At 49.9% G+C, this 70,811-nt stretch overlaps 2 protein-coding genes across 2 annotated transcripts; both read right to left on the reverse strand.

Annotated features, from left to right (window-relative positions):
• Nucleotides 1–17,976: 17,976 nt before the first annotated feature.
• Nucleotides 17,977–20,978, reverse strand: LOC308259898 (glutathione S-transferase Mu 5; the record flags this gene model as incomplete). The annotated part of the gene is made up of 8 exons (XM_080691223.1): nt 17,977–18,075; nt 18,359–18,469; nt 18,560–18,655; nt 18,999–19,099; nt 19,190–19,271; nt 20,128–20,192; nt 20,525–20,600; nt 20,931–20,978. 8 exons carry the CDS (start codon nt 20,976–20,978, stop codon nt 17,977–17,979), a joined length of 678 nt encoding a protein of 225 aa, XP_080547349.1.
• Nucleotides 20,979–26,663: 5,685 nt separating this feature from the next.
• Nucleotides 26,664–38,804, reverse strand: EPS8L3 (EPS8 signaling adaptor L3; the record flags this gene model as incomplete). Its single annotated transcript, XM_080691493.1, has 17 exons — nt 26,664–26,853; nt 27,331–27,404; nt 27,700–27,828; nt 28,027–28,219; nt 28,712–28,758; nt 28,967–29,048; nt 34,151–34,299; nt 34,587–34,661; nt 34,865–34,926; nt 35,012–35,135; nt 35,352–35,467; nt 35,555–35,694; nt 36,049–36,104; nt 36,268–36,417; nt 36,690–36,848; nt 38,544–38,608; nt 38,774–38,804. 17 exons carry the CDS (start codon nt 38,802–38,804, stop codon nt 26,664–26,666), a joined length of 1,842 nt encoding a protein of 613 aa, XP_080547619.1.
• Between the last annotated feature and the right edge of the window lie 32,007 nt (nt 38,805–70,811).

Here is a 70,811-nt window from a genome sequence, read left to right on the forward strand (position 1 = left end):
TCCCTCCCTGCTTCTTAGCTGGTTCTCATAGACTCTGGTTTTGGTCCAGGCTGCGTGGCCTTGGGGATTGTGCAGGAGCTGGCCTGACTGGCTGGTGGAGGAGGGAGGGCTGGAGGAGGGGCTGAGGGCCGCCGCCTGAGGCCTGCCTGGCTTAGACTGATGGGCACAGCGCTCCTGGAGCTCTGAATCCTTTAGAAACTCTGGGAACTCAGTCTTGCTAAGAAGGCACATAAAACATCTGACTGGCACTTGGCATGGACCCTGTGTCGGCACTGGAGTTGAGGAAGATTGGGAGGTAGCAAGACTGATCTTAGATACCAGGGGGAAGAATTTGGACTTACTGATTTCCACGACTAATGAGATCCCTTCCCAGCCTTTTCCTGCTCCTCCGTCTACATTTGCATCCAGAATCTGCTGAGTCACTGGGCGAGGTCTTTGCTCTCTGCCAAGCTGCCCCGGCCTCTTCTCTGTTCTGGCCCTGCCAGATCCTTCTGTGTGCAAACTCAGGCAAGAGGGAGCCAGCCTATGAAAACGAGAATGTGCATCGGGGGGCCTGCAGCCTTTAATCATTGCTGTCTGTGTGAGCATGAGGAAGTCGCTTAACCTCTCTGTACCTCAGGTTCTCTCCTGATAAATTGTGATGGTAGGACCAATTTGTTATTCTTATTGGCCAATTTTGGTACTGAGGATTGAACTCAAGGTTGCTCTATCTCTGAACAACACCCAGCCCCTTTTATTTTTTGATTTTGAAATAGGGTTTCACTAAGTTGCTAAGGCTGGCCTCAAGCCAGTAATCCTCCTCTCTCAGCATCCCATGTACTGGGATTATAGGTGTGTACCACCATGCCCAGCTATGTATGCCCAGCTATGGCTCTGTCTTGCAGGATTATTGAGTGATTTTCTAAACTTATATTGTAGTCTCTAGAGGAAGGAAAGCCCCCAGTACCACGTGCGGTCTCCCCAGCCATAGTCCTTTCCAAGGTAGGAGATGAGATTTAGGAATTAGAGGAGTTGCCTCTGCAGAGCTGGGCCTGACCGACTGTCCTGTGCTCAGCACCGGAGTCCATCTAAAGCTGCCCCTGGAGTGGGCCGCGCCAGCCCCGTGGGCAGTGGCCTGAGCTCCTGCCTCCTCTCTCCACTCACAGGGTCTGAAGATCTCAGCTTACATGAAGTCCAGCCTTTTCTTTCTAAGCCCTGTGTATTTAAAGATGGCCCAGTGGAGGGACAAGTAGGACCTGTGATCCCAGGACTGAGAGAGAGGATGTGTGAGGGCTCCTGCTGGTCCCAGCCTAGGGGCACAGCTAGCTCCCTGCACCCCAGTATCAGTCTTCCCATTGCTTCCCCCATCTTCCCATTCCCTTCCCCTCTGCAAGGCCTCACTGGCTCCCTTTCTGCTACTCCAGCCCTCCCCAGTCAAACCTCTGCAAGTCTCAGCTCCCACTTTTTCTGAGCAATGGCCCCTCCTCTCCATTTCATCCTTGCCCTGAATCCAACCAGACAGTCCTCACATCTGCTTTGAGGTCTTCTGTCCTCTCGCTCCCAGGACTGCCTGGAAGTCCAGTGTCGCCTGGTGTGTAGCCCTGGTCCCCAGTGTGACTGCTGCCCCAGCCCTCATGATCCCAATAAAGCCGTAACCCCCACCCTGCACCCTGTCTCACTGCCTGCGCTCTCTGGACTCGGGACTGACAGTGCTGACATGGTTGGTGTTCTTTCTTCTGGGTGGATGGAGTTGTGTGTAGGGCCTCTATGTGGTGAATCAGTGTATATGGTCATTTATGTCCCTTGATGTCTCCTATTCATACCCCATTTGCCCACCCTGGATTCTGCAGAAGCCAGCGTTCCTCATTCATTTAGCAGCATGCAATGTCTCCATAGCCCTGTGCAGCTGTGTGTTATGGTCCAGAGAAGTCCTGGGCAGAGGTGAGGGGCCCAGCAGTGCACAGGAGGTCACCTGTGTCCTCCTCTCCCAGAAGCTTCCCTGACCCTGACAGCCCTCCAGTAGCTCCATCAACACATCCCACTGCACTGCAGTTTGCACCGTCCCTGTTTTTACCCAACTCAACCACAAATTCATGGAGGAGACAATCCAGCGCTGCTGGGACATTTTATATCTGACGTATGGTCAATGTTCAGAAAATTTGGAAATTGGAAAGAAATATCTCCAGTAAAGCCTGGCCTGCCTATGCAGCTAGTGTTAGGATTTATAACTCTGGGAACTGGAAACTTAGTCCAAGAATAAGAGGGAGGAAAATTTACCCATGCAGGTGTTAGAGTCTGAGCTGGTAGCTCTCTCACCTAAGCAGTGACAAGGCTCCGGCTGCCCTTGCAGTGATGGGACTGAGATGATCAAGGCTGGCTTGCTGGGCCACAGCGAAGTGCAGTGCATGGTCAGAGGTGCTGTGGGCATTGCATATGAGGTCACCCACAAAAGAAAAGCTGTCATCAGAAGCACATGGGGGCAGTGCCTGAGATGGTGGCAGGGGGGTGGCCTGGGTAAGACAGAGCCTGAGACCCGCCTGGTTATATGGAGCAGCTGTGAAGCAAGAGTCCTGCTGGGCATCGGTCCAGATGGCCACTGCCTGCACCTGCCTCCTACAGCTAAGAAACAAGAAAACAGCGGGCAAAATGTCAGTGGACACTGAAATGAATGATTAATTGCTAAGATAAAATCCACGAGATGAAAGAGAAGCTAAAATTTGCGAAACTGGTAAGATAAATATTAGCTAAGCCCAAAGTTCATTAAAATTAAAGACAGATAGGATAGAAATTTTAAAAAGCCTAGGTGCTGTGGTGTACCCGTATAATTCCAGCTACCTGTGAGTCTGAGGCAGGAGGATTGCAAGTTCAAGACCAGCCTCAACAATTAGCAAGATTCTGTTCTCAAAAAGTCAAAAGGGCTAGGATGTAGCTCAGGGTAGCACACTCCTGGGTTCCATCTCCAGTTTCAACAACAATAAACAGTAATACTAGAAGTTAGAAGTGACATGATGAGCCGGGTGTGGTGGCGCACGCTTGTCATCCCAGCATTCGGGAGGCGGAGACAAGAGGATCGTGGTTGGTGGACAGCCTCAGCTACTTAGCGAGGCCCTCTGCAACTCAGTGAGACCCTGTTTCAAAATAAAGAATAAAAAATAGGGCTGGAGGTATAGCTTGGAGGTAGGATAACCCTGGGTTCCAACCTCAATACTACAGGAAAAAAAAGTGACATGATGATAAAAGAAGAGGGATTAAAAAATTAGAGAATAGATATGGATCTAGAAGAGAGGGTACAGACACTTTCAGAACAGGTCAATATTTAGGTTTAAATATGTACTGTCTTGTCAGGTTTCCTCAGCTCTATCATGGTCCTGTAGAAGCAGGCAGAGACCACACCTAAAGAATGGGTGGAGCTATATTTCAGCAGGACTTTATTTACAAACACAGGTGGCTGCAATCACCGGGAAAACTGAACAACCCCATTTGAAAATAGGCAGAGGATTCAAATAGACATTTTTCCAAAGAAGATATACAATCGTCAGCAAGCATTTAAGAAATTGTTCAACGTCCGTATAGTCCCTAGAGAAAGGTAAATCAAAACTACAATGAGGTTCTACTTCACAGCCATTAGGATGGTTGTTATGAAAAGGCAGGAAACAGTGATTTTGGTGAGTCTGTGGAAAAATTGGAGCTTTTGTCCTCCTTTGATGGGGATGTACCATAGTAGACCCACCATGGAAATCAGTATGGCAGCTGCCCCCCAAATTAAGAATAGATAAATGTGGGCAACTTGGTGGCTGAATGACTCTGGAGCAACTGTCTACTACAGATGCACCAATCTGAACAGCTCTTTACACTCCCCGCTGTTCACAATCACTGAGGAATCCAGGTAAAAGACCACAGTGGGTAGTCTTAGCATAATAGTAAGAAAAGGCGTGTTGAAGAAGGCGAGAATAAAAGGGTTGTCCATGTCACCTTCCTCCAATCCCAAGCAGAAGGAAATCTATACCACTTGTTTAGTGAAGAGAGAGGAAATTAAGCACAGGCCTCAAAGCAGAAAGCTAGTGCCTGGCCTCCGCCATGAACCTCAATGCCCCCAAGGCCAGTCCTTGCAGGCTGAGCTGTGGGCACTGCACTAGCCAGGTGCCCATGGACATCCCCAGAGCTCCTGCTCCCACCCAGGTGGCAGAAGGCCCGCAGGACTCTGCTCCCTGGGGCTTTGCCTTGAGCTCAGTGCCAGACCTGCCCGAGAAGACCTAGCAGGAGGCAAACCCCAAAGGCCCCAATCCTTGGGCCAGAGCTCACACGGCACCTCCAGACCTGCTCTGTCCAGGTGGAGATCTGCCTTGACGTTCATCACTGCCAGTGTTGGAGTGGGCCTGGGTGACAGCCCCTCCGGGAGGCTATAGGTCTCAGATGCTGTGAAACTTGGGTGCTACCCAGCTTCGTGTCAGCCTTGGAGGCCGAGGGGCTGCCTTCACTGACACTACTCTACCCCGGGCAGCATAGTATACAACAAGACTGTTTGCTGGGGTAGGATGGGGTAGTGATCATGGGGATTTGCTTTGGAAGGCAGTGCCGGGCTGGTGAGACCTAACGCCAAGCAGGTGCTGATGGTCTTGGCCCGGGCCAGTGCCCACGGTGCAGCTCTGGAAGAGCCTCAGTATCAGGCTGAGGTGCTTGGCTCCACCTACTGGACTTCCACTTTGGCCAGCATCACCTGCGGCTGGTTGTAGTGACCTTGAGCCATAGATCCCTCTTAGCAGGGTGCAGCCCACAGCACTGTGGGCCTTGGTCCTACCCCAGTGTCCTGCTGGTCTCAGCAGGCTGTGGTTCAGGATGTGACCCAGCATTCTATCTCTGGTGGCCATCGATGTTGCCCCATAGCCTAGGATGAGTCCCTCCATGGTGATTCTGCACATGCTGGGCCTAATTTTTCAGTGTCTGATCACTGGCTAGTGATTGTGAAGGGGCACCTGGGCCTGCCCTGGGGTCAGGAGAGGACTGTGGGATGGGGTAGCCCTGCTAGGTACTCCCCTGATTCTGACTGAACACACCAACTCTAGGCGTGGGGCAAGCCTGGTGTGTCATCGCCCTCTAGTGGCGAAACAGAACTGTATTCCAACAGTGAACCTGGGGCAGATTGGCCTCACATCCTCATCTAGTGCTGAAATAGTGGAAGTGATTTAGGGGCAGGGAAAATAAGCAGCTGCTTAGGACTTCTGGAAAGATGGGCACAAACACAACCAGACTGAAAGAGGACAGAATGAATATCCAGCTCCTTAGTGTCGAGCTATGCTACACACCGACAGGTATCAAACTCTCAGGAAAGCATGACCTCGCCTAACAGTAAAAATAAGGCACCAGCAACGGACCATGTGGCAACTAGTAGAGGAAAAATCTTGGGCGGAGAGTTTAAAACAGCTGTTTTAATGATCCACATAGAAAATTAAAAAATAAACGTGCTTGAACGAATAAAAACAAAACAGCTGTTTTAAGAAGACTACGTGAGCTTCAAGAGCATACAGAGGGGGAACATCATCACAGAGACACTTAACAGAGACGTGAACCCAGCACATTTTAGATGAAAACTACTCTAAACAAAATCTGAAAAAACAATCATCAATAGCAGAACAGGTCAAACAGAAGAATTTGTGAGTTTGAAAACAGGCTGTTTCACCATACGTAGCCAGAAGAGCATGAAGAGGAGTAGAGAGAGCTCGCGAGAGGTTTGGGGCAGCATCAAAAGAACACATACTGGGTTTTTAGAGTTCAGAAGGGCTTGACAAGGCCGGAGATGAAGAGTGCTTATTTGAAGATATATTCGCAGAAACTTTCCAAACTAGAGAAGGATGCAAATATCCAGGAGCATGAGGTTAGAAAGCACCAGATTTAGCATGATGAAGTCTACTCCAAGACATATTATAATCAAACTCTCACAGGTGAAGAGAAGATTCACAAGGCAGAGAAAAGAACACACAGGGTGTCTCAATTTGTCAGACAGACTTTTCAGCAGAAACCTTAAAGGACAGGAGACAACAGTTTCACAATACTCAAGGGGAAGAACACCTGCCAACCAAGAATACTGTACCTAGCAAAGCTGCTCTTTGGAAATGGAGGAGAGAGCTGGTGTGGTGTCACATGCCTGTAATCCCAGTACTAGGGAGGCTGAGAAAGGAGGATTGTAGGTTTGCAGCCAGCCTCAGCTACTTAGTAGAGGCCCTCTGCAACTTAGTGAGACCCTGTTTCAAATTAAGAATAAAGCCAGGTGTGGTGGTGCGCGCTTGTAATCCCAGCATTTGGGAAGCTGAGACTGGAGGATCACGGTTTGCGGACAGCCTCAGGTACTTAGTGAGGCACTCTGTAAATTAGTGAGACCCTGTTTCAAAATAAAGAATAAAAAACAGGGCAGGGGTGTAGCTCGGAGGTTGGATGCCTCTGAGTTTCATCCCCAGACCCGCAAAAATAAATAAATAAATAAATAAATAAATATAAAAATTAGGGCCAGGGGTATACCTTGGAGGAGAATGCCCTTGAGTTCCATCCCCGGTACAAAAAAAAAAGAATAAAAAAATAGGGCTAGGGGTATAGCTCGAAGGTAGAGTGCCCCTGGATTCAATCCCAATAACTACAAATATATATATATATATATATATATATATATATATATATATAGAGAGAGAGAGAGAGAGAGAGAGAGAGAGATGTTTTCAGACAAACAGAACCTGAAAGAATATATCTCCATTATACTTGCCCTACAAATAAATTCTAAAGGGAGCTCTTCAAGTTGAAAGGAGATGTTAGTAAGAAGAAAACACTGGGAGGTAAAAGTCTTGCTTGTAAGAATAACTATACAGATGAATTCAGAAGCTTTAATACTGCAGATATGGTATGTAAAACATTCACATTTTTAGTAAGAAAACTAAAAATAAAGCAATTAAAATAATAACTACATTAAATATGTTTAGAAATAGGCAATATCAAAAATTCTGAATGTGGAGAGGTGGAGTGAAAACATTTTAATGAGCATATTTTCTCTTTTTGTTTGCTTGTTTGTTTGTTTTGGTGGTACTGGGAGTGGAACCCAGGGGCTTTTCTATCTCCAGGCTATACTTCCAGACCTATTTTATACTTTATTTGGAAACAGGGTCTCACTAAGTTGCTGAGAGCCTCACTCAGTAGCTGAGGCTGGCTTTTAACCTGTGCGATCCTCCTGTCTCAGCCTCTGGAGCGCAGGGATTACAAGCGTGTGCCACCACACCCGGCTGTTTCTTTTATCTTTCTTTGTAAACATGTTATGTGACCATCATTTCAAAATAGCTTATTATAACAAAAATGTTTTGTAAGCCCCATAATTATCACAGGGTAATATCTATAATAGACAAACCCCAAATAATAGGCAAGGAATCAAAACACGCTACTAAAGTAAATCACTTAACCACAAAGAAGGACTGGGGGTAAGAGAAAGAATGACAATAAAACTAGAAAAAAGTTACCAGATGTGTATAGTAAGACATTACTCATTGATAATAACCGTAAATGTAAATGGATTAAATTCTGCCATTAAAAGACATGAAGTAACTGAATGGACATTAAAATAAGACACAACTATATTATATGGTGCTTACAAGAAACTCACTTCATCTCTAAGTACATTCATGGACTGAAATCGAAGGAATATAATAAGGTATTCCATGCCAATGGAACAAAAGAAAGAAGAAATTGCCATACTTATAGCAGAAACAATAAGCCTTATCATAAAAATAGTAACTAATAATATAGGGGTCAACTCAGCATGAGAAAATAAAATTCTAAATATATTTGTACCCAATATTGAAGCACTCAAATATATAAGGAAAATAGTAATAGACCTAAAAGGAGAGAGAGATTCAAATACAATAATAGTTGGGGACTTTAATACTTCACTTTCAACAACAGATAGATCACTGAGAGAGAAAATCAACAATGAAATGGGGGAGTTAAACAGCATCCTAGACCAAAGGGACCTAACAGAACTCTACAGAACATCCCAGCTAACAGCTGCAGAATACACATTCTTCTCACCAGCACATAGAACATTTACCAGGACAGAGCATATGATAGGTCACAAAACAGGACTCAACAAATTTTTTAAAATTTAAATTATATGGAGTATCTTTTCTGACCACAATGCAATAAAACTAGAAATCAATAATGAGAAAAACCTTGGAAACTGTACAAATATATGGAAATTAAACAACATATTCTTGAACAAACAATGGATCAAAAAGATTAAAATATTTCTTGAAACAAATTAAAATGGTGTTATGATATACAAAACCTATGGGATGTGGCAGAAGAAATACTAAAAGTGAGCTTTATTTCAAGGTCTACACCAGAAAAGTAGAGGCCGGCACTGCGGTACTCACCTGTTGTATTAGCAGCTCAAGAGACTGGGGCGGGAGGATCGAAAGTTTGAGGCAAGTCTGGGCAACTTAGGGATACCCTGTCTCAAAAAATTAAAAATAAAAGGGTTGGGCTGTATCTCAGTGGTAAAGCACTCCTGGGTTCAGTCCCCAGTAACACACACACACACACACACACACACACACACACACACACACACGCGCACACACACACACACACGCGCGCGCGCGCGCGCCAATCTCAAATAGATGACCTATCATGGCATCTTCAAGAAGTTATAAAAACAAGAAAAGAAAAAAGAAAAAAGAATAAAGATCAGAGCAGAAGATGGAGACTAAAAAAAAATACAAAAGATCAACAAAGTGAAAAGCTGGTTACTAAACTGATAGATAAACTGATAGACCTTTAACTACACTAAGAAAAAAAGAAAGAAAGAGAAACTCAAATACATAACATCAGAGATGAAAAAGGAGGCACTACACAACGGACACCACAGAAATACGAAGGATCATGTGAGATTATTATGAACAAATCTGTGCTGCCAAATTTGAGAACCTAGAAGAAATGGATAAATTCCTGGGCACATACACCTTACCAAGACTGAATTAGGAAGAAAGAAAACCTAAACAGCAATACTGAGCAACAATATTGATAATAAAAAGTCTCCCAGCATACAAAAGCCTAAGACCAGCTAAATTTTATCAAACTTTTAAATTGTTTGGGGGGGGCTACTGAGAATTGAACTCAGGGGCATTCTATCTCCAAGCTACACCCCTAGCCCTATTTTCTTGTTTAAATGTTATACAATGCATACATACATTGAAACATCACATGGTACCCCTTAATTATGTACATTTTTATATTTTATGAATCAGTTAAAAATTAATTTAAGGCCGGGCGTGGTGGCGCACGCTTGTAATCCCCGCACTCAGGAGGCGGAGACAGGAGGATCGCTCAGGTTCGAAGTCAGCCACGCTGGCTTAAGAGACCCTGTTTCCAAATAAAAATATAAAATAAGTCTGGGAGTTTAGCCTGGAGAAGGGTTTCCAGGAACCCCAGAACCACCAAAAAAAAAATTTAAATTTAAAATATTGGAAAAAACTAAAATAGAATACCGGATGAAGGAGTAGTTTCACTTCTGGATATGTAGCCAAAGGAATTGAAAGCAGAGTCGTGAAGAGCTTTTTGTATTTCTACATTCCTAGGAACAGTTTCCACAACAGGTAGAATGTGGAAGCAGCCCGAGAGTCCATGAACAAATGAATTAATTAACACAGTGTGATGTGTATGCATACAAAGGAATATTACTCAGCCTTTACAAATGGAGACGTTCTGACATATGTTCAAATGTTGGTAGAAGGCAGCATAGGTATCTCGTCCTGGACTTTTGTTTGATAAAAGACTTTATTACTGATTCAGTACTGCTGCTCATTACTGCTGTTTAAGTTTTTCAAAAAATCTCTTCATAATTTAGTATTGGTAAAAGGTGTATGTGCCCAGAAATTTATTCATTTTCTCTAGATTATCAAACATTTTGACATAGAGTTATTCATAATAATCTCAAAGTGTCCTTTGTATTCCCTCCCTTCCTCCCTCCCTCCCTCCCTTCCTTCCATCCTTCCTTCTTTCCTGTTTTCTCTGTTTTGTGGCACCGGTGATTGAACAGGCATGCGTCACCACATCTGGCTTCTATCAAACATTTTTAAAAAGAACTAATACCAGTTCTTTTTAAATTATTACAAAAATAATATGGTATACCCTACCTCTGAGCTATAGCTCTAGCCCCATTTAATTTTATTTTGAAATAGGATCTTGCTAAATTACCCTGCACTGGCCTTGAACCTGTGATCCTTCTATCCCAGCCTCCCAAGTACTGGGATTACAGGTGTGTGCCACCACACCCAGCAGATTCTTCATATTTTTGTTGCTATAATACCTACCTACTTCCTTCCTTCCTTCCTTCCTTTCTTTCTTTCTTTCTTTCTTTCTTTCTTTCTTTCTTTCTTTCTTTCTTTTTTGGTGGTACTGGGGGTGGAACCCAGAGGCTTTCTACCTCCGGGCTATACTCCCAGACCTTTTTTTTATATATATATTTTATTTGGAAACAGGGTCTCACTAAATTGCTGAGAGCCTCACTAAGCAGCTGAGGCTGGCTTCGAACCTGTGCGATCCTCCTGTCTCAGCCTCCCAAGCGCGGGGATTACAAGTGTGCGCCACCACGCCCGGCTAAATGCTATTTATTTATTTATTTATTTATTTATTTATTTATTTAGTGGTACTGGGGGTGGAACCCAGAGGCTTTCTATCTCCAGGCTATACTCCCAGACCTATTTTATACTTTATTTGGAAACAGGGTCTGACTGAGTTACCAAGAGCTTCACTAAGTAGCTGAGGCTGGCTTCGAACCCGTGTGATCCTCCAGTCTCAGCCTCCCAAGCGCGGGGATTACAAGCGTGCTCCACCATGCCCGGCTCCCTTCTCATTTCTGATGTTGAGTTTTCCCTCCATCTTTCTTAGTCTAGTTAGAGGAGTCTAGTTAAAGGTTTGTCATTTTTATTATCCTTTTGAACTTTGAATGCATTATGCTAAGTGAAGTAAATGAGTCAAAAAAGGAGGAAAACTTTTTGGTTCCACTTTTATGAGGTATTTAAAATCATAAAGGCAGAGAGTAGAATAGTGATTGCCAGGGCCAGGAGGAAAGTGTGTGTGGGGTGGGAATGTGTAGTTACTGTTTAATGAGTAAAACTTCCAGTTTTACAGGATGGAAAGAGTTCTGTAGATGGCTGGTGGCAACAGTTGCACAATAGAATGAATGTATTTAATACCACTAACCTTCAAAACAGTTAAGATAGAACATTTTGCTACATAAATTTTACTACAATAAAAATTAAAAGATTAAAAACAAAATGCAACTGGTGGCTATAAATTCTTGATCTTAGCCGGGGGTGTGGTGGCATATGCTTGTAATCCCAGTGCTTGGGAGGCTGAGACAGGAGGATTGCACAGGTTCGAAGCCAGCCTCAGCTACTTCGTGAGGCTCTCAGAAACTTAGTGAGACCCTGTTTCCAAGTAAAGTATAAAACAGGTCTGGGAATATAGCCCGGAGGTAGAAAGCCTCTGGGTTCCATCCCCAGTACCACCAAAAATAAGTAAATAAATAAATAAATAAATAAATAAATAAATACATAAATAAATAAATAAATTCCTGATCTTAAAGCTCATACTAAAAAGGCTTAGCCATAGTAAAGCTAAACTATTACATTTGAAACTTAAAATGGGATTAATTATGAAAGAGAAGATTCAAAATAATTAAACCCTTATAAAACTGGGGAGACATGAAGAAAGAACCTTGCCAATGAAAACCATTTTCAGAATACCGTAGTCAAAATCAGCAGGGATAAAAGCAGACACTGCAAAGTCTCCAGTGGAAGTGGTGGGAGGTAGGCACTTCCAACCTGGGAGACCAAATCAGAGGAGTTTGTGTGGCTGGACCCGGGACATCCAGAGCCTGGGATGGTCTGGCACCTCCTTACAGCCTTCCTTCTCCCTCCAGAGTCTCTTGCCTTCGAGAACGGGGTGTCTCATTGGCCCAGGATCACCTGGACTGAGACACTTCTGTGCCCCGGGTTCCCTCATTCCTGCTGTGTTAGTGAGAACAAGTGCTGGAGGCCCCAGGCAGCAGCCTCTGGAGACCAGCCCTGCCTTGGGCCATGCCCAGCTCCATGGGAAGAGTTGGGTGGTTGGACAGCCCTGCTCTGAGGGCTTCTTCAGGGACTCAGGCTCCTTCTGTCTGCACCTCTGCCATCCCTTGGCATCCACAGGGAGAGCTGATCTGGATCTTTTCTCACTGCAGTCCAATGTGGGGGTAGCCCCAAGAGCCCCCCACTGAACCTACATTTCCTACATTCCTATAGTTCTCTTCTCATTTGAAATAATAATTTGAAAGGATGCAGAAAGGGTTTCAATACTGTCCAAAAGTGGTATCTGTTGATATAATTAGAAATATTGCACCACAGAGGATAAAATACAAGCCTGTCTAGTAATTTTATTTTTCCTCAAACTTCTAACAACATGACATGAACACACTCCTGTTGGCTGTATTCTTATTCCATTGAAAACCATCGAGAATACACAGAGGCACCTATTTACTTAAAAATCAAATAGAAGCCGAGTGTTGAGGCACACACTTGTAATCCCAGTACTTGGGAGGCTGAGACAGGAGAATCACAGGTTCTCGGCCAGCCTTAGCTATTTAGGGAGGCTCTCCTTGACATAGGGAGACCCTGTTTCAAAATGAAGAATAAAAAATGGGGCTAAGGGTGTAGCTCGGAGGTAGAGTGCCCCTGGGTTCCATATGCAGTACTAAAAAAAAAAAAATCAAATAGACACATACCCATCTAATCTTTTCTCTCCAATTTAAGTCCTACATATGAGTCACCTGTAATTATTTCAACTGAAAACCCCATAAAAACATGAAGAAGCCATTTGTCTTAGTTTTAAAAAGTATTTCCGAGCTGCACGTGGTAGTGATGCATGCCTATGATCCCACCTACTTTGGGGGCTGAGGAGCAAAGATAGAGAGTTCAAGGCTAGCCTGGGCAACCTAGCAAGACCCAACTCAAAAACAAAAACCAGAAAGTATTTCTTCTTTTTTTTCCCTTTTGTAGTGGGTTAAACCCTGAGGCATTCTCCCCTGTAATTATACCACCAGACCTTTTTATTTTTTATTTTGAGACAAAGCCTTGCCAAGTTGCTGAGGCTGGCCTCAAACCTGCAATCTTCCTGTCTCAGCCTCCCAAGTACTGGGCCCAGCCAAACAGTATTCATTCCAGTTTGGCTTACGGAATGAGTGAACCAGACAATGAATTCAAACAGCCCACTTTCTGGCCTCAGAAACCTTCTCTGGTCCTGGGCAACTTCCCTGAACTAAACCTTGATCCAAACATTTCTACCTGAACTAGTTCCATCAGTTTTAAGAACAAGAGCATTCCACATTCCTGTGCTCTGTCTCCCAATCAGAATGGAGAGAAATTTTAAGCAGTTCCTTGAGGGCCTTATGTACTTACAAGAAGCAAACTCATCTCTTTCCAGTTCTCAGGGAATCAACCCATAGTTATGAGTGCTTACTTTGTCAGGCACTGTGCAAGTTTATGTATAAAAATGTGAAAATTTGCATAAGATAGTCACTTTTGTCCTTGGGCAACTTAGAGGTTCGTGGCAGAAAGCTATCTCAACAATCAAGAGTTCAGCGTCTTAAGTGCTAATGCAGGATAACACTGAATCCTCTGGAAGAAGAGATTTAAACCATGTACATTTAAATGAGTTTGGGAGAGGTGGAGAAATGTTGGTCAGGACAAGCCAGATCTCAGTGGCTTAATATGAATGTATTTCTTAACTTTCACGTCCCGGTGTGGTCACAGGGAGCCCTGCTGCTCACGGTGTATCAGACACCTATGCTGATGGGAGCTTCATCGTGGCATGTGGTCCTAGGGTCATGACCACACGAAGTAGGGGGCGGATATGTCAGTGATCACACTGGTTCTTCAAGCTTCTGCTTAGAAAACGTGTGTTGCTACAGCATCTCATGCAGATCTCGAGAAAGCTCGATCAGGGGATCTGCAACAGCGTAGATCCCCCATGAAGTATGTCTAGCATTCCTTTCTTCAAAAAATTATTTTAGGCCGGGCGTGGTGGCGCACGCTTGTAATCCCCGTGCTTGGGAGGCAGAGACAGGAGGATCGTGCAGGTTTGAAGCCAGCCGCGCGCGCTGGCTTAGGAGACCCTGTTTCCAAATTTTTAAAAAATGTAAAAATAGGTCTGGGAGTATAGCCCAGAGGTAGAAGGGCTTCCAGGAACCCCAGTACCACACACACACACACAAATATTTTAGGATTATTTGGATCAAAATGTATAATTGGAATTTTATGTATAAGCATTATAACTAAAACTGATGGGCAGCGGCTTGTGAGAGACTCAGGCAGCAAAGATTTTTTCCCAAGGATAAAGTTTGGGCCAAACATTAAGTTCAAACTGACCTTAGTTTGGGCCAATGTAGAAGATTAAGTTTGAGTCAGCTTTGTGAAGTGAGACAAAGCACACTGTGATTATTTAAATGTCTGACACCCTGCCCTGAAGTCTGTAAACCATAACTTTTCCTGTTCTTGGAGATCCTGCTTGCATGACTATGCCCTTGCTTTTCTGCCAAAAAAGAAAATGTAAAAATTGTAACAAATCCTGAATAAAATGGAGAAGCTTGAATCTGATCTCGTGTGACAGTTCTTCTCTCATCGACCTCGGCTTTCTCTCACCAACACACGAACCTTGACTCTTGCTAGGGCTGGACCCCGGCAGTGTGTGATTTCCATCCATGTTTCATTGACCAAAGTGGGTCACAAGGCTATGCTTAAGCCAGAGAAGGCCATGAAGCTTTCTCACAGAGAAAACAATCAGGTGTCTGTGGCAGCCATCACCAACATCTTCCACAGGGGCTAAGAGATGTGACTTCTGGGCTTGGATTAGAAAATGAATGGTGGCGCATGCTTGTAATCCCCGCACTTTGGAGGCTGAGACAGGAGGATAGCAGAGGCTTGAAGCCGGCCTCAGTTTCTGAGTGAGGCTCTCAGCAACTTAGACCCTGTTTCCAAATAAAAAATACAAAATAGGTCTGGGAGTGTAGCCCGGAGGTAGACCTAGTTGGGCACCGTGGTGCATACTTATAATCCCAGTACTTGGGAGGCTGAGACAAGAGGGTAATGAGGCCAGCCTCGGCTACTTAGTGAGGTCCTCAGCAACTTAGTGAGGCCCTGTTTCCAAATAAGGAATATAAAAATAGGGCTGAGTGTGTGGCTTGAGGGTAGAAAGACCCTGGGTTCAATCCCCAGTACTGCAAAAAAAAAAAAAAAAAAAAAAAGAGATGGGAGATGGTAAGTATGTGCTGTTTTCAGCTGCTAAATCTGTGGTGAAACTGTTATACAGCACAAATAATGCATCCCCTTTTGGTTACTGGTTGTATCTACTATCTAGCCCCAGAGGCATCCTCAACTTAACTTCCTTTAAATTCACAAGGCCTTCCCTAGGGCACACCACACTCTGGAAATTCACAGCAAGGGTATTAAAAAAAAACTCTGGCCAAATGTTCCCACACCCAATGCCCAACATGCTAACTACTGGGGCTGGTAGGAGTGGCTGCTGAACTATCCGCATAGTGTCTGTGCCGTCCCTCCTGAGACAGCGCGCCCCATGCCATCGGGTCTCACAGCCATTTGGGACCCTTGTCTCTCATTAGTGATATCCTTGGCTTCTGGTCCACAGGGGATAGCCATTTGGCCCACGGGTCACTCTCTGAGGCTGGAGAATGGCTCTGCTCTATAATGGAGTGGTGCCAATTCAATCTTCTTAGGGCTCAGTTTCCCTTCATTTGTTTTCTTTTCTAAACTAGTTTTTATTGTATGAGTAAGGCAGGGATGCATTCTCCTAGCTGCAAAAGAAAATCGTGCCCACATTTCAGAATTTCCCTTTAACATTTCAGAATCCCCCTTTAAGTTTCATGTGGAGACTGGGCCTTCCTCCCCTTGGCCTGAAGTAGGCCTTGTTATCAGTTTGGTTTTGTCCCTGCAGACGCCCTTCTATACATTCAACGACCTGTGGGGACACCTCATGGTTCTCTTTTAAACCATAAATATGTCATACTGTACATACTAATGTGCAAACTAATTTCAAAACTCATCAGTGAGCCTTGGGGCGTCCTTCCATGTCAGTGCACACAGATCAGTCTCATCCCTTGGCTGATACACGGTATTCCCCAGAACTGAGGGACGTTTACATGATGTCCAATGTTACTACACGCACAGTTACAATGCTCACCTTGGTACATGCCTCTTTGGGTGTATGTGTGGGATTTTATAGAATTGTTGAGTCATAGATTTGGATTTTATAAAGGGCACTGACAAATTGTTTTCCATAGTAGCTAAGTCAGTTTACAAATTCACCTGCAGGAAATGCCTTTCAAGGTCTCTCTAAGCCTTGTCCACACTTTAAACCTTCTCAATGTTGCGCCAGGCATGGTGGCGCACGCTTGTAATCCCCGCGCTTGGGAGGCGGAGACAGGAGGATTGTGCTGGTTTGAAGCCAGCCGCGCTGGCTTAGGAGACCCTGTTTCCAAATAAAAATATAAAAATAGATCTGGGAGTGTAGCCTGGAGGTAGAAGGGCTTCCAGGAACCCCAGTACCACCAAAACAAAACAAAAAACTTCTCAATGTTTATTCATCTGATAGATGAAAAATGGTCCTTCACTGTTATATGCAGTTCTGTGGATTATAATCTTTTTCCTTTTCTTTTTTGGTACTGAGGATTGAACACAGAGGTATTTTGTCTCCAAGCTACACCCCCAACCTTCTATTTTTTGTTTTGAAAAAAAGTCTTGCTATGTTGCTGAAGCTGGTCTCAAACCTGTAATTCTCCTGTCTCAGCCTCCAAAGTACAAAAATTACAGGCATATGCCATCACACCTGGTTTATGAATATCTTTTAAAGATTTTCTGATCATTATTATTTATTCTTTGCAAATTGTTTATATATTTTTGTCTACTTTAAAACTCCTAATGATTTATAGGTATTAAATATAATTTTTAAACTAGTTCTTTTTGTCCCACTTGTCATTTAAGTTTGCTTATTTGTGCCTGGCCTTGAACCTGTAATCCTCCTGTCTTAGCCTCCTAAATCCTGGGATTATAGGCATGTGTAACCATGCCCTGCTGACATTGCTCATTTTGGCAAATATTTTTATGGTTTATTATTTAGAGAAACTTTTCCCACCCCATGATCATAAATATTCTTAAATTTCATCAACACTTCAACAGCTTTGTGTTTAATATTGGGCCTGAATTTCAGATAATTTTAGTGAGCAGAGTGAGGTGCAGGCTGCCATTGTTTTTTGTTTTGCTTTTTGGTACTGGGGATTAGACCCAGGAGCTATCCACCTCCAAGCTACACCACCAGCCCTTTTTACTTTCTATTTTGAAACAGGGTCGCGCTAAGTTGCTGAGGCTGGCTGGCCCTGAACCTGCAATCCTACTGTCTCAGCCTTCCAAGGACTGGGATTATAGGTGTGTACCACTGTTCCGGGTTTATGGGTTTTAATTAGTAAGCAACTGTCCCAACTGTACTGGCCAGCCCACCAGGTTGCAATACTAAAGAATTACACTAAACTCCTCGCTAAGTTCATCTGTTCTGCGCAGTATTACTTGGTATCCTTGCCAGGTCTTCAGGGGGGCTCCAGAGCTACTTAAAACACCTGCTCTCTCCAATTGTGCAATATCTTTATTTTTAGCACCCACTCACCCACTCTTAAGGTTTGGCCATGAACTTCTAGCTCATGAACTCAGATGGGGAGCAAAATGTCAATGTTATAATGTTATAATTCACCTCTCAGTTGTTCTCCACACATCCTGAAGTTCCTCTGGCTTTATACCCAAGAGAAATCCAGTTGGACACCAGTAACCTAAGTGCTATTTATTGAAAAGAGCAGAGACGATAAGAGTACAGGCTCCTAGAGACAGGATGAAACAAAACAAGCAGTTCAAGTCTGTCTCCTGCTCAGCATATGCACTTGTTACCCCACTTGGCCATCTTGTTATTGATGGGCATCTTGAAGAAGCGGTCAGACTGCAGGAAGGCAGCTATTTTCTCCAGAGCCTGATGAGAAAGCACACCAAACTTTATAAGGACGCTAGCCTGGCCCAAGAGACCCACCAAAAAAGCAATGTTCACATGTTGCCTGACTCATCTTTCCCCATTTCCTGTAGCGCCTTCAGGGTATAGAAACCAGGCCCACCCCAACACTTAAGTTATAGAGGTGTCCAGCCATGAATCCCTTTAGGCAAACTGTTGTGCTGGGCAAGCATCCGCCACAGTGGAGCCCTTGGGGCCCAGGGGGCCCGTGAATGCTTCTGTAAGAGAAAGCTGCAGGGAGCATCACCTCGAAGCGGCACATGAAAGCCTTCAGATTTGGGAACTCATCCAAGCACTTGGGCTCAAACATGCGGTTCTGGTCTAGGACATCATAGGTGAGGAAATCCACAAAGGTGAGCTAGGAGGACAGTAAGATGGTCAGATGAGGGGTGTTCACAGACATCCACAGAAATAGGAAGGGCATCCTCTCCTGCCTCCTTCTTCCTACCTTTTCTCCCGCGAACCATGAGTATTTCCCCAGAAACAAGGAGAATTGTTTCAGTTGTCCAGGTAGCTGTTCTAAGTACTGAGGCTTCAGGCTTTCCTGGGAGAGAAGGAAAAAGAGAGTGAGAGTAGCTGCCATTCACCATTTACCTGGATAATCAGGGCACAGGCCAGGGATGGACACTCTGTGGCCCCTCATCTGGCATCTTCTCACTGCTTTCACTTGGGGTGGTGGGGTGGAAAGAAGGAACTTGTGAAGGAGGAGCTAACACCAGAATTACATGACAAAACAAACCAAAAAAAAAAAAAAGAATTTTATTTCCTATCCCTACAGATTGTTGGTGGGAAAGTAGCAACCTCAGGGAGGAAGAGAAATAACTCTTAGATTACTGCATGACCCCTTTTCTGACGCCCCTCAGCTCATACCTGCTAAGAAAACTCACATGGTCAGAGTTGTAGCAGAGTCGTATCAGTTGCATGCGGAAATCCATTATTTGGTTCTCCATGATGTCCACTCGAATCTTCTCTTCTTCGGTATCACCACCTGTAGGCCGAATGACAACAAATCACCCTTGGGATCCACCCCCAGGTGAACAATCAGCCTGGTCTCCCTCACCAGCCCTACCCCACTCACACATGTTGTGCTTGCGAGCAATGTAGCGCAAAATGGCATTACTCTGGGTGATCTTGTTCTTCCCATCCATGAGGTAGGGCAGCTGGAAGGAGAAGGACAGGCCAAATGGGCAGCCTAGCTCTCTCTTGCCACCCCACCTCTCTCTCCCAGGGAAGAGAAGACTTGCAAGGCGGTGGACAAGAGAGAGAAGAAGCTGTATCCCCTGATTTCAGACAAAGGTTATTAAATTTGTGTTTATGGTGTGTTATGTCCATGCCATAAAACCTTTTGAAATAAGGTTTTTAAATGCAAATTACATATAGTTACACAATTACAAAAATTTTAAAGCAAAACTGTGATAGAATAATGTGCACTTACTAATGCATTAAATAGCAAAGAGGTACCATAATTTTAAAGTAACAATGAATATAAATAATCATTAAGATGTCTGTAACACATTTAACAGAATATGAAAACATCTGATTTCTGCTAGTGACAAAGTCACAGGTGTGGACTAATGTTATCTATCTTCACAATAGAAAGAATACTTTTGTTAGTGGAAATGGAAATGTAATTTTTTCCCTCCAGTTCAAGGTCCTTTTTTTTGGGGGGGGGGTGGTACTGGGGGTGGAACCCAGGGGCTTTCTACCTCCGGGCTATACTCCCAGACCTATTTTATATTTTATTTGGAAACAGGATCTCACTGAATTGCCGAGAGCCTCACTAAGTAGCTGAGGTTGGCTTCGAACCCATGCAATCCTCCTGTCTCAGCCTCCCAAGCGCTGAGATTACAAGCATGTGCCACCACGCCCGGCTTAAGGTCCTTTGAATTCTGCCTCTCCTATCGATGCTAAGAGTTCCTATTCTAGATCCTCCCAGACCAAGGAGGGAAAAAGCAAAGATGGATATACTTGAAGGCCTTCCCTTTTACAACCTCTCCTCTCCTCAAGCCACCTTACATTTGGAAAGTCCAGATCTAGCTTGAATTTCACATCCAGCCATTGGCTTCGATCATAGTCAGGAGCTGTAAGAGAAGTGGGACCCAACCTCCTGAATATCCCACTGATCAGGGTGAAAAAGATCTAAAGAAGTGACTTCTTCCCCACACCCCAGCTTCCCAGGACCCCAAAACTTAAACCTTTTCCCCTCTGCAGCCCATGTGGGTAAGTATTAGAACAGGACTGGGCCGAGAGAGATTCCCCAGCTGCACCCAAGGCTGCGCTTCTGCGTGATACAGGTGAATGGAGGCGTCCCACCCAGCCTTGGCAGGGTGGCGCCCTCGGGGCACCAGAAGCGCGGGACAGGAGGCTCCAGCGTGGTGTGTGGGCACCACGCACCGGCGCCCACAGGGTTTACCTTCGCCGCAAATGTAGCGTTTCTCCTCGTAGGACGTATCAGTGAATTCCAGGAGCATGCGGATCGCGTGCGCCAGCTGCAGGAGACAGCGGGGGTCGGCGCCTGCGCGGTGCCACCCGCCCAACCCCCGCCGCCAACGTCCCCCGCCCAGGGCTCAAGACCCCCATCCCGCGGCGGTGGTCGTTAGGCAGCCCCCAGCCCGGCCCCTCTGGCCCTCTCCGCGGGGCCTAGCGATCCCAGAGGGGTGGGGGGTCGGTCTCCGAGGCTGGGCAGCTCAGCTGACGGTGGTCGCGGCGAAAGGGCTCCCACGTACAGGGGCTTCTCGCGGAGACCGCTAGCCCGGCGCCCTGGCCGCCCCCCCGGCCCAGCTCTGACTGAGCTGCCCGGCCGTGGAGACCGCACTCACCCCGCGAATGTCCCAGTAACCCAGAACCATTGACGACTTCGACGACATGGCGAAGCTGCCGGCAGGCCTTCGAGGACAGGCGGAAAACTGCGAGCGGCGAGATTTTATAGTTGACGGAGTGGGCGGAGCTAACGGGAGCCGCCGGACTCCGCCTCCCCGCAGCGCTGTCCCCGCCCTCCGCGCGCCCACAGCCCACGCGCATGCGCAACCTCGGCCGGCCCGGGTCGGGGCAGGTGCGCGAGGGCGTCTGCGGTTGGAGCTCCGGGCTTCCTGTGGGCGGCAGCTGGGCTGCTTTCCTTAATGGCTATAATCGGGGCTGGAAGTTAATCCCGGCAGTAGGGACCTTAGTTACCCAGAGGGAGAGAGATTCAGTTGTTTTGCGCGGGTGGGGGACTGGAGCATTGGGTGACAGTTGAGATGCAAACTGCGAGGGAATCGCCATCTTTGGCTCCAGTGTTGAGGGGGAAGGGCTGGGGGAAGTCGGGCTTGATAATAAACTCATAAATTACGTAAACCTGTCTGGAATGTCTATGGCATCGGAGGAAAAAACATATTTGAAAGCAGCCCGGCAAGGCAAATTTTACTTTTTGCAAAAAGTGGCCCTGCCACCAGTAAGTCTGGCATTCAGGAATAGCGTGGCAGAAACTACTGGGCATGTTATATTCAGCGGGGCTTCTGTGCCGTGCTCCTATTGGTGAGAATATAGCTTCACAATCTTTAGCCATTGGCTGAAGGGGTTTGGCGCGCGAACTCTCCAAGAAATACTATGTTTACAAAAATATAAGCACACATAAGGTTACACAATGGCAGTTTTACAAAATGGAGCCCAAGCCAAGCCATTCCTTCCATAGAAAAGATTATATTCTCACAAACCCATAAAATTGTCAAGTAGGAAGTGTTTCCAGTATGAAATAGCACCTCAAGTACTTTGGAGGGAGAGATATCTTCTGGTCAGGACAGAGGTGTTTCTGAGAAGGCTTCAGGAGGAGATGGGCATTTGAGGAAAGCCACTGAGGAAGGACGTTTCTGCATAGGGCAGGTGTAAAATACACGTGCTGTAGAATGCTCCGTAAGCATTGTTGCGTTAGCTGGTTTACAGAATGTGATAGGGCACAAGGAGAGAAAAGTGGGGAAAACATGTAAGGTCAGGTTGCAGAGGGCCTTGACTACCAGCCAGGGAGTTTGGAGGCATTCTTCTCTGGTCTGTAGGGAGTATCAAGACCACACTGTTCAACAGAAATGTAATGCAAGCCACATATGTACTTCAAAGTTGTTTCTGCCAGGCGTGGTGGCCCATGCTTGTAATCCCCGCGCTTGCGAGGCAGAGAGACAGGAGGATCGCGCTGGTTCGAAGCCAGCCTTGCTGGCTTAAGAGACCCTGTTTCCAATTAAAAATATAAAATGGGTCGGGCATGGTGGCACACGCTTGTAATCCCTGCGCTTGGGAGCGGAGACAGGAGGATCACACTGGTTCGAAGCCAGCCTTGCTGGTTTAAGAGACCCTATCTCCAAATAAAATATAAAATAGGTCTGGGAGTGTAATATATATATATATATATATATATATATATATATATATATATATATATATATATGTCTGGGGGTGTAGCCCGGAGGTAGAAGGGTTTCCAGGAACCCTAGTACCACCAAAAAAAAAAAAAAAAAAAAAAAAAAAAAAAATTGTTTCTGGTAAAAAGAAACACATGAATTGATTATGTATTTTATATAGTCCAGGATTCCCCCACATACTATATTTTCAGTATGTAGTTAATACCAAAATTACTGAGATTTTTCTGTTTGCTTTTGTATTGTCTTCAAAACGTAGTGTGAATGTCACACTTATAAAGCATCTCGAGTAAAGCTAGCCACATTGTACTTGCATGCCTATTTACTATTGGACAGTTCAGATTTGGAAGCTTTTCTGAGGTGAGTGATATTGTCAGTCTCCTTTAGAGAAATTAATATAGCTTCTTTGTGTAGAGTGGATTGGAGAAAGGAAGATATTACTATATTTTATTATTCATTCATCCACCCATTAATACATCTGGTAGTGTTTATTAACATGCCTGTTATGGACAGCACTATTTTAGGTGTTGGGGATAGAGAATTAGAATCAACAGACAAAAAATCTCCACTGTTAGGATACTTGTATTCTAGCAGAGTTAGAAATAAACAAATATATAGTAAGTCAGTGATATAGATCCTATGGAGGGAAATAAAACAGAGAGAAGAGATGGAGCTGAGCTGAGGATTTGCCTAGCATGTGCTGGGCCCTGAGTTCCATCTGTAGCACCAGGGTTTGGGGAAGAGGGTCATTTTAAAGCTAGGTTTTATGACAGACACCTATGATTCCATTGTGGTGACAGACAGCTTTATTCGCAAATTACTGGCTAGCCTGACAACTTAACAAAATCCCATCTGAAAATAAAAGTTATAAAAGGGCTGGGGATGGAGCTTAGTAGTAGGAGTGCCTAGGTCCAATCCCTAGTACTGCCAAAGAGAGAGGGGGGTTCTTGAGGAACAAGGGGAGGTAGGGGAGCCCCAGCAGAAAAGGATTGTGTATTTAAAGTGCATTGATGATAGATCTCAGCGAGATGTTAACCTTTAAGCAAAAACTGGAAGCACATGCAGGCTCCAGTCACTGTGGGAGCTCTGGGGGGGGCTGGAGGCAGGGGAGAATTCCAGGCAGGAGGAAGTGAAGGGTCTGGGGAGTCATCACTCAGCAGACAGCACTTCAAACTGTGACACCAGAGGAGATGGCCACAGGAGTCAGAGCAGGAGAGCAGAGATGAGGCCTGCGGGTTTGGGGTGCTACGGCCCGATTTTTAGAAGCTGGGGCACAGCCGCCAGCAAAGGAGTCTGGAAGCGTGGCTGGGGAGGTGGGAGGAAAAGCAGATGACCTGGAAACTGAATGGAGATGTTTGAAGAAGGAAGTGAGCAACTATGTGGAATGTGGCTGTTGTCAAGGAAAATGGAGACTGAGAATAATAGTTGGAATTAACAACACGGTCATGGTGACCTTGACAGAGCAAGAGATAGAGCGAGGAGGCCCTTGCAGTCCTGGGAGAAACTAGACTTCCGTGTTCCTGCAGAGCTGATGAGGGGCATAGAATTGTAACCATGTGGAGGCTGAGGAAGAGGATTTGTGGCGGGAAGTGTAGAGGAACCTGGGAGTCCAGAGCTGCTCTCCTGGTTCCCGCCCAGCCCCCGCAGCATGGCCATTTAGGGCTCTGAACCTACACCTCTAGCAAATCACATTTGCCCATTAGTTCAGCTGAAGCAAACCTATGACTTTTTTTTTTTTTAAGACATTTTTCTAAAGAGAAGAAAGAGGGAAAAAAGTGAAAACACACAGGAACACATGAATTTACAACGGCTGGGTTTCTCCTCCCAAGATAACAAAAGGCCAGCCACAAATGAACTTGAGATATGGCTAGCGCCTAATTGAGCACCTATGATATGCCATGCTGGGTGTTTCATATATTAGCTGATTTCTTTAAACTTAAAACAATTTTGTGGAGCCGGGCGTGGTGGCCCACGCTTGTAATCCCCGTGCTTGGGAGGCGGAGACAGGAGGATTGTGCAGGTTCAAAGCCAGCCACGCTGGCTTAAGAGACCCTGTTTCCAAATAAAAAAGTATAAAATACATCTGGGAGTGTAGCCCGGAGGTAGAAGGGTTTCCAGGAACCCCAGTATCACAAAATAAATAAATAAATAAATAAATTGTGAAGTCAGTGCCACATCCATTTCTTAGAAAAAGAAACCAAGACCTAGAGAGGTTAGGTGAGCTGTCAGGTTCCCGTGGGTGATCTGGTCACTCAGGCCTGTCCAATGCTTACCTGTGCTAGTTCTGCTGTGCATGGATGTCTGGGCAGCCCTTGCCTCACCTCAGTCTTTTCTGTGAAATTTTGGGGAACATTGGGATAAACCCTATATAAATTTTTTTCCTGGTTCTGGAGGGGTTCTCTGCTTCCAGGACTCTTCAGCTCTGAGAGGCCCCAGGCTCAATGGATTAATATTTCTTCTCCCCATTCAAAGAAATCAACTTTTCTGGCTAAGTTTTCCCTTGACAAGTCAGACCCTAAGGGTCTCGGTTTTTTTCTCTTTTATGAGGAAAAAATTTTTGCTTTCCTATTTTATTACCACTCACAAGGGATTATTTTCTGAGGTGAGGAAGTTGAGGGAATGACATATGCAGCCTAAAAACAGCAATCAGGGCTCCAGACTATGGTGAGGTTATGGAAAATCTCAGCTAGGAAATTTAAGGGAATAGCTTAAGAACCCTCCAGGGGTATATAAGTATGTCAAACCTTATCTGTAGATTAAATCAATTAAATTATATCTCTTGTGTGTGGAGACAAGTTCATTTCATGACAGTTTATTATTATTATTATTAGTAGTAGTAGTAGTAGCAGTAGTAGTAGTTATAGTATAAGGAATGAACCCATGAGTATCCCACCTCTGAGCTATGCTCCCAGCCCTATTTTATTTTGAATCAGGGTCTCACCACATGCTGAGAGTCTTGCTAAGACTCTTCGGTTTGAGGCTGGGATCCTTCTGTCTCAGCCTCCCAAGTACTGGGATTACAGGTATGTACCACCATACCTGGCACCATGACAGTTTTGAGATTAAAGCAGGCCACTTCCACTAAAAGATATTAGAAGCTACAGACAACCCTAACTGTTCCTTTAATCTTAGAGAGAACAAGGACCCGGAGAGTGGAGTGACACAGCCAATGGGGGAATGTCCACCTTCCAGTTCCATGCTCCTGATGTGTCACTGAAGTGACAAGCTCAGGAGGAAAGTCATGGTTAGCTCACTCATCTACAGGGACAAAAGTTGCATTGAAAAGGGAAGTCACCAGGTGGAACTTGGAGCACCTGCCTTGCTCCTTCGGATCATCAACAGACCAAAACCTACAGCTGTCAGCCCAGTGTTCTGTGCCCCAGCTGTGCTGGGCGCCTTGGACGGTACTGGGAGACATCCCAGAGGGATGAGATGGTGAGCATAGCTTCAGTATAGAGTTTATTGAGAAAGAGAGTTGGGAGGGCTTGGACCATAGTTCTGAAATGCTCATTCCCAGCTCCAGGTTGCAGTGTGAATTCCCTCTCCCATTTGGACACTCTGGCCTAGTGATAGATGTAGAGTTGCTGCTGTTTTATGCCCAGTGTCCAAGCCCTTCCTGTCTCCCTGCCTTTGGCTTCCATCAGGCCCAGAAGAAGCTGCAGAGAAAGCACATGATGGGCTTGAAGATGATTTTATTGGAAAGATGAGGAACTGAACAGAATCCTGATAGGCCTAGGTGTAAATGTGTTAGGCTTAGGATCGAGGTAAAATAAATAGTAACTGGAGAAGGTCCCCAACACAGCAAGAAGAGGTGCCATTCACCACAGCATCTGGGCCCGCTCATCTTCTTTGCTGTGTGAACTGATTTGTGAGGTTTGCTGCAAACGAGGAAGCTGGAAGAATTCTTAGGACTCTACAGGGTACTAGATATTCCATCTTGCATGTGAGAAGGCCTTGGTCTTCTTGAGGGGTCTAAGCTGGTGCCTAAGGGCTTATCTGAGGGAAGAGAAAGGTTTAGATAAGTCTGGTGCCAGGCGAGGGAGCTCTAGAGCTCCCATATCTGAGTTCATGAAGCCAAACCCCTTGGAGAGATATCTCATGCCCAGCAGCGGCTACTCAGTCCCACCAGGGCTGGGCCTGCTGGCTTGGTCATCCAGCCTCTTAACTTCACCCAGGGAGGACCAGACCCTCCCTCTTGGAGTCAGGATCCTGGGGTGTCCTCACCCCCAATGTTCTCCCGACAGCCTCCAGTCGTGCCAGGACCCGGGGAGCCTCCTGTGGACACAGCATCTGTAGCTCCCCAGGTCTCATTCGGAGCAGCTGGTTCCCTGTCAGGGCCCCGAGGGTCCTCACCGTGCTGCGAACAGAAATGGCAGCAGCCATCAGTGGTCAGGTGGAAGGATGCTGGGCCTAGTATTTGGGTGGACAGGGGGCCGTCTAGACTTGGAGGTTGAGATTGCAGGAAGACTCATGGAGCGGGGGATCTGAAAGTATGGGAGTTAGTGCGCTGATTTGGCTTCAACCAATTTTAAGACTCCCAGGTTTGAAGACAGAAGAGAATGTTCTGGCAGAAAGGGGCAGCTGAGCGGGTAGCTGAGGTTCCTCCTGGGTTCGCTGCCCTGATCCTTGCTGCCTTCGCCATGGCAGGGTTCCCCACTAAGCCGGACTTAGGCAAGCCCCCTGCTTCGGCAGTCTTTCACTCAGCAAGACTGCCTGGGTGGGGCTGCCAAGTCCTGCAGAGGCCAGGCTGCCACTGTGGGGCTCTGGGTTTCTGCAGTCATCATCTGGGTTCTTTTCCAGCCCCCTCTCCATGCCTGGGGGGCGGGGCACTCACACAGGGGAGAAGTTCTCTGCCTGCAGCCAAGCGGTGACCTCCTCAGGCTTTGAGCTAAGTCGAAGCATTGGAGCCTAGTGGAGGGGGGGGGGAGAGACCATCTCATCTCAACACAGAGCCACCCAAATCAGGTCCCTCGGGGCTCCCATTAAATCACTTCTATCACCCCACTCACCCCGTGGTTTTCTGGTCTGGCAGAGACCCTGTTGTGTTCTCTGCTCTGGCCCTTTGACCAACCTGGCACCCAGTAGGCGTGCGACAATACAGATCAAATCAGACCAGGGCCGTCGCCCCGCTTGCCACTGAATCGCCCCACTCCCACCTCCGACTTAGGATTCAGGGCTTCTGGGTAACTAGGCTGCATAGTACCCGAGGGGCCTCCTGGCCCTGGCTCCCAGGAACCCCAGGATGCAGGGGCTCCAAGATGTTGCTGGGGATGTAGCCACTCTGTCCCGCCTCGTTCTTCACCAGCCACCAGCGCTTGCTGTGGTCCAGAACCTACGGAGAGTCCCCATGTCAGACCCCACGCCTCTCCCTGCCCAGCCTGCCTCCCCTCCCCCACAGAGCTTTTCCCCTCCGGCCTTTTCCCATTTCTCTTCTCCCCTCTAGGCCACCGAGGGGCACGGGGCACGCAGCTCCACATCTAGATGGCCCCATCACTGTCCCTCCTCTTTGAGCCTCAGGCCCGGGCCTCACCTCCAGCACCTCTCCCTGGACCACGGTCAGCTCCTGCAGGTTCCTTGCTTCAAACTCATACAGGACTTGCATTTTCAGGACTGGTTTGGCAAGTTTGGGGTTAGAGGCCCGGCGGCTGGGGTCCCCAGGCTGAGGGCCATGGTTGTTCGTTTCCTCCTGAGCCAGCTGTGGGGTGCTCCCCGATCTAGAACTTCTGCTACAAGAGAGCACCAGGATGGCTGGAGAGGGGTCGCTGAGACTGAGCCCTGGCCCAGCCCCAAGAGCCCCTGCTATCTCCTGGCTGCAGTGTGGGGTGACTTTAGGGGTGCCACAGAGCGGGATGGCAGGTCAGTGTTAGGTGGGGCTGGGAGTGGGGGTTTCTGAGGACGGGTGTGTGCGTGAAATGTCACTGATTTCTGAAGACATTTACAGCTATGGAGTGTTTTGATTCTGAGCTCCGCGGTGAGCGCTTTATACTTGAGCTCTGGGAAATCAGAGGCAGGTGTGGGTATGACCATGAGAAGGAGGGATTGGGCTCCAGGAGGGTTCAACATCCACTTTTGTACCCAACATAGATGAGGGTTTTGTTTACACATGTTTGTGTCCGGCCAAAAGAGAGGCCAGAGTGTCTCTGAGATGGAGGGATCTGGTGTCCGAAGGCTCAGCTCTGACCCTTTCTCCTCACGGCCATGCATTCCCTACTAACCTTAGGCCATACGGGAAAGAAATAGAGTCCTGGTGTCTTAAGGGTGCCTGTAAAGGACAGAGCAGAGAGTAAGAGCAGGAGGCAGCCAGGTAGGAGTGGGCTATCAGACTACAGGCCTCTCTCATGGCCCCTTCTCCCCACAGCCATGGACACAGGTACCCCTATAAACCCACCCATCACTTAGTTGTCACGTGAGGGCAGAAACTAGCCAGAGTCCAGGGTTTGGGGTAGGGCTCTGTGCCAGGCATATCTTACTGGGGAGGAAGACTCTGAGAACTGCCAGCCGTCATAGAATGTGGGTTGGTAGGGCAGAGGGTCATCGCCTGTCCAGTCAGCCCTGGAGGAAGAACAAAGCTGAGTCCATGTTCCCTTTGGGATGTGGTGAGGGAGAAGATTACAAGGTCTAGCCTCAGGGATCTCCTGGCCACTGGGGACATAGCCCAGGCGCACAGATGAAAGGCCCCAGGACACCCACAAAGGAGCAAACGGTTATGCATGAGCACATCCCAAGGAGTGGGGACTGTGGGCTGGCCTCACCACCGCCTGCAAAACACAGATATACCTCCACCTCCCTGGAAGACAGTTATCCTAATAGGGTGGCTTGAACTAAAGTGGTAGGGCCCAGAGCATTAAGGCCGGAAGACCCCCTTGGGGTATGTGGGGCCTTTTCTTTCTAGCTAAGTCTTACGTGGCACTTCACCTCGGCAGATACCACCGCACAGCCGCTCTGTCTGCTACTTGCCTCTCAGCCACCTCCTGGGCCAAACGGCCCTGGGAAGGGCTGAGCTGTGTGTGGCCTCTGGGTTTGCTCTGCTTGGATGGCCTTTGCCCGCCTGCCTAGGAGATGACCACTCACCTCCTTGGAGAAGGTGCGCTCCCTCCCTGCCTCCTTTCTGATAAATATCAGAACAGTCTTGGATTATCACTTTTCTCATCTATGGCACACGATTCTTACTTGTCTCTGTTTTTCACTATATTGAACTCATTAGGAGCTGTCTCCCTAGTAATGTGGCTGGTACATAGGTGGCTGCTAATGTTTATTGCAAGTAAACTATTCCCTCTTCTGAATCTTCCTCATTGGTGCTTTTTCTTTGCCTTAGAAACATGCTCAGGTCTAGCCTATTGTGGTGGTGCACGCTTGTAATCCCAGCATTTGGGAGGCTGAGATAGCAGGATCTGGCCTCAGCTACTTAGTGAGGCCCTTTGCAACTCAGTGAGACCCTGTTTCAAAATATAGAATAAAAAATAGGGCCAGGGTATACTCGGAGGTAGAATGTCTCTGGGTTCCATCACCAGACCTGCAAAAAAGAAAGAAAGAAAGAAAGAAAGAAAGAAAGAAAGAAAGAAAGAAAGAAAGAAAGGAAGGAAGAAAGAAAGGAAGAAAGAAAGGAAGGAAGGAAGAAAAAGAAAGAAAGAAAGAAAGAAAGAAAGAAAGAAAGAAAGAGAGAAAGAAAGAAAGAGAGAGAGAAAGAAAGAGAAAGATGCTCAGGGCTCAGGTCTTCCCTTCTTGTAGCTCCTCCTTCCCTCCCTCTCCTTCCTTTTAATTTTGGTACTGGAGATTAAAAACAGAGGCATTTTATCTCTGAACTATACTTCCAGCCCTTTTTAGTTTTTATTTTGAAACAGGGTCCCACTAAGTTGGAGAGGGTCTTGCTGAATTCCTGAAGCTGGACTCGAACTTGCAGTCCTCCTGTCTCGGCCTCTCAAATACTAGGATTTTAAGTGTACACCACCATGTCTGGCTTTTACAACTCCTTTTAAGCTGTCATCCTATGATCTTCTCCTTATGAAATTTTCTGAGAATGTGCTTATACACCCTGTCTACACTTTTCACCTTCGCTTTGGGTGTTATTCCTGCAAACTGATGCCTACCTCTATCATTGTTTTATTAAAATTAATCCATTTAAAATCCTGATAAACTGGGTGTGGTGGTGCATGCTTATAATCACAGTACTTGGGAGGCTGAGACAGGAGGACCACAGGTTTACTGACAGCCTCAGCTACTTAGTGAGGCCCTCTGCAACTTAGTGAGACCCTGTTTCAAAATAAAGAATTAGCCGGGCGTGGTGGCGCACGCTTGTAATCCCCGCGCTTGGGAGGCAGAGACAGGAGGATCGCGCAGGTTCGAAGCCAGCCGCGTGCGCTGGCTTAGGAGACCCTGTTTCCAAAAATGAAAATGTAAAAATAGGTCTGGGAGTGTAGCCCGGAGGTAGAAGGGCTTCCAGGAACCCCAGTACCACCAAAAAATAAATAAATAAATAAATAAATAAAATAAAGAATTAAAAATAGGGCTGTAGGTTGGCAGTAGAATGCCCCAGGATTCAATCCCCAGTACTGGAAAAAAAAAAAAAAAGCCCAATAATCCCCTGATTGTAAAATCTAACCACCGTGTATATTCTTTATCCTTCTGGATGAACACAGTGGTTAGTATTACTTAAGGCTCTGAATCATTTAAAATATCAAGTTGACTGGGCATGGTGGTCCATGTTTGTAATCCCAGTACTTGGGAGGCTGAGACAGGAGGATTGAAGGTTCATGGCCAGTCCTAGCAATTTAGCATGGCCCTCTGCAACTATTTCACAGTAAAAGAATAAAATAGGGCTGGTAGTATATAGCTAGGAGGTAGAATGCCCCTGGGTTCCATCTCCAATACCACACACAAAAAATCAAGTCATCTATATATAATTTGCCAGAAATTCACCTCTTTTTAGGGTTTTTACATCCCTTTGATTATTCTATATCCTGTGTTTCTATTGCAGTGATTCATTTCTGGTTATTTTAATAAATTATTTCTGGTTATTTTTAAGAAATTAGAAAACGTTTGTACTGGTTTGGATTCAGAATGTCCCCATGTACAGAAACAAGGTAGCAATGTTGGAAGAGGGCTTGGTGGCTAAGGAGGGATCCTTGGGTGTGTCTTTGGGATTATATCAGGTTCTCTCCTTTCCTCTCTCACTCTTGGCTTCTGGCCTCCATGATGTGAGAGCAGAGCTTTCCTCTCTCCCTCTCTTTTTCTGCCGCCATGTCCTGAGCTCCAGACCCTGGCCTCAGTGGATTAAACTACAAGACCTCCAAAAACCTGTGAGCCAATGAATCTTCCTTCCTCTAAGTTGTGTGGCCAGGTCTTCTGGATTATAGCAGTGGGAATATTACCTAAGACAACATCTAAAGGAATATCTGACTTAATATTTTATTCTTTATTAAACATGCATCATTCTATGAATACTGGAGTTTTTTCATCTTTGTGGTTATTTAAAAATTATATCTCTGGTCCATTTTTCTAAGGTCTCATTCTTGAACTAAGGCTGGGGTTTGAAATACAAAATAATATATTTAACATGCTTACTCAATGTTAAAGTAGCTGGATAAAAGTACTTGAGATCCTTTTGTTTGTATATAGATATTATACAACCTCTGTTTTCTCGTCTCGCTAGTGCTAGACAGGTGCCAGGACTATCTCCACAGACAATGTAAGCCCAGCACAGCTATGGGGTCTGGTGAGCTCCAATCCTGGCTTACAAGAAATTCTGGAAAACTGAACAGTACTAAGATATGGGAAGTTAAAAATATTTTTATAAAATGTTTCTTTTTAGTGTTTAAATCAAGAGAGCACATAAAAATAGATTAAGGTTTAAACAATCCAAGTATCCTTTGGCAAAGGAATGGATAAACCAAATGTGGCATATTCATGCAATGGAATATTTTTCAGCCATAAAAAAGAGGGGAGTTTTGACACAGGCTGCAACATGAATGGCATTTGGACAGGAGGCCACACTAATGAGAACCACAGAGAGGGAGAGCACAGTCCACAGAGGCAGGCAGCAGGCCCCCAGGTGAGAGCTCGGGACAGCTGTGTGGTAGAACATGCTGAGCCAAACCAGCCATTTGCAAAAGGAGGGATAATATCTGACTTCATTTGTATGAGGTCCCCAGAAGTATATTTAGAAAGACAGTAAAACGGAGGTAAATGAGCCAGGCAAAGTGGCTCAGACTTGTAATCCCAGTACTTGGGAGGCTGAGACAGGAGGATTGCAGGTTCATGGGCACCCTCAGCTACTTAGTTTGGCCCTCTGCAATTTAGTGAGACCCTTTTCAAAATAAAGAATAAAAATGGGGCTGGGGGGATAGCTTGGAAGTAGAATGTCCTTGGTTCAATCCCCAGCACTACGAGAAAAAAAAAAATAGAGGTAAATGGGCTGAGGAGGGGATGGGTATAGACCTTCTGCTTGGGGTGATGAAAAGGTTATGGAAAAAGATGATGGTATTGCTTGCACAACATTGTTAATGTCCTTAATGTTACCAAATTATACACTTAAGGTTTTTATATTATATACATTCTACCACAATAAAAACGTATTGAACTAATTCATGTCTTTAAATAAACCGAACAAAAACTCCTTTGAATGGGGTTGAATTGGAAGGAAGAGGTCATTAGGCAAGAAACATGCTAGAAAAACTGGCTTATTTCTCTGTTGATGTGTCTGTCTTTCTAGCACCCTCTCCTCTCTTGGCTTTCTTCCTTTTGGTTCTCCTTTTAACTCCTTAAAATTTCTTTTTGCTTCTTAACTTTTTCCTTTCTCCACCTCCATGTAACAGCTTCCAGGGCTCATCATCTCCCATGGGCTAGAACACACCGTGCTTGTCTGGCTCCTACTGAAGTGCTCTCCCTGCAAGCCCAGCTAGTCACACGGGCACTTTGTGTTCTACCGCACAGCCCGTCTAACACTCACCTGGGGGCCAGCACCTGCCTCTGTGGACTCCTCCCTCCCTCCCCATGGCTGTCATCAGCATGGCCTCCTGTCCAAATGCCCTTCTCACAGGTGCGCCAGCTTGGGATCTTGGGAGCCTCTTCCTCTCTCAACACCCTGCCAACCGGTTGCCAAGTCTTATTGATGTTACATTTGCAACTCTCTTATGTCAGTAATGCTTATATTCTGGTGGATTCAGACAAAATTTTCACTTTGGGCTTGACAAAAATGACGACGTATAGCAGAAGGATGGCATCTTTCCTTTCTTAAGAATTGTTCTTTTTCTGAGATAATGCCTTTCCTTCAGTGGTGGGTAAATATGGTCTGGTCTTTTCTTTTCTCTCCTGGTACTGGGATTTAAAGCCAGTGGTGCTCTGCCTCCAAGTTACCTCCCCTGCCCTTTTCATTTTGAAACAGGGTCTTGCTAAATTGCCGAGACTAGCCTCAAACGTGTGATCCTCCTGTCTTGGCCTCCCAAGTACTGGTATTACAGGCATGTGTCATCATGACCAGCTTGTTTTGTTTTTAACTGGTCATACTCAGCTTACAAAAAAGTTAGAAACTCAATGTAGAATCCCCCAGTTGTTTTGAAATCTTTTTGGTTTGTGACCAGGTAGTGCCTGGCTGCCTCTGTGTCCTGCCCCCACACCCCTCAGCCCCCACATGCAGTTCAGGTCTTGTCTTTACTCACCAGCTGGTGGTCCAGGCCACACCTAGCCCCCTCCAGAGCTTATCCTCCATTGGGCTTAGACAGGACTGCAGCAGGTCAATGGCTTTGGGGGTGAGGAGGGGTGAGACCACTTGGGCTGCTAGGTTAGCCTCAGGGCACCGGGCCAGGATCTGGGGGAGGGATGGACAATGTCAAGAAACCAAGCCCAGATTGGGGAAGAGGGCCCAGAGTCCCTAGCCCTACTGGGTTGCCTCAGGGGTGTCCCTCAGGGCCCTGATGTTTTTAGTTCTGATCCCTGTTGGAGGTGCTGGCACAGCAGGGGTGGTATCTGGGGGTCTAGGAGGAGGGTGTGTTGGGTTGAGCGAGGGCAGTGGCAGCCTCCTGTTTCCCCTGCTACCCTCCCCTCCCTCAGCCTTCCTCCCTCTGTCCCCCTTCACTGCCCCCCTGCCCCACTCACAAAGCTCAGAGTTTGGAAGAGGATGTGCACGAACTCAGGGGCACTGGTCTCCTGCAGCCTGATGGCCAGTTTTCCCTGGGGACACAGACCAAGGCCTGTCACCACCCTGTATCTCACCACCCTGTACCTTCACCAGGACCCCAGCACCCCATGATGGTTTTGCATTTGGCTGGGAGCCTGGCACTCTCCAGAAGTCCCCAGAGTGGGAGCAGCTGGAGAAGGGAAGGACCCGGGGTGTCTGAGACCAGAGGGCTGAGGGTCTCTGGGGAGCCACAGACCAGGAGATTGAAGCTGTACTTGATCTTTTGGAAGCAATCGACATACTGCGCCTCTGTTACTCCTGTGGGAGCAGGGACGAAAGTCGAGGGTCACGATCATCCTAGACACGTTTCCCCTTCTCCCCTGGAGGGGCCTTCAGCACTCACCTCTCTGAGCCTTACTCTTTTTAATCCCGGTTTTTTTCTTCTTGTTATGGCTGGCCTTTCCCTCGGTCTCCTTCAGCTTTCCCACGAAGAGCTCGATGTCCCTCAGGACATGATTCAGCACCTCCTGGCCCCCGAATAACCCATGGCCTTGAGCAGGCAGTTAGGCCCATCTTGAAACTTCCAGCCAGGGGTCTGACCAAACCTCCCTGTCCCTCTGCAGCCCAGGCCTACCCTGGCCACCCCAGGGTCCCTAACCCCGTTGGGGGAGGAGGAGGGCTAGGCGACCCCCCTCACCCTAGGCCCAGAGAGCCGGAGCAAGTCCCAGACCACCTGCAGTTACCTCATCCCTCTCTGGATCCTCAGGGGATGGGGACCGCTGTGGAGGAGGTGGTGTGAAAGCTCTTGGTTCTCGGCGACTGGAGTGGTGTGGCGGGGGCCTTGGGGCCAGTGGAAGGCCTGCAATGTATGGGGACCAGGAGCCTAGAGCATCTTTGACTTTCAGTGGAAACCTTTTTCTCCACCTGCCCCACTCCCAAGACTCACTGTATTCTGGGGTCATTCTGTAGGGCTGTTCTGGAGGGGGGCCCTGCTCCAAAGGAGGTGTCTGCTTCACAGGGACTGGCCTTTCCAGAGAAGCCCCCCTCCATCTGTTCTGGCCTGGATGAAAGGCTCCAAACCGAGGTCTGTTGAGGACATGGTGAAGGACATATCTTTAACCAGGTTTTGGGGACAGGGACCCTGCCCATACCTACCTCTCTCTAGGAGGCCCACCCCTGCTCTCTGGACTCCATCTGGACCTTCCCTGACTTCCCTAGGGCCCTGGCCCTCCTAAGTCCCATAGGAGTCTCCAGGGGTAGTTTCTAGTGTCCCTTGGGGACCTAGCTCCTTCCCCACACCCATCTCAAACCGGGCACTTTCTCAATTCTAGGCCTGGGTTGGTTGGGCCACAGGCTCCTGAGTGGTCCACATGGAGGGCCAGGGTCTGGGAGAGGGATGGACTGTGTCTGGAAGTTGGGTGATGGGTTGGTGGGTGCTACCTTTGCTCCAGCTCCTCCTCTAGGATCTTTTGCAGGCTAGTCTTCAACCTCTCTGCCTAAAAGAAGCAGCGGTCAGTCAGGCTGTGTGTGTGTGTGTGTGTGTGTGTGTGTGTGTGTGTGTGTGTGTATGTGTAAGAGAGAGAGAGAGAGACAGAGAGACAGAGAGACAGACAGAGAGACAGAGAGAGCCATTGAGCCCCACTCCTGGTGGCCACTCACCCCCACTTCCTGGCACTGGAAGAGCAGAGTGCTAGTGGTTGGCAGGCCAGACTCCTGCACAGTGATGGATAAGACAGAGTTGTAGGAGCAGGTGTTGAGAGCCACATCCATGGTCTTGATGTTGTCCAGGCGGTAAGAGTCCAGCTCCTCCTGTGCCAGGTGGAAAGGTCAGCTGTGAGGCTGCTGAGATCCAGGTTAGTGCCTGGGAGCCCTCAATGGCTTTGCCCTGCCCTCTGATGGCCTGGGACTGGGATGTCATCTACCCTGACTTGTGCTTCTCTCCCTGGGCCCTGTCTCCTGTCTCTTGCTAGGCCTAACATGGGGGGTAGAGCCGGGGAGCTTGCTCTTCTGCAGCCCAGGTTGGCTGCCCTCCCCCCCCCCCTGCTGAATTCTGCCAGGGGTGGGGTTGGGGGAGGGCTGACCTTGGTCTCGATGTCCAGCAGCTGGAGCCAGCCATCTCTGACCTGCAGGATCAGATCTTGGCTCCACACCCGTCCCTGTGCGTCCATCTCCTGCAGCTTCTGCAGGGCATCCTTGGGCTCCCGAACTTTCTGTGTCCCCAGCTTACATGTCATCAGATGCTAAGGGAAGAGGCAGAGAGCCGACTGGAAGATAGTCTGGGGAGGGGTCCCTGGTGGGGGTGGGTGGAGAAGGCAGCAGAGGAGGAAGGCATGTCCTGGGTCGCCCGGTGGGGGAGGTCCCAGGGTCCCCATATAGCTCCCTTCAAGGACAGTGTGAGGGCGTGTAGAAGCAGTCTGGCTAGCTAGGGGCCGCCAGGTCTGTCTGGAGCTGAGGGCCACACGAGGGATTGTAGAACTCCAAAGGAAGCACAGTTTGGGTGGCTGGACGGTGCAGGATGTAGGCTCCAAACGCCTGGTGGATAACGCCTGAACTCCTGCATGGGCTGAGGAGCCTCGGGTTCTGTCCCTGGCTGCCTTGCTGCATTTGGGAGCCTGCCTGCCAGCCCTGCCTGCGCTCTTCCCCATTCCCACACACCTTTCCTGCCTCTGCCGCCAACCCACCCCCGCGGGGCTCTGCGGAAGGCAAGCTGTCCTCTCTGATTCTTACCACAATGATCTCAATCTCCCATGAGCCCTTGCATGCTGCTAGCCTGATCATTTGGTGGGCACCCTTCTCTATGGGACCCCTTCCTCCCCCCTCCCCCCTTGGCCTCCTGCCCCTTGGCCCTCCCCCAGACCCCAGCCTGCCTGGTTCAGCTCCTCTCTCCGTGTTTATGCTGCCAGCAGCTGGGGACCCCAATGTCCTGTCATCCTTGCTTTCTGTGAAGCCAGTTCCCAGCTCCCCAGTTCCCAGCCCCCACCCATGAAGAAGCTAAATGCTCCCCGCCTCTCCCCTCGGTCCCAGGAGTCCCATCTCCACTGCCGCATGGGGTGTCCAGACCCTGGCTCCAGTGCTGCTCCCTGCACAATCCCCATTAGAGCCCTAACATGTGGGCTGCTAGGAAAGGAAGGCTTCTACCCACACGGTGTCCCCAACCAACTCCTCCGCCTTGCATCTTCTTCTAGCCTGTAGCCAGTGCTTCGTTTTCACAGTGGTGTTGACAGCCCTACAGGTCACTAGCTCTCAAAGTGCCGGTCATCCTCCTGGGTGAGCCCAGCAGCCCTCGAGCTCAGCCCAGACACTCCCCTCTGCCACAGTGCCCTCGCCTCTCATTCTGGGAATTGAATGCAGAGACAGGCTACCTCAAGATACACCCTGAACTCTTTTTACTTTTTACTATGAAACAGAGTCTCACTAAGTTGCTGAGAGTCTTGTTAAGTTGCTGAGGCTGGCCCTGAATGTGCGATCCTCCTGGCTCAGCTTCCCAAGTACTGAGATCGCAGGCATGCGCCCCTGTGCCTGGCTGGCCTCTCAAGCTCCAGAGGGCTGCAGACCTCCTGCCTTCCTTCAGCCAGGCAGATCCTGAGCAAAGAGCAATGCCTGGGAGATGGGTGTGGCAGAAGGTGTGACAGAAACTGGCGGGCTGAGTGAGTGGTTGTAGGTGTCTCCTGGCCACTCTCCCTACTCCATCCTGTCTGGGGACGGACACCCCCCCCCCCCTTAACCTCCAGCTGGGCTTGTTCTGCCAACCCCCGACCCCCTCATCCTGGGCACTTATCAGGTGCTCATTTGGGCCGTAGATGGGCTGGATCCGAGTCCATAGGAGTCCTCCTGGTCAGGCTCTTGGCAGGGACACAGGTTGTGACAGTGCTGGGCAGGGCAGTAGCCACACAGGAGTCCAGATGTAGTTGGAAACCGCCATCCAAGGCACTCACCTCCACCCTGTGCTGCAGGAGGCTGGGCTCTGCAGTCAGGCCCTGGGAGTACTCCTTCCGGTGCACTGCAGGGTACAGAAGCCAGGGCAGGAGGTGGCAGAGGGATGAGTTGAGGCTTGGGCAACTGCAGGGGCAGTCAGGTAAGGAGGGAGGGGCCAGAGGATGGGGTCAGGGAGCTCAGCTCAGGGGGGCCAAGTGGAGCAACGCACAGGGGCTGGGAGACCACTTACAGTAAATGGCTCTGCTGCTGGGCCGAGACATGGCGACACTGCCAAGGACAGGACAGCTGCCTAGAACTGCAAGTGAACCAGAGATACCATCAGAGCTGGCGAGGGCAGTGCCGGGGGGCACAGCAGGGGCAGGGAGCTGCTTCTGCCTCTGGGGCAGACCCAGGGCTCCTGGCTGCAGGGTGCATTTCAAAGCCACCGCAGCCAGCATCCTCCCCTGAAGAGCACTGAGGCTGGGTGGTCCCTGATGACCCTGAGCCTGGGAGGACACCCTGTGGACTCCAGGGCACATGAGGCCTCTTGTTATTTGGGTTCAGGACCTGCAGGTGAGAGATCTTGGATAAGTGGGTCATACCTGTGTCTGTAGGGTGGGCAGAGGGCTTTGCGGCCTTCCCCATGAGAGTGAGCCCTCTTGTCCAGCCCTGTTTCAGTTCTGCTGATGGGAGGAAGCTAATGTTAGCCCATGACACGCTCTCAGGAGTGTGTGTGTGTGTGTGTGTGTGTGTGTGTGTGTGTGTGTGTGTGTGCCTGTGCGCACGAGCTGGTTGATGATGGGGCTCTGTGGGACTTGTCAATGACCTGCATTTCCCCAAATGTCCAGTGGATACTCCTATTTCTGTGCCTTCACATACGCCTTATCCTCTTCCAGATATCCTCCTGCTCCAACCTTTAAATCCAGCTCACGGGTCACCTCCCTGGTGAAGCCCTCCTTAACGACCACCCTGCCCAGAGTGCCCTCCGAAGGCCACCCTGAGAGTCTTGAACATTCTTCTCTGACAGCAGCAGCAGCAGCAGCAGCAGCAGCAGCAGCAGCAGCAGACTGCTGCCACCCCTCGTGAACACCGTGTCATCCAACCCTCACCACCACCCTTTAGTGCTTAGTCACTGCTGAGTGCTGAGCACAGTTCTACTGGCTTTATCTGCAACAACTCAATCTTCAAATGACCTTATGAGGTGGGTTCTATTGTTATCTCCATGTAACAGATGAGGACTCTGACTCTCAGAGAGGCAGCAGGCCTGGGGTCGCAGTAATTATCTAATAGAGAATGAACCCGGGCCTGTCTGGCTGCATACCCCATGAAGTAATTGTTTATAATGTGCCCTTGTTGCTAGGCAGTGAGTTGGCACAGAGGGGTCTAGAACACATATGGGCTGAAATGAAAAAGAACGACATGGGTGCGTGTACATGCATGTGTGTACATGCAGGGTGGGGGTGAGGGTTAGACACACAGACCCAGGGTGCGTGTGATGGGTGCGCATGATCTGAACAAAGCACGTACACGTCCTGCATGGGCGTCCGTTGTGTGGGTCTCCCTGCATCTGCAGGGTGTACTGAGTGGTACAGAACCCTGGAATCTTCTGGCAAAATGTAAATGAGCACCCACAACTGGTCACCAGGACTGTTAGGAACATATAAGGGGATCTGATCAGATGACTCAGTGATGGGAAATCAGTCGCCAGTGCACAATCATGGAACGTAGCTGAGGCTGTTTCCTTGTTGGGGAGGGGAAGGGGTGCTGGATCCTTCCCACCTCCCCCAGGCTGTGACACTCACTTCCGGCTTCCAGACTGGAACAGAAACAAGGCTGTCCAGTTCAGCCCCTCCCTGCTCCCCAAACAGAGGGTCCCTGTGGGCCCCTGTGGGCCCGTGGAGGTGGAGAGAGAGCTGTTGATAGAGAAAGCAACCCCGGAAGAGGGAGGGGGCCTGCTTTGGCCTGCCTGGCTCCTTATGGCACCGGAAACAGCGATAGCCCTGCCCCCTCCCATTTGTCCTCTAAGTGCAGGGGCTTGGAGAAGGAAGGGGGATCTACCTGGAAGAGCCCCTTGCTCTGCTTCCTAGCCGGCTGGCCAGTGGCTGAGTCCTAAGCCCCTCCTCGGGCTGATCCTCCTGCCTGGGTCTGAGAAGAGGCTGGAGAGAGGTCCTGGCCTGGGAAGCCCGAGTTGCCCCCACCTGCTCTGCGATGCCCTGCGGCTGGCCGGGCCCTGGTCTTCCCTTACCTGGTGCCGGAGGGGTGGGGGCGATCCCCTGATCCCCCTGGTGTTAGGGCCCGTGATCTGGTGCTTGTGTCAGAGGGTGGTGGCTTCTCTGCTGGCTGCCTCAGCAGCGCTCTGCTGGTGAGCAGGTGGCCCTGTGGTGATGAGGCTGTGGAGACAGCCACACCTGTGCTCTTTGGACTCCGGTAGGTGGGGAGGCTTCCTGGGTCACCACCCGCCCAAGACCGAGCTGGACCTGTGGAAGTGCCTGTGCCTCGCCCGGCCCCCAGCTTCCCCTTGTTGGCCTCTGGCCTTAGGTGTGACCCCCTTGTCCCTCTGCCTTTGGGGTATCTCATCTGGGGCCCCAGCTCAGCAATAGGCACTGGAAAAGAAAGAGAGGGCGCTGTGGCCTGGGAAGCCTGGGTTCTGTGACCAGGGGATGGTGAGTCACCTGGAGGTGGGTCCCAGGCTTGTGGGAAGATGTGGGTTGGCGTGTGTGCTGTGCCCAGGGGCGTGTGATCGTGTGTGCCTGTGAGCAGGGAAGATGGGGACAGGCACAGGATCCTGAGATTTCTTTCCAGCAGGGCTCACAGTATTCGCGCCTTTCTTCTGTCCCCTCCTACCCCGCAGGGCGCCCTCCCACTCAGTCATTCTTGTCTTCCACCCTTCATTCACCCACCCTCTTTCCTTCTCCACCCTTTTCCCCTTTCCCCAGACCCTTGGTGAATGCCTGGTTGGCTCTGGCAAAGATGGGAAACTGAGGTATCCCTCTGTCCCTATTGAAGGACACACCCAGCCTCTGTAGTTTGCTATACTAGAATCTCCCTTGGATCCCAGGGCAGGCCAGGCTCCTGCCTTCTGGAGCTCCCAGCTCAGCGAGGGGGTTCAGGCGTAACCAGAGAGTACTGGGGCAAGGCAGGCAGGGCAAGAGGAGGGAGAGGAAATGCAGTGTCGGGGTTGACCTTCATGGGAAAAAGGCTCAGGCCCCCGCCAGTGTTGGGACTTGGGCTGGAGAGTCCTGTTTAGCCTGCCACTGTATCCTGCATCCCATCCTGGGTTCCCTGGGACCAGCCCAGGAGAACTCAACTTCTCCCCACCCCCACCCTGGTCCAGATCCCAGAGACGGGATCCCAGCGAGGGGCTTCGTCCGCCTGAGCTGCTGAGGGCCCCTGGAAGAGTCCACCCATCAGGCAGTCAGCTTCTGGGGTCCAGAGGTCAGGTGCCCGCCGGGATGGTCCTAGCCGTGGGAACCTGCCCTTCTGACCTCACTGGCCACCCACTCCCTGGGCCTTGGCCTCTTGGGACTCCCTCAACTTTCTTCAGGACATGATGGCTTGTCCCCTCTACCCCTCCCAGTCCCAGACCAACTTCATCCAGGTTGTAGCCACATTCCACCCTCAGCCCCAGCTTGGGTGTCCAGCCAAGCCTTCATTCCTGACCAGCTCCACCCAGGCCCGGTTCTTCTCAAAGGCCTCTCCCCAGGTCAGTGTGAGCGCAGCAGGTGTCTCATGGGGAACCTGAGGGCAGGGTGGGGTGGGTTCAGCCTACCACAGAGGTCCACATGACATCTGTGGGCAGTGCCATCTGTATTCTTGGCATCTTGCACGCTGCCGTGCCTTTGAAGGGTGCCCTGGGGAACTTTTGTAGCCAGGAAAGGGAGCAGAATTAGGCCTGGGGCTTCTACAGTGAAGCTTCCCCATGAAGAGGGCTGTCAAGAGGATGGAGAGGCCAGGCCACTCACACCTGGCGTTGGCAAGTGATGCTTCCACCCAAAGACAGCCAAAGGTGCCCAAGCCATCCTGGCTGAGGCAGGGGACTAGCACTCTGGTGGGGGTAGGGGGAAGAGACACCCCTCTGAAATGCCGAGGCCACAGAGGTGGGGAATTCATCTGTTCATTCATTCTACAACTTCCTGTGGAATCCAGGCTCCCTGCCTGCCAGGCAGCCGGAGTTCCTTATCTCCCTCCAAGCCACTCAATCCCTTCGACCATGTCCCTGTCACAGTGAAGGCATCAGCGTTCACCTGTGAGTTGTAGCAGGGGCTGGAGCCATCCCTGAGTCCTCCCTCAGCCTCACACCCAATCTAACACCTCTCCTGTGTATCAGAGCCTCCTCAGCAGGTATACAGACCCACCTCCTCTCCCCCTCTAGACAGCCTTCTTCAGGTCCCACCAAATTCTCTTTCTAGGTCCATCCAATGGTAGCTCTTCCCCAACACAACTCCCTGTCTCCTCTCCATTTGTTTGTGGTACTGGGAATTAAACCCAGGGGCATTCTGCCTCTGAACTACAAACTCCAGCCTTATTTTAATTTGAAATAGGGTCTCACTAAGTTGTGGAGGGCATCACTAAGTCTCTGAGGCTGTCCTCAAACCTGTGATCCTCCTCTCAGTCTCCTAAATACTGAGATTATGAGCATGTGCCACCACACCCCAGTCACTCCGTTCCTTAACCTCCTATTGGTTGTAAGTGGCCACCTTCCTTGACAGGAAATCTGATCCTCCACTCCTCTGCCTAAAACCCTGCACTGCCTCCATGGCTGTCAGGATGAAATCCAGAACTCCAATCACTGTTGACGAGGATGGTCAGGACTCCAGGTCCTATGACTGAGACTACCTTATCTTCTTCAACCTGCTGCCCGTGGACTTTACACTCAGCTTGGAGGACAACTTGTGATCCTGCAGCAGTCCTGCCTCCCCACGCCCTCCAGCAGCGCTCTCTGCCTGGAACTCCTGCTAGAAACCTGCCGGCCTCCAGTCTCCACACACACCCAGGACTCTCTGGCCCTGGCTCCCATACACCTGCCACACACAGCCCTCCATCACTGCAGGCGGCACCTTGAGAGGCGTGCCCCCCGCCCCCCCGGCCTCCCTGAAGCCCCAGAGGGATTTGCCAGTCAAGAGAAGGACTTGTGGTCGGATGAGCGCGCTGTGGCTCCCCTGGCACCGAGACCTCTGCTTGAGGGCTTCAGGGCTGATGTCCCCAAGGACAGCTGGGCAGGCCGTTGCAGATCACGTAGGAGCCCAGCTGTGAGAGGAGGGGAAGGGAGTGCCAGGCAGGCAGAGGCAGTGGGTGAGGAGGTAGGTGTGGTCAGAGAATGAGTGGGGTGTGTGTGTGTGTTTGTGTGTGTGTGTCTGTGTTGGCAGGGGACACATATGTCTTCATCACCTGGTGGTGAGTAGAGTCTGTGGTTTTCCTCAAAGGTGAGACAAGTGGCTGGGTCTCTGGTCTCCAGCACTTCCTGGTCTTCTTCATCTAAAGAGGGTCTTCTGGGCGTCGGGGCCAGATGGGCAGGCCCAGGTGCACAGGGTTTAGGCTGAAGGCTCCACACTGCCCTGGGCTCACCCACGAAGCAGGCCTGGGTGCCTTAGAAGCTCCGGAACAGGCCCTGGTTAGATTGCACAACTCTGGAGGGATGTGGGATAGATCTGAGTTCTCTGAGGAAACCCTGTAAGGCAGGACAGGACTCTGGAATGCAGGGGAGGCCTGACAGGCCTGGCGGGGTGGGATGCTACCTCAGGCCCAAGGAACCAGAGCCCGGAGCAGAGTTCAGCAGAAGCTGGACAACTGGTTGGGCTATGGTGACATTTTAAAATTATTTTTGCTGGGATAGCCTCCGTGTCAGCTGGGGGCTGGGGCCTGCGTGGTGGTAGCCCTGGGGTTTCTGGGGATGCCATCCCAGGGGGCAAATTGCTTCTCTGAGTGAGGCAGAGGAGTTAAGAGAGAGATGCGAGCCAGGAGTGGTAGTGTGAAATTCCAGTACTTGGGAAGCTGCGATAGGAGGATCGCAAGTTCCTCAGCAAGGCCCTCAGCAACTTAGTGTGACCCTGTTTTAAAATAAAATAGGCTGGGGCTGTATTGAACTATATTGAACTTGGGTTCAACCCCTAGTACCATCCCCAAAAAGAGAGAGAGAGATGAGGTCCCTCCCCATGGGGCTTACATTCCAGAAGTAGAAGAAAAAAACACAAAGATAATCAGAGTCCTGATAGGGGGCATAGAGGAAACGATGAAGGGCTGTGGACCAGAGCATGACGGGAGGTGCATTGGGTGCAGGAAATGGGAGAAGACCCCTGGAGCTGGGGCTGAGGGTGAGGGCAGGGAAGGAGCCAGGCAGAGTGCTGCAAGGCCAAGGCCCCCCAGCTGGGAGGGAAGCCGGAGAGCCAGGTGGCCAGGTGGGACGTGGGAGGGTGGGCGGCCAGAGCACACTTGGCCCTGCAGTCAGGCCAGGAGTCTAGCTGTAATCTGAGGGCAGCTCAGCACAGCGAGGCTTTACGAGGAGCAGCAGGGTCGGATGTTTATTTTAGACAGCCTCTCGGATTGTACAGGAACATTGCCTGGTGATGAGGTTGGGGGTGAATAGAGAGACCTAGGAGCTGTGGCCATCACAGAAGGCACAGGGACCTGGGCAGCAGGGGGCCTGTGGGGGTGGAGACTTGCTGCAGGTGGACCCATTGCACAGATGCACTATGGGTAGATGGGGGTGCGGGGGGAGAACTTAGGTTTGGGGCTTGGACAACTGGTTGGGCTATGGTGACATTAAAAAAAAATTTTTTTCTAGCAGGGCAAGGTGACACAATCCCAGTACTTGGGAGACTGAGACAGGAAAATCACAGGTTTGAGGACAGGCTCAGCAACTTAGTGACGCCCTGTTTCTAAATAAGAAATGAAATCAGGCTGGATTATAACTTGGAGGTAGAATGTCTCTGGGTTCGATCCCCAGTATAAAAATAAGGTTTTTTTTCCTTATTATTATTTTTGTGGTACTGGGGATTGGACCCAGGAACATTCTACTTCTGAGCTACACTCCCAGTCCTTTTTATTTTTTATTTTGAAATAGAGTCTCACTAAGTTGCCGAAGTTGGCCTTGAACCTGTGATCCTCCTGTCTCTGCCTCCCAAATGCTGGGATTATAGGCGTGGGCCTCCTTGCCTGGATCCATGGCATGGCTCCCACTCACTCCTCCTCCCTCTGCTCTCACCCCCCGCCCCCAGTAAGATGGTCCTGGGGCCTGGGTTCCTTCAGCCCTGTTCCCTGACATCCTAAGAAAAGACCCTCAGGGTGCTGGGAAAGCCCTTCAGGAGGCCTGGTCCTTGGCTTGTGATTCAGAGCAGGCTTCTCAGGAGAGTGGGCTGGAAGGGAACCTTAGGACTGCTTGGGAACTAACAGCCTCCAGGAAGGAAATGCCCTCTGTGATCCCTGGGGTGGGTCATTCGGCCCAGCTTACTATGTGGACAGGGGAGGAGGATGGGAGGGGCGGTCCCATCATCATGTGGACAGTGCCCTGGCCACCTGTCTGGGAGCTGCTGACACTGAGTGGGCCTGGCCACTCCGCGGGGAAGGCGGGGATGGGGTCTTGACCAATGTAGCTCTTTGTTCATACATTCCTGCTCCTGCTCCACTTCCGACAGCTGCCTGAGCTCCCGCAATGCAGACATTAAAATCCATGTGGTGGAAGAACATTCAACGATATGGGGCAAAGTTCCCCATGTCATGTGAGACCATAAAAAAGGCAGGTCATAAAACACAAGGGCCTAGCTGTGCAAAGCAAGCACACACACCAACACATAAATATGGTAACTTAAATTGTATAAATTAAAACATAGAAAAGATATTTTAGAACCTGTAATTATAAACATCTTAACAGAAAACATCGCAGAAAATGATTATGATGTATGAGGGGAATATAGCTTGTTAGAAAATGATAATATTTAGTTTTATAAAAAAATTTAAATGGCCAGTCATGGTGGCGCATGCTTGTAATCCCAGCATTTGGGAGGCTGAGACAGGAGGATAGTGGGTTCACAGCCAGCCTCAGCTACTTAGTGAGGCCCTTTGCAACTCAATGAGACCCTGTTTCAAAACAAAAAATAAAATCCGGGCATGGTGGCGCATGCTTGTAATCCCAGCACTTGGGAGGCTGAGACAGGAGGATCGTGGGTTCGCAGCCAGCCTCAGCTACTTAGTGAGGCCCTCTGCAACTTAGTGAGATCCTGTTTCAAAATAAAGAATATAAAAATAGGGCTGGGAGTGTAGCTTGGAGGTAGAATGCCCCTGGGTTCAATCCCCAGTACCAAAAAAAAAAAAAAAAAATTTTTTTTAAATGAGGAAAATCTACATAGAAAAAACTGTAATCACAGGAATCTAAGCCTTTGTTCTTCACTTGGACCGTAATGGGCATCCAGCTAAGTGCTTTATAGAAAATGCCCCCAACAGCCCTCTGAAATAGGTAATGTGATTTTCATCTCCAAATTGAGAATGAAGAAACTGAGGCACGAAGAGGCACAGAGAAGTGAAGTATTTCGCCCCAGGTCACGCAGCCAGGCAGCTGTGCAGTTTGAACCTGAGCAGCTGAGCTTGCAGAAGAGACAGTGAAAGAAATAATGTGGGTTTCTTAAGAGATATGCATGCAGGCAGGGCCTCTCTGGCTTTTGCTTGCCTTGTGCTTTTCTGTGTTTTCCAACTTTTCCCTAAAAACATGTTATTTTTGTAATCAACACATTTTCACTCCAGGGCCAACCCACATGAAATAAACAGCAATTTTTAAAGTAACAAAATAAGACAAAAATGTTCCCAGAAGACAGGCACTCCTCTGGTATCTCGGGGAGGCAGAGGTCAGTGGCCAGGGCTGGGAGGCCAGTGCGAGGGCTCAGCTCCCTCTGCTCCGGCCCCTGAGCCACCTAGGTCTTGGCGGGGACCAGGCCGCCAAGAGGTGCGGCCTCTGAGCTTTGGGGAGGGCTGTGTGTGTGTGTGTGTGTGCAGTCAGTGCAGGGGAATCTGGGAGCCCTTCCTGGTTTCTTGGCCCCACACCCCGTGCAGTTCCCAGCTCCACAGGGAGATTCCCCTCTGCAGCCCCGCTGCTGCTGAAACCCTGTTGGAGACCAGGAGCTCATTACAGCGGGCTCAGCGTGACCTTGCAGGACATTCTATGGAGAACAAAGGGCTGTTTTCTGACCCCAGCGTCAGAAACAGTTTAGACTCTGAGCTGTGACTTGAAGCTGTGGGCCTCAGGACCTAAGCTCTTTGAGCTGGAGGGTCATCACCTGTCAAAAGGGCTTATGCCGAGAACCCTTTTGCTTCCTATTACGTTCATACAAGGTTTCACTACCAACCTCACTAATACACGTATGGGGAGGGAGGAAGCAGAGGGAATGTGGGTATACGGAGGAAAACGCACCAAGTGCTGTGTATGTGCACGTCTGAATCACTTTAAATCTCACTATGATGTTTAATTACATTACATCAATAAAAGTACTTTTTTAAATCAAAGGGCCAATGTTGGCTGCAGGGTTTATATAAGACAACACTGGTCTGGAGTGGGGGAGGGGCTCCACAAATACAAAGAGGGTTCCTGTGAGTGTGCTGGTGCCCGCTGTCCTGTGGGCTGCCCAGAGCAGATTCTGCCCAGGCAGGCTGCCCCAGCTCTTCAGCAGCGCCAGCAGAGCACAGTGCCCAGGCAGGCTGCCATCGAGGTTTTGTCTTTTCCTCTTCGTGTGCATAACACTAGGGATTGAGCCCAGGGATGCTCTACCTCTAAGCTATACCTCCAGCACTTTATATTTTTTATTTTGAAACAGGGTCTTAGCCCAGCATGGTGGAACATGCCTTTAATCGCAGTACTTTGGAAGCTGAGACAGAAGGATCACAAGTTCAAGGCCAGCCTCAGCAATTTAGTGAGATCTTGTTTCAAAACTAAAAAATAAAATGAGCTTGAGTATTGCTTAGTGGTAGGGCAATCCCCAGGACCACAAAAAGAAAAAGAAAAGAAAAGAAAAAAAGAAAAAAAAGAAAAGAAAAAAGGAAAGAGAAAGAAAAGAAGAAACATGGTCTTGTGAAGTCACCGGCTGGCCTCAAACCTTGTGATCCTCCTGTCTCAGCCTCCCAAGTGTTAGAATTACAGAGTAGCCTGGCTCCACTGTGGTCTTTCTAGAGTGGTTTATCAAATGCTTGGCGCCATGAAAATCCCTGGGAATGCTGTGTAAAAAGCAAAGCTTAGACTCTGCTCTTGGAGAATCTGACTCAGGCATCCAGGAAAAAGTCTCTGATTCAAAAATTTAAAAAAATATATTTCTGCCAGGCGTGGTGGCGCACGCTTGTAATCCCTGCACTTGGGAGGTGGAGACAGGAGGATCACGCAGGTTCAAAGCCAGCCGCGCTGGTTTAGGAAACCTGGTTTCCAAATAAAAATATAAAATAGGCCTGGGAGTGTAGCCTGGAGGTAGAAGGGTTTCCAGGAACCCCAGTACCACACATGCACGCACACACACACACACACACACACACACACACACACACACACAAAATTCCTGCCTAATGTGGTGGCGCACACTTTTTTTTTTTTTTGCAGTACTGAGGAGAGAACCCAATGGCATTCTACCTCTGAGCTACACCCCCAGCCCTATTTTTTATTCTTTATTTTTGAGACAGCATCTCACTGAGTTGCGGAGAGCCTCACTAAGTAGCTGAGGCTGTCCATGAACCGCAATCCTCCTGTCTCAGCCTTCTGGATGCTGGGATTACAAGAGTGCACCACCACGCCCAGCTGGCACACACTTGTAATCCCAGTACTTGGGAGGCAGAAACAGGAGGATCTGGAATCTCGGCCAGCCCCAGCTACTTAATGAGGCTCTCTGCAACTTAGTGAGACCCTGTTTCAAAATAAAGAATAATAATTAAAAAAAAAAAGGCCTGGCATGGTGTAAAGAAAAAGTGGGGGGGGGGGCTGGTGTGGTGGCACATGCTTGTAATCCCAGTATTGGGAGGCAGAGACTGGAGGATTGCGGTTTGCAGACAGCCTCAGCTACTTGACGAGGCACTTTGTAACTCAGTGAGAGCCTGTTTCAAAAATAAAAGGTCTAGCCGGGCGTGGTGGCGCATGCTTGTAATCCCCGCGCTTGGGAGGCAGAGACAGGAGGATCGCGCAGGTTCAAAGCCAGCCGCGCGCGCTGGCTTAGGAGACCCTGTTTCCAAATAAAAATGTAAAAATAGGTCTGGGAGTGTAGCCCAGAGGTAGAAGGGCTTCCAGGAACCCCAGTACCACCAAAAAAATAAATTAAAAAAAATAAAATAAAGGTCTAAAAAAAAAAATAGGGCTGAGCTGGGTGTGGTGGCACATGCTTGCAATCCCAGCATTCGGGAGGCTGAGACTGGATATCGTGGTTCTCAGTCTCAGCTACTTAGTGAGCCCTTTGTAAGTCAGTGAGACCCTGTTTCAAAATAAAATAAAGAATACAAAATAGGGCAGGGGATATAGCTTGGAGGTACAATGCCCCTGGGTTCCATCCCCAGTACTGGAAAAAAAAAAAAAGAATTAAAAAAATAGGGCTGGGGGTGGAGCTCAGAGGTAGAATGCCCCTGGGTTCAATCCCCAGTGCCCCCCCCAAATTCCCAGTGGTTCTGATGGGGGCCTGTGCCTCATCATGCAATGTCCTGCCTTAAATGTGCCCCCAGAAGTGACCATGCCAAGCTGCAGCCAGGCCAACTTGGATCTGAACGGCCGTCCCTCTGGCTGCCTCCTGCAATCCATATAGCCACCAGGTGTGCCCGGGCCACAGACCTGCAGCACAGACCTGCAGTCTTACTCCAGGGCAGCTTGCTGAGCTCTGAAATTTGGTAGCAGCAGGGTCAGGAGCCCTGGCCTCGCTGGCTCTGACTTCCATGGCTTCTGCTCCCAGAATGTCCACAGGGAGGCTCCAGAGATGAGGCTGACGTGTGGCCTGCGACTCTGCCATCCTCCCCCTCGGGCCGGGGTTGTAGTCCTAGGGACAGAGCACAGAGCCCAGGCCACCGAAGCCCCTGACAATGCGAAGCCACCCAGGATTCCAGAACAACCACTGGGCGGGTGCGGGCAGCTGCGGCACAGCAGCCAGGGACCGTCCCTCCGGCTGTGACTGGATCCAGAGGTCTGCACAGAACACAGAGGGCCTCCCCAGCCCTAAGACTGACCCGGACCCAGACCTTGGGCCCCAACAGGCCTCTGGGACAGAAGACAGACATCTCTGCATCCCACCCTTCAGTCCTCTTGGAATGCGCCTTCCTGGCTGGAGGGGGCGTTCCGGAGACCACCAGCCCTTCCCTAACTCCCTGAAAGGCTCTCAGACAGGCTGCTGAGGGACAGCCACGGCGGGCCCTGTCCCCACTGGCCAGCTCTGCCCATCACAATGCTGTTCCTAGGCCAGGCTCAGGCCTGCGTCCCACGCCTGAGGCTGTCTGTGGAGGTAAGCCCTTCAGATATGGCAGACTGCTCTCCTGGGTCCTCCCAGAGCATCGTTAAGAGCCTGAATGGCTGGGTTCAAATGAACTCTTAGAGAACTTCAGATTCCTCATCTGTAAAATGGAGACAACCATAGCTATTATTTATTGAATGTGTGCTCTGGCCAGGGTCTGCATTCAGCATGTCCTCTGCCCAGCACAGCTGTGATTTATTACCGTTTCCTGACCCTTGACGCTCTCCAGGGCACCGGCTCCAGGCTGTCTGCGGAGGGGTGTGCGCTCCCTCTGCTGGACAGTAGGTGGGTTGCAGCCAGGAAAGGGACAGTAGGTGGGTTGCAGCCAGGAAAGGGGAGGACGAGGTGGAAGTGCAGGCTGTTGGGTGGGAAGTACCTGAGCCGTGACCGTGACCTGGTCCAGGCTAGTATTTTACAGATGGGAAAGCTGTCACTAGGTGAGGCCTCACTGGATGGCCTGCTTGAAGTCTGCCAGCGTGACCCCTGGGTTGGGGAGCTTCCCTCTGTGGGAAGGTCCTGCTGACCTCCGTCATCCCACTCTGGGACTGCACTGGGGCATGGTAGAGCCGGTATCCTGGGCAGGGCCCAAGTCACCAGCAGCTGTCCTCGAGGGAAGGCCCTGAGGGCACGCGGGGGTCAGGAAGGCTGAGCTGCGGGGTCCACCAAGAGAACAGCCCAGCAAAGGACAGAGGCCCAGGGAGCTGGGATCTCCCGGCCCTGCCACTCTGGAGCTTCAGGGACCTCTAGGTCCTGTCTGGGTTTGCCCCTCTAGCTGGTAATGAAATGGGTGGGGAGTGGGGAGCACCGCCAGACAGACATGGGAGATTCTGGAAGCTTTTTAAGTTCTCTGTATTTGCGTTTAGGGGTGGTAGCTCTCATTTATTGAACACCTCTCTGAAAGGAACCGTTGGATGTGCTTCATAAGTGTCATTTCTCTTACTTTCAAGAATATCACAAAGTAGGTATATTAGGTCCATTTCACGAATGGAGAAACTGAGTCTTGAAGGTGTGACACAATGGTCCTGGATCTGGAGAAAGATGGATACGGACCCAGGTCATGTGAATGCCCTCCCACTCTCTGCTCTGCCCCAGGTATATTCTTGTCCTCTTGTCCCTCCGTGGGTGGCCAGTGCTTCCAGGCCCCATGTTTCCATATCCCTGACCCTCTCCGCATCACTTGGTCACCTTGGGCCCGTGTCCTGCAGACATGTCAAGCTCACCGTGCTCCACACCTTGCCTGCCCTCTCCACAGCCCGCCCCCACTCCTGTACCAGTGTCCCCACCTCAGCTCATGGTCCACACCCACTCCCCATCTCCAGGCCTACTCCTGCATTGTGTGTGGTCCTAGGGATTGAACTCAGCGGCATTCTACCTGTGAGCCACACCCCCAGCACTGTTTATTTTGAAACAGAGCCTCTCTAACTTATCGTGTACTGGCTTTGAACCTGCGATCCTCCTGTCTTTACACCACCCCATCAGCAGAGTCCTATATTTTTCTTCTTTAAATCTCCGCAATCAACTGGCAGTTTAACTTTCCTGTTGTTACTCCCTTAATGCAGACATTCTCTCCCCTTATTACATCACAGCCTCTGAACCTCCAGGGCCTCCCCTTCTGGGGAGTTCTCCCTTCAGATCCTTGATTTTTCCGATCCTTTCCACCCAGGAGAGTGTTCTAAAGTTCAGATCTAAGCAAGCATGTCATTCTCCTGCTTCTACATCCTTCAGTTGTACTCATCACTAAAAAAAAGAAAAGAATCTTTGCCATGGACTTGAGATCTGCCCCTGCCTCCATGCCAGTTCACAGCCTTCCCAGCCAGCCTGCCGGAAGCTCCCTGCAGCGCCTGTGGCTGTGGGGCCTCTGCCCCTTCCGTCCTCCCTTCTGCCCGCCCATCCTTCTTGGCCCAGCCGATGCCTATATCTTCTTTCCATCTCACACTGAGCTCCTCCTCCTCCGAGGGCTCTCTGGACCCCTCTTGTCCCTTGACTGAATCCTTGTGATCTGAGATAGCATGCCTCTTCTTTTTCTCTGTCCCAAGAGTTAGCAGTTAGGTTATTGGTGAATATCTTAATTTTCTCTTCTATTGGGCAGTGAGATACTTTGGGGACAGGGTTTTATGTCTTTTCTGTGTGATACTCAGAGCTAGGCCAGTGTCTGGCATCTAATGGATGATCACTTAGTAAAGAAGGAAGGAAGGAAGGAAGGAAGGAAGGAAGGAAAGAAAAAAGGGAGGGAGGGGAATTTGGGAGAGCCATGATGGGGGTGGGAGTGGCCCAGAACCCTGCTTCGAGTGGAGGATCAGTGTTCTTTTTTTTATACAAATTCCTCCCATATCTGAGTGCATACCAGGGGACTCCCTGCCTTTCCTGCCTCTCCCCACAGCCTGATAAATCCTGGACACTAATATCTGGAGGGCAAGGGGCCAGGAGATCAGATATCCCCGAGACCCCCACCCCAGGGTTCCTGCCAGTCTCCCAAAGAGGCTCCACAAAGTCTGGTGGGAGAGAGATGGAATACATGAAGAGCTGGGATGTGATCTCCTTTCCCACCCAGGACTAATTGTGCACCGACTGTTTGCAGGGCTCTGTGCCATTTCCTAAGCTTGCATGTACCCCCCACCTTGATCTAGCTGAGATGAAGGGAGACACAAGCCACAGTAATAGGATAGAGCTGAAGGACAGAGTCAGTGGGATGAGTGTCCAGAGCTGAGGCAGCCAGAGGAGGGGAAACTTGAACTGGGTCTTGAAACAGAGAGGACAAGCCAGGGCGTTGCTGGCCTGGGGGTCAGCCTGTGCAGAGGCTGCAGGTCAGGCTGCCCGGGCCAGTGCTTTATCTGGGGCCAGGTGTCTGGAAAGTAGTGGTAGGAGAAGGACACCAGAACCAGGTCCTTGAGGACTTTGCCAGGCCAGGGAGCTCAGACTTGAACCAGGAGGGACCAATGAGACCCAAAGACACTGTGCCGCGCTGGGAAGGTCTTGATCTCCTGGAGCAATTTCAGGCAGCCCAGGGGATAAGTTTGACCATTGAACTGTTCTTGGCCAGTGAAGGGTGCATTTCCTGATGTGACCGGCAGGGGGCAGGACTAACTCACATTCCCTTTTCCCAGGTCTGTTCAACTCAGGACTCAGGGGCCTGGGAGAGGTCTGTGGTAGGGGTGACTCTCCTGGGGCTAGAGAAGAGCCCCAGCACCGAGGAAACAGGCCACTGCAAAGGCTGGCCAGCGATGGCCACTGAAGAGAGGCCGGGTGACCCTCCTGGGTATATGCTATCCAGTCAAGGTGACTTCCCAAGCAGGGGCCCAGTCCAGAGTCGACAGCTCAGGGATTATCTAGTAGGGGAAGTGCTAGGGCCATGCTGCTGCAGGAGCCCAGAGGAGGAGACAGTACTGCTGCTCACCAGGGCTGCAGGAGTTTTGACAAAGTGATTCTGGAGAAGGCCTTGAAGCAGCGAGAGGAGGAGGGCACCCCGAAGGAACCAGCGTGAGCAAAGACGTAGAGGTGAGGCTGAGTTCAGAGAACACTGATGAACAGCTGTAGCTGTACATGCTTGTTAGTGGCCACTTGGTATGTGACGAGCATGCACAGCAGTATTTGCTTATATGATTTCTATTTCTCACATGAACCCTTAAGGTGCTATGATCCCCCCTTATAGGTGAAGAGTCTGCAAGTCAGAGGAGTAAAGTGACTCCTAGCAAGGGGCGCAGGAGCTGCCTAGCAGTTGTGGTCCGAGTGACTCCACTCTCCTTCTATAGGATCAGGGATAAGGGATAGATGGGGAGGGAGGCACAAAGCTCAGACCTTCTCTCCCAGGTGACTTCGCTGGCCTCCACACCTTCGGCCAGGCTGCAAGATCTGGTCAGAAATCTGGTCTCAAACAACCATCTCTTTGTCTTTTCACATTTTATTTTCCTTGTAGAAAAATTCTTGTGCAAAATTCATGCTTGTGGGTCAGAGATTTTTTGGAGCCTGGGTCAGAGGGACAGAGAAGGAGCCCTGAAGTGAATGAGAGGAAGAGGAGGCTGCCAGACCCCCAGGGTGGGAGCCTGTCTACGAAAGGCATGTGCGGCTACTTAAAGGCTGGCTTCTCTCCCCAGTCTCCATTTGTCTGTCTGCGTAGGATGCAGGGCTTCCTCCTCTGCAAAGAGCTTTGGAGCCACTTTGGGGCCTTTGTATGGCTATCTCCATCCCTGGGGATGGTCCCCATCTCAGTCTGTTCTGGTTGCTATAACACAGTACCATAGACTAGGCAGATTATAAACAATAGAAATGTGCTTCTCACAGTTCTGGGGACTGGAAATGCCACACCCAAGGTCCCAGCAGATCTGGCGTCAGGTGAGGGCTGCTCTCGGCTTCACGGACCACACCTTCCTAACTGTGTCCTCACGGGGTAGAATGGAGGACCCATTCTTTGAAGTCTTTTTTTTATAAGAGACCCTTCTTATAAGAGTTCCTTCCATAAGGCATATTATCATCTTATGAGAACTCTACCTCCTGATACCAGGCCCCCGGGGGGTAGGATCCTAGCTTGTGAATTTTGAGGGAGATGTAAATATTCAGGCCATAACATTCTTTTCTCTGTGGCACTCCCAAATTCATGCCATCCTCACATGCAACATTTCATTTTAATAGCCCCAAACATCTTCATGTGTCCCAGAATCAACTTTAAGTCCAAAGTCTAAGATAGAGGTGATAGTAAGGCATTGTTCATCCCAGGATCTGTGAGCCTATGAAATCAAATAAGGCATGTGCTTCCAAAAGACAATGGTGGGAGAGATGTAGGACACATTCCCTCTCCAAGAGGGAGTGATGGGCAAGGAGAAAGGGGTAATTGGTCCTGGGCAAGTCTGAAACTGAAAAGGATAAGTGAGATTAAATCAGAAGACTTGAGGACTATCTTCTTTGGTTCAGTGCTCTGCCCCTGGACACAGTGAGACAGGTCTGGACCCCCACGCGTGGCTGGGTGCTTCCCAACCCAGGTCAGAGTTGTGTAGCTACGGCTCTCCAGGCTGGCTTTGTATGCTCACTGATCTGAGATCTTGGAGGCGCCCCATGCCCATGGCTTCACTAAACATTGCCTTATGGAGGCTCTGTGCATTGCCCCCCCCACACTGTGCCTCTTTGTCTGAGTCACACAACTGAGGCTCCTGGTGGCTTCAACCTTCCAAATCTAGGTAGAGGAAGCCATGGCCCCAGAGCTGCCATTTTCTGCATGCCCATCAGGATGGCACCTCACACAGTTGCCAAGGTTTCCTGCCTCTGCCCTCCAGAGAGGTGACCTCCATGGCCCCTGCTGTCCCTGGACCACTGCAGTCACACCTGTCATGGCAAAGGGGTGCAGCGCTGGGCTGTACGGATTGTTCTGCCCCATGATGGCCTTGCCCTTTGGGTTTGGGAGGGAAGGGACAGCCCCCATACTCTCCCAAATTCTTTCAGAGAATTTCTTCCACTGCCTTATGAGCAGCATTTGGCTTCTTTTGAGATGGTCTATTCATATAATAGCCTCCTTATCAAATCATTGTCCGGTTATGTCCTTGGTATTCTCTCTCAAACATGCTTTCGCATTTCAGAACTTTTCACATTTTAAAATTCTGCTTCTTTTTCATTAAAAATGTCACCTTTATGGCATTTCTCTCTTCTTGCGTTTTATTCTAAGTACTAAAGAGAGTTCCAAATCCATGCCAACATTCTAAATATTTGTTGCACAGCATCCCACTTCTGATAGCAATTTTTCTACTTTAGTCTGTTCAGGCTGCTGTAACAGAAAGCTATTGGCCAGGTAACATAAACAACAAAAACTTATTTCTCACACTCCTGGAGGCTAGTAAGTCCACCACCAAAGCACTGGCAAATTCAGTGTCTAGTGAGGGCCTGCTCTCTGGTTCATAGATGGCATCTTCTGGCGGTGTCCTCACAGGGTGGAAGGGAAGACTGCTCTCTGGGGGTCTCTTTTATAAGGGATCTAATCACTCACAAAGACCTCCACCTTTTAACACCACTGCCTTGGGGATTAGGGTTTCCATAGATGAATCTGAAGGGGATGCCAACATCTAGACGACAGGAGTCCCTTCCTCATGAGTCATCTAGTCCTCCTAAACTGGGGACACTCATATTTTCCTTGCTAGAGGCCTTTTTTTGTGGTACTGGGGATCGAACCCAGGGGCATTCTACCTCCAAGCTACAACCCTAGCCCTATTTTTTATTTTGAAACAAGGTATCACTAAGTTGCCGAGGGCCTTGCTAGGTAGCTGAGGCTGCTTGTGAACCTGCCGTCCATGGGATTACACGTGTGTGCTACCAGGTCTGGCTGCTTAGGGACCCTTTCTAAAAACTGATTTTTAAAAATTATGGTAAATAATATAATATCAGGAAAAATATATATAAATTTAAAGCACTCTACTCACCATTTCCCCTCATTCCATCCCATTCCCCAGGAAAACACTCTTAAAAATTTCTTGTTTGAGCCGGGCGTGGTGGCACGCACTTGTAATCCCAGCACTTGGGAGGCTGAAACAGGAGGATCGCACAGATTCGAAGTCAGCCTCAGCTACTTAGTGAGACCCTGTTTTCAAATAAAATATAAAATAGGTCTGGGAGTGTCGCTCAGAGGTAAAAAGCCCCTGGGTTCCACCCCCAGTACCACAAAAAACAAATACAAAAAAACAAAAAAGAATTTTCTTGTTTATCCATAAGATACAATCTATATGTAGACAGTATGTCCATCTATAAGTCATTACATGTGATCTTAAAATATAGGTACAGAGCTGGGGATGTAGTTCAGTGATACAGTGCTTGTGTAACATGCTTGCCATGGTTTCAATCCTCAGCACTACAAAAAGAAAAAAAATCATATAGATGATAGATACACACACACACACACACACACACACACACACACACACCTGGGGCCATACCATAAACACAGTTCTGCCACTTACTTTTTTCACTTAATGTCAGATCTTGGTCACCTTTTTCATGCCAATGTTGGTAGCTCTACCCATTGTGAGTGACCAAGTTAAAAAAAAATAACATTTAGATTTCTTGCAGTTCCTGCCATATTTGTAGATTAGTTTCTACCACTGGACTAATAATGTTTGTGTTTAAATTTTGAATATATGTTCCCAAGTTGCCTTGCAAAAACACTGTAACAATTTATACTTCTGCCAGTAGTATATTGCACGTTTTCTTATATTTGCACCAACACTAGTATTATTACATTTTTAGATCTTTGCTAATTTGATAGGTGAAAAATGGCATACACATTTAAATATCTAAATGCCTTTACAAGTGAGGCAGAGCATCTTTTCCCTCCTTGTCCTCAGGGGATACATTCCAAGGTCTGCAGTGGATTCCTGAACCCTCAGATAGTGCCAAACTCCATATGTGGTGTTCTTTCCTACACATGCATACGCATACTTAGTGCCTCTTCTACCTTAACTAAGCATTTATCATGCGCCGTGGCTGCATCCTTTGCCATCTGAGGTGTGACAGCAGAGAGAATGGGACTTTTTTTTCTTTTTCCTTCTTCACAACTGCCTGGACAGAAGATTCATTCTTACCATCGATCTTAGCAACCTTTAAATATGATTTTTCTTTCTTATTGAGAGTTTTCACCAGCACGTCATGGCTGCTCTTTGGCACGCCTCAATGGCACCATCACGACTCTGGCGCCTTGAGAATATTATTAAAGTAAAAGACAAGCGCTGTGACACCACAACACTTGATCCGATAACTGATATGGCTGCTGAACGACTGGCGGTCGGGTGGGGTTTACCGTGTGGCTTTGCTGGACACAGGCAGGATTCACATCCCAGGCAGAGTGGTGGGACAGCGTGAGATCTCATCACACGACTCAGAACAGCATGCAGTTTTAAACTTGTGCATTGTTTACTTCTGGAATTTTCCATTTAATTCTTTCAGACTGAGGTTGACCACAGGTAACTTGAACCCCAGAGAGCAAAACCACAGATAAAGGAGGGCTACCATATCTGTTTGGCTAGTTCAACTTCTTTTCTTCCTCTTTTTGTGAACCTCACGTCGTTGGTCCTTGTCCATTTAGAGGGAAGGCTAATCTCTTTCTCTTTGATTTGCCAGAGTGATGTATTAAGGAAATAAGCATCTAAGATTCGTTTTATTACTTCCTTCACCACAAATTCCATGTTTGGAAAGATTTTGTTAAACAGCCATTGCTATCGCTTCTGTCTTCATTTTCTCCATCTGACCCATGTATACTTACCCTCCAAATGTTTATCAGTGCGAGATGGCCAATGTTTCTGCATTGAGTTGATGTAATTCCAGCCAAAAGCAAAGCCTTGGAATTTTTATTAATCCCAGAAATCTCACTATGCCTGAATATAGGACATCCATCAATTTTCTGAGATATTTTAAGTGACTCGAGGAATCCTAGCAGTCTGGGGCCCGAGAATGGGAGCCAGAGCCTCGGATTTGGACCTCGAGCTAGTGCTCCTTGGTCAGCCGGGTTCACTGGAACCAGCGGTGTGGTCTGCACCTGCGTGCACCCCGTCCAGCTGTGGATTCTTCGGGCGAGTGGGCGGAGTGCTTGTATATTTTCCCCTTTGTTTACATGCGCACTTGGGTGTGGTCCCTCTTCCCTTCAAGAGAAGGTCACTGGAGGCTGGACTGAGCCTGGCCCAGGCCGGGCCCGTGGGACTCTACCGGTGCTGAGCCCTGGGGCTGAGGAGGAGGTGAAGGTGGGTAGGGGCGGGAAGAGTCTCACCCTGTGTGCGAGCTCCCCGCTGGCCCACCCCTCCTACCCAGCCCCAGCTTCTCCACTTCCCTGGGGAGATTTCCCCACAGTCATGTCCTGGTCCCCTGAGAGTGAGCATAGGATTCTGGGAAAGATGTGAGGTGGTTTACAGAGCCCTGGGTGGGAGAGCGAGTGCGGGACACCAAACATGGACCCGCATGTCCCCAGGAGGAACGGTAGGTAGGTGGAGGAAGAGAGGTGGGCAGAGGAAGGGGCTTCAGGCTTCTGGTCGCCCCAAGCTCTGGGGTGTGTGGGAAGCTCTGAGCTCACAGGGTGGGAGGGAGAAGGGGTGGGGATCGGGCAGAAGAAGGGAGGCCGGAAAGCTTGGCTGTGATTCCTGACCTGTCCGGGGCTCTGCAGCGGACTCTGAAGCTGCCAGGTCGTTCAGCTGTTTTAGCCCAGGGCTGACTTTGAATTCACTGTGGCATTCCTGGGGGCTGGCAAGGAAGGAAATTAGTGGGTTGGCAGCAGGAGGTAGAGTATGAGGAAGTCACAAGAGCTCCTAGATGGCAGCCTGGCAGCCCGGTCTGGGGAACTGTCCCCTCTGCTGACCCCAGGATGCCACCTCTGTAGGGTGGGGAGGGAGCCCGGAGGCTCCAGGGGTTAGAAGAATTCCTGGGATTCTCCTCACTAATGCCCCCCAGGATTCTGGGCATTCGTTTTTCGCTCCATTGGTGTTGTGGGTTTTTGTTTTTGGCTCCATTCTCTGTCTTGAGGCCCAGCTCTCCTGCCCCCCTCCGCAGCGGACCCAAGGCTGGGAAGGGCACAGTCAGGGCAAGAGCCCAGGATAGGCAGACCTGGGCCTGTCCCTGGAAGTGTGCCCAGGTGGAAAGTGACTCACCTTGTGGTGCCTGAGCCTTTCCCTTAAGACATGGCCAGAAAGAAACTGTGTAGACACACGGTGTCCGGTTCCAACTTTTATTAAACCTATATCTCAGTGTCTTTGTGAGTGCCTCCTGGGGCCCAGATGGAGTCTCTGAAGAGGTAGTGAGAAAGAGCTGCCCTCTTCCTGCAGAAAGAACGGTCTTATTAAATATACAATTCTAAGCCAAATGTGGAACACATCTGTAATCCCAGTACTTGGGAGGCTGAGACAGGAGGATAGCAGGTTTGAGACCAGCCTTGACAACTTAGCAAGTCAGTGATTTAGTGAGACCCTGTTTTAAAACAAAAATGTTGGGAGGTGTATTTTGAAAATAAAATATACCTGGATTCAATCCCACATGTGTATGTGTGTGTAAACATGATGTACACACACATACACACACACACACACACACACACACACACACACCTCTACCTTGACATTGAATTTGAATGGCACTCCCGTGCCTAGTGCAAGTCAATAGGTGTGTTAGCTTCCACTCCTCATTCTGGTCTCCGTCAGCCCATCATAGCCAGACTAAGAGGACCCAGTGTGACATTAGGAACATGGTGGTAGGGAATGTGGCTGTGGAGCCAGGCGGATGAAGGAGAAACATGGCCCTGCCCCACAGAGCTGACTTTGAGGGCTGGTTTCGCATCTGTAGGCGGGGGTCTAGCAGAGCCCACCTGCCCTGTCTGTTGTGAGGACTGAGTCACAGTGGAGTGGAATGTGACTTGGCCACTATGGTCTCCTGGTCCTGGGGCCCATTCCTCCTGGTGGGCCCCATTCCTCCTCCTCCATGTACGGTCCCTCCATGCCCTGCCCACCAGGCTCCTCAGGTATGGCTGCTGGTTGACTTTCTCTTATCTATAAAATGCTCAGGTCTTGAAGCCCTGTTCATCCTCGAAGTTGGGTGACCAGTCTCTATCACTGGCTCCAGCCTTAGCTCTCGAATGGGCTAGGTTCAAAGGGAGGCTTGGGCAGGGAATGCAGGTCAGGGGTCAGATAAGGCCTGGACCATGAAGGAAGCATGGGCTGCAGCAGGGGTGGGAGAGGACATGCTCAGTGGCAGCATGCTGGGGGTCGGGTGTGGTGGTGCACGCTGTAATTCCAGTATTTGAGAGGCTGAGGCAGGAAGATAGCAGGCTTGAGGCCAGCTTCAGCAGTTTAGCAGCTTGGCAAGAGCTTGTTTGAAAATAAAATGAAAAAAAAAAAAAAAAGAGCTGGGGATATAGCTCAGAGTCAGAATGTTCTAGGATTCAATTCCCAGTACTAACTAACTAAATAGGGCTGGGGTAACTCAGAGGTAGAATGCTCTTAAGTTCATTCCCTGGTAACAGAAAGAGAGACAGAGAGAGACTCAAAATAACACTGATCCCATTTTCTCATTTTTCTAGACCTGGCTGGCCTGATGGAGGCAGGGTCTGAGGGGGTGTGGACTGGGGGTTGAGGGTGTGACCAAGGGTAGCATTGGTAGGGCTGTAAAACAAAGGCTTCTTAATTTCTTTGGTGCTGCCGGTGGTGGTGGCGCACACTTGTAATCCCCGCACTTGGGAGGCGGAGACAGGAGAATCACGTAGATTCGAAGCCAGCCCCGCTGGCTTATAAGACCCTGTTTCCAAATTTAAAAAATATAAAAAATAGAGCCGGGCGTGGTGGCGCACGCTTGTAATCCCCGTGCTTGGGAGGCTGAGACAGGAGGATTGCGCAGGTTCAAAGCCAGCCTCAGCTACTTAGTGAGGCTCTATGCAACTTAGTGAAACCCTGTTTCCAAATAAAATATAAAATGGATATGGGAGTATAGCCCAGAGATAGAAAGCCTCTGGGTTCCACCCCCAGTACCACAAAAAAAAAAAAAATAAAATAAAAATAAAAAATAAAAAATAGGTCTGGGAGTGTAGCCCAGATATAGAAGCGTTTCCAGGAACCCCAGTACCACCAAAATTAATAATAATAATAATAATAATAATAATAATAATAATAATAATAAATTTCTTTGGTGCTGCTTGGGGACTTTCTTAGGTCTCTGTGGTCTATGATATATAAAGGGCTTCTATTTCATTGATTCCATTAAGGGATGCACTGAGCGAGGCCAGGACGCCACAGGTTGGGAAGGTGGCTCAAGGCTGGGCCGAGAGATGAATGGAGACCAGCCTAGTGGAGTGCTGCAGAGTACAGGGTAGCGTGGCTGCCTGCTCCCGTGAGGGTGCAAGAGTCCCGCCCAGACGTCTGCGCCTGTGCACTCATTCTCCAGCGGCCGATGCCTTTCTTCAGTTCTCCAGGTCCCAGAAATAAGCAGGATATTAGTAGAACTTCTACTCTGGACCTGAGCAAACACTCATGAGTTTGTGCATCTAGCTGAACACCCAACCCAGGCCTGGGCTAGTTTAGGATACAAGGGTCCTTGTCTTCTTCTAGGTGGAAGGGGATAAACCCTGTCTACCACCCCAAAGCACCCGGTGGTCCCCATGAGCCAGTGTGGGCCTTGGGAAGGTAGAAACGCAACTCTTAGCATGAGGCATTCAACCTTCACAGTCTCGAGGGAACCTCACCACGGCCCATTAACTTTAGCCCCGTTGCCCCATTTTACAGTTGAGAGCCAGGCCCAGATTGTCGAGTGACCCATCCACACTCCCATGACTGTCATCAGAGGCACCTGAGTTTGTCCCAGGATGGTTGATTGAGAAGCCCACTTCCCTAATGGATGAAGGGTTCCACTTGGGCTTGGGGGACTGAGCCTGACCATTCCCCTTCTCCACCCCTCTTTCTTCCATTTTGGCATGTGTCCTGAATGGGTTGGGAGAGTTTGGGACTGCCGGGGCACACCCCCAGGGGGCATCTGCCTGACCTTTCTCCAAGATGGGGAGTGCTGGAGAGGATTGCTATAATAGAACCTGGCTGCTGGAGCAGCTTCCTCAGCACCCCGCCCTCTGCCCCTCGCCTAGTCCCTCTCTCTGGCCTTTGACTCCACGACACACGCCACTCTCTCCTGGTGTGTCCCCCCTTCTCATGGGTGAAGGTAAGCTGATGCTGTACCTTCCCTTGGAGCAGGGTCCATGGACTCACCTGTGGTCTTCACTCTAGGCATGTAGCATGGGTATGAATACTAACCTACAGGGGCCTAGTGGAGATGAAATGAATGAAGATTACAGGGACTGCCAGAAATATTATGAGGCTTGAATCATTCATTCATTCCACAGGATTTCTTGAGCATGCACTTCCCAGCCAGCTGTGCACTGTACTCTAAGGTACAGTCCAGAGGAGGACGGACACAGATCTATCCTGCTCAAGACTCACAATCTGGGGCAAAGGCAGGCATGCAGGAGCCAAGTTGATAAATACTTAAGTACAAATCAAATTGGGCCCAGGGAACAAACGCGGAATCTGGAGGCTTCCCTGAGGAAGTGAGGTTTCAGCTGAAGAATGAGGGTCTGCTGTCCAGAGTGGGGAAGAGGAGCCCAGGGGTGTGAGTGCCAAGCCAGAAGCTTACATCAGGGCAGCAGGAACCAGGGAGACTGGGGGCCTGACTACACCCATGTTCGGCGCTATAACAAAATCCCTGAGAGAATCCACTTATAAAGAGAAGAGGTTTATTCTGGGTCCTTTTGCGGGGAGATCCAGCCCACGATCAGTTGACCCAGTGTTCTGGGACTGTGTCGAGGAAGCACATTACGACCGGAATGCAGGGTGAAGCGAAACCGCTTATCACAAGCCAGGTAGGGGGAAAAATAAAAGCTGACAAGTTTCACAGTCTCTTTCCAGGGCATGTCCCCCAGTGACCAACAGACCTCCCACAAGCCTCGCCTCTTAAAGGTCTCACCCCCTCCCAATAGAACCACCCTGGATACCATGCCTTACCACACAGGGCTTTGGGGGATATTCAAGATCTAAACTACAGCAGGGATGGATGGACATGGCCTTGCCGAAGGGTGCTATTCTGCCTCTGAACAACGCCCCAAGCCCTTTTTATTTTTTATTTTGAAGAAGGATCCCACTAAGTTGCTGAGGCAGGCCTCAAAGGTGCAACCCTCCTGTCTCAGCCTCCCAAATACTAGGATTACAGGCATGCACCACCCCTCCTGGCTGTACTTTGCTATTTGACCTGGTCCCTGGAGCTTCCTCCTGCCTCCTTTGCCCTCTTCATCCATTCTGCATGATGGGAATCTGTGCCTGGGGAGGTCTAGACGCTTGCCATCTCGCTGGGCTGAGGGCCAGCTGATTGGAAGCAGATGCCAGGTCCTGGTGGGGCCCTGCCGGGAGCGGCAAGGCCATGGTGGGCCTGGCCCCCCCCCATGCTGACCTCAGCCCTGCACCGCTGGCATGTCCAGGCCGCAGACTCTCTGTCAGCAAAGCCGCATCCGTCCTGCAGAAAGACGGCCACTGTGGCTGCCCACACCTCCAACCCAGCAATTTTCCTGCCATGGTGAGAAACCTCCTGCATTCCCAGGCCAGGGCCTGGCCTCCTCCAGCTGGGCCCGAGCCCTGGCTGGGGGTGGGAGAGATGCCAATTAGGTCCTTGGAAGGCACAAGGCCAGTAGAGGTCTCTGTCACTCTCACCTGGTCCTTGGCACATCTGTACCAGCATGATGTGAATGAGGTCACCGTATTCTACTGGCCTTGTACCAGGCTCTGTGTCAAGGGCTCTGCATCTTCACACTCCATCCTTGCTAACAGCTCTACAAGGTCCTGCTGTAGGGAGCTGTGACTGAGGCTCAGAGAGGGCGCTCGCCACACCGCTGGGAGGTACAGAATTGGATCTCCATCCAGGCTTTCAGCTGCAAAGACCATGCCCCCAGTGAACCCTTGTTATGGCACCTGGCAATTGCTTCTGTCCCTCTCAGCCATACTCTGTGCCCTTGCCTCCAAAGCCTTCCTGTAGGCCTGTGTGTTGGCCCAGGGCACCAAGATGGGCACAGAGCATGTTGGAGCAGCCTCTGGGGGCTGAAGTCTGGGCTCTGGCACTGTCTGGGCAGTGTGCTTGCAGATGGTTTCATTTGAATTTTTCCCAGGGGTCCCCTCACAGATGGGGAGTTATAGTTCTGATGGTCATCTCCAAATACCCTTGGTGACCACCTCTGGGGCTGTTCTTCCACTAGGCCCTGCTTTCAGCTCCCCAAGTTCCACTCAACACCTGGAGGGTCCAGCAGCTGCCTCCCCTGTCCTTCAGCAGCCCTGAAGCCACATCCCTGACTGCCAGCCCTCCATTGAACCACCTAGAAATGTGCCCTCTTTTCTGCTCTTCCAGGGCACCCCTCAAGACCCATGTGCTTCCCTGCTGGTGCAGAAAGGCAACCCTCAATGCCCTGTTCCAGGGGCTCACATCTGGTGCTCCTAGAGCTAAAGAGAAAAGGTAGAGGCCCCATCACCCAAGCCGGGCGCCAGCTCTCGCTTCCTGCTGCCATCTGGGTAGTGAGAAAAAACCCGTGGCAGGCTGCCCCACTGAAGATCTTTTTCTCCTTGGTGGCCTTGGGCAGGTGACTTGGCACTAAGGGCTGTGGGACCAGAGTGGCCGACGTGCACAGCTTTCTGAGGACTTTGAGACACAGCAGAATTAACGAGGCTGCTTGCGTTAGGGGGTCTGAAAAGGAGAAGCAGCCTCAGCCCCACACCCAGCATGGATCCTGGGGAAGGAAGAGGGACCTTGGCTCTGATCCAAAGGGTAGACTCGGGAGCCCCACAAGCTCAGCTCTGGGGGAATGGCTGCTGCAGATGGGCAGCAGAAGCCAAGAGGATGGGTGGCGGCCCTTGGAGCAGACTGAGCAGGTAGATAGAAAACTTCAGTCACTCTCGGTTGCCTGTGGAGCCATCGCTTTGGAGGGTCCCTGCAGCGGCCTGTATGTGTGCAGGTGGGCACAGAGGCAGCTCCCTCCTTTGACCTCATGGTGCCCCTTCAGTGGAACTGGTCAGCAGTTCTCCTGGCCCAGGGGTGGAAGTTGAACGCTTCACCTCCTTAATGAGCCCTGAGACCTGGGGGTTCTTGGGCAATCAAAGAGACAGGAAGGTTCAGAGGAAGGTATACAGATGCTCTTTGGCTTACCGTAGGGTTATGGCCCAGTAATCCCATCATCAGCTGAAGTTATTGCTAGTTGAAAATGCGTGTAGTTCATCCTGCCTCCTGAGCATTGTGGCCTAACCACGCAGCACACCGCAGAGGGCGGGTCGTTTTCCTCTGATCACGCAGCCAAATGGGAGCGACAGCTCACACAGCCCAGCACTGTGGCAGGTCGTACTGGATATTGTTAGCCTGGGAAAAGATCCAGATTCAAAATGCAAAGTATGGTTTACGCTGACTGTGTATTGCTTTTGTGCCATTGTAAATTCTAAAAATTGTAAGTTGAAGCAGTGTAAGTCAGGGATCACATTTAGTAGATTTGGTCTAGATACTACAAAATCAAAGAAATGCAATAGTACTTACACATCACATTTCTGTTGCCTCTCATTGTGGTTGCTGAGAGAACTGCTTCTGGAGAATGAGAGCTTTCTGTGTGCCAGGCACTTACCAAACTTCCAAAGTAAGCTGTTCATCACCATTTTAAAGAGGAGGGGACTGAGGCACAGAGAGATTAACCACCTTTCCCAAAGTCACACAGCTAACCAGGCTTTGAACTGGGCTTATAACTCACATATCTCTTCCTCCAAAGTCCTTCAACCACAGACCCCACCACTGTGTCTGGAGTTCTCTGTACACGTGGGGAGCCCAGGAGGTATGGGCCTGCTGGGAGGAGCTGGGGACTAGAGGCCGGAGGCCTCCACCAGGTGCTGTGTCCTGCAGCAGCTGGATCCCATTATAGTGCAGGCAGCACCTTTCCTGGGCTGCAGGGTGACCACAGCCAGTGACCCCTGGAGGCCCTCGGGTTCCCGCTGCCCACCGGGCTGGGTTTCACAAGCCCGCTGACGTTGGCAGGGCAGCCTGCGTGCAGCGTGCAGGAAGCCTGGGGCCTGTGGTCTGCTGGCGTTGCTCAGAGTTTCCTGGCTTGTGGGGCATCCTCAGGGCTCTGCCAGGCCAGCGCCCCCTTGTCTTGAGGCCCACATGGGTCCCATCTGGCTCTCAGAGACAAGCTCCCCTGGGTGCAGGGCATGGTGGGGCCAGGAAGGCCTCTCTTCTGGGAGCTTCTGAGGCCCTGCTGGTAGCCTTGGGGTGTCTGAGGGTGGGGCAGGGACTGTGCTTGCAGTTCCATACTCGGCTCCAAGGTGGACTGGTGTGGCAACCTGGGGCAGGTACCTCACCTCTGGGCTCCCTCACCTACTGCACAGGGCCATTCAACCCTCCGCGAACAGGAACCCGCTCTGCTAGGGTCACCTCTCAGGGCTGTGACCCTGCGTGGTCCTGCCCCACTGGGTCCTACCTTCTGGAAATGTCTGAGGGGTTGGACTTACAGGTTCCTGCAAAGAGGGGAAAGATTGCAGGTGGAAGATAGTCTGAGTCTACACACACAAGAGCTCTCTCTCTCTCTCTCTCTCTCTCTCTCTCTCTCTCTCTCTGCATGTTCACACACACACACACACACACACACACACACACTGAGCTCTTTGTGTCTCAACTTTTACATATATTAACTCATTATCTTTTCTTTCCTTTTTTTTTTTTTGGTGGTGGAACCCAGGGGCTTTCTCTCTCCGGGCTATACTCCCAGACCTATTTTATATTTTATTTGGAAACAGGGTCTCACTAAGTCACTGAGAGCCTCACTAAGTAGCTGAGGCTGGTTTCAAACCTGTGCAATCCTCCTGTCTCAGCCTCCCAAGGGCAGGGATTACAAGCGTGCGCCAGCACGCCCGACTGCTCATTATCTTTTATTATCATACATATATTAACTCGTTTTCCTCTCCTGTCTTCCCTATGAGGTAGATATTCACTTGCTACCATTTTATAGATGAGGTAATGGAGGCTCAGAGAGGTGAAATCACTTGCTTGAGGTCACACAGCTAGACGTGGAGAGCCAAGACCTGAACCTGGGCAGTCTGGGGTGGGAGCCGCGCCTGCCCTGTCCACTGCCCTGTCCCAAGATGCTCTGGAAGAGTGCTCTAAGGCGCCCTGGACCCCTCCATCTGGGGCTGAGATTTGGCTTCTCTCAGACCTGCCCAGGATCCTTCCTCCTGGGGCTGCTGGCCTCCACTGGCAAAGAGCAGGCAGGAATTTAATCTAATTTCTCAATCTCCCTCTGCCCCCTCCCCTCAGGCCAGCCTCTCCCCCAGGACACTGGCGTCTCTAACTCCCTGTCCAGAAGTGTTTATACTCTCCAGGGGCTCGTGGTCCACAGAGAGCCAGGCTTCAGGGACACACATGAAGTTGGAGGCCCTCGTCTGCGGCCGCCAGAGGCTGCTGAGGGACCGGCCTGTCTGCGGCCGGGGAACTGGGGCTCCGTGAGGAAGGAGGCTTCCGTTCTCAGTGGTGCTCAGGCCCACCAGAATGTGGCTTTGGGCCAGGATTCCTCTGGGCAAGAAAGGATGACTCCACAGGACCAGCGTCCCGGCTCTGGGGACAGCTGGAGCCTCCACGCTGGGCCTAGTGCCAAGTGGCAGGGGTGAGCCGATGACCCTCCTCCAGGAGCTGTTCCCTGGGCTGGGGTTTTAGACCCTTAGAGTTGTAAGAACTGGTCCTCCACCGGCTCTTAGAGCCAGTCAGGAGGGAGCCTGGAGTTGGCCAGCTCTTTCCCGCTCCTGGGAAGTGGGGAGGGGACAGTCAGCCTGGATACCTCCCAGGCCTGGGGGCGGGGCGGGGGGAATTCCAGCCTGCGGGGACAGTTGGAAACACATGTGTTTAGATAGACACTGAAACCCACAGGGCTGCTTCTCCAGTCTTCCAGCTCAGCTTCTGAAAAATGAAGGCTTTCAGGAATCCTGGGATCTGTCTCTTGTCACGAGAGGCACCTCATGGCATAGGCCACTTGCCCCAGGGGACTACTGTGGCGCTGCGGTCGGCACCAGCCCACTGCCTACTTGCGGCCCAGGTTCTGAGCAGAGGCAGACCATGAAGCGGTGGGAAAGTGGGCATCCTGCTAAGGCCGGGAGATGGCCGCTGGCATTTACTGAGCGCTCCACACACCCCTGCCACCTTCCCTGGTTTGATTTCAAGCATTTCTCCTAACAAGCCTATAAAGTAGGCAGCTGTAATCTTGACCTTGCTTTCTAGAGAGGAAGCTGCTTTGTGGAAGGTTAAGCAGCTTCCCCAAGGCCACCCCTACTGAGTGGCAGAATAGGCTTAGTTGGGGTCCTAAATGCTCTACTGGGTACCTGCCCACTGCCCTACCTGCTGGAGGAGGAAGGAGGCAGAGTCCCGCGGCTCTGACCCCTCTCCTGAGTGCCCTGAAGTGATGGGAGGCCACCGGGGTTGGCCCATGGAAACAATGACCCTTTCCTTTTCTAGGCAGCATTATTACAACAAGCACAGTTTCCTGTGTGGCACATCACAGGGTGTCTGGGTCTGGGGAGCAGCAAAGGTCCTGGGACCCGGGGCTACAAAACAGAAGCCTGTCTCCTCATCTGCTAGCTGCATTACTTTGGTAACCTGCTCAATCTCCCTGGACTTCTGTTCCCACACCTGTAAAATAGGCGAAAACAACTATGCTCCATTATCTGCCCCTGGGCGAGACATAGAACAAAAAGATGCTGTAGGCAGCGGCCTGACCAGAGAGGAAGCAGAGGGCAGTCACAGATGGCAGAGTAGAGGCAGAATAGCAAGAAGGAGAGGCGGAGGGATGGCAGGGCTAAGGAAGGGGACAGGAAGGGTGGGCCTGGGGCCAGCAGTGTGCTCCTAGGATCCAAGGTCTATAGAGGCCAGCAAAGACCAGGAATTCCTTTTGCAACAGATTAATGGACACCTACTTTGCTGCCTGATGGAAATCTCCTAAGGGAACCCAAGAGCCTTTGGTGAGGACCCAGAGCATCAGGACAGGCCCACCTCCCCAGGAAAATCCCAGAGGCAGCATTACTCCAGGCAGGCGCAGATGACAGCCAGTTCCCTTGCGAGTGCCCTGTTTGCGCCTTCCTCCTGCTCTACCCTGGCTCCTATGAGTTGACTGGTTGCTGTTACTCCAGCAACAGAGCAATAACAGAGGTGGCTGCAAATGGTTATGTTAAATCAATTATCACAGAAAACAGGCACCATGCCAATCAAGGGTGGTTACAGCTCCGGTAGACTTAGTCATTCCTGCAACTAACTGTGGTCGAGATGGTTGTAAACATACCCGAAATAATAGGTAGGACCCCTTCCCCA

Source organism: Muscardinus avellanarius, assembly GCF_963383645.1.
Source record: "Muscardinus avellanarius genome assembly, chromosome: 3".
Taxonomy (NCBI): domain Eukaryota; kingdom Metazoa; phylum Chordata; class Mammalia; order Rodentia; family Gliridae; genus Muscardinus; species Muscardinus avellanarius.